Consider the following 72,089-nt stretch of genomic DNA (forward strand, 5'->3'; position numbering starts at 1 on the left):
ATTTTTATGATTTGCTGGTAGCTGGTTTTATTTGGACAAGCCGGGTTCTCAATGAGAAATGTGTCCTTTTCATGAAACTCACTTGCAGAGGGGGCTTTTTTTTTCAACATTGAAGGTATATCGGTCGTGTTCTCATCGTGCCTGACTAACTGTAAAACTGATTAGATTGATGCGGCAGATGTAGGACTGGGGCAGTCCTGTCAACGTGTTCAGATGTTTACACTAATGCGTATCTATGTCGCTTTCTGTCCCACCACTCAGAGGTTAACTTTGCAATCAAGTTAAGAGGAGGTAGGTCAAATTAGCACAGTTCTTGTGTAACTTCATTTTCACCTTCTATTGCAAGATTGTCAAACCATACGCCCTGTCAAGAGAAACTGTATGAGTAAATTGGAGCTCTACGTTTTGAACAGTCCTGCTTGCCTCAGTGGTTGATTGCTATCACCATCTGGCACCCAGCTTGGAATTCTTTCACCCACATCCGTCCACAGCTCACAAGTAAAATCTCTATCTATGTTTACTCGTAAGCGCTGCCACAGGAGTTCATAACAGTAGGATAGGGTGCCGTTTTTGAGAGTTTAGTGACCTCTTTAGAGGGACACAAAACAGTACGTGGACTGTTGTCAGAGTAGCACCTGGAAGGTCTTGTCGTTGTTCTCTAGTGCATTTATTTTGGCCCCTAACAAAACCACACCAGTCTCCAATAATGCCAGAATCTGAGGCTAACACTTTCTCTATGGCCAGCAATAATTTACTTCTTCTAAGGTTACCTCATTTAAAGATGTTTATCAACTATTGTTTCAACAGGGTCCACAGGTTTTACTTTGCTCCTCTGGAAAATCTGTCCTTAGTCCAACATTCTGTTGCTTGGTGCCACTGAAGAAGCAATGCTTAGACTTAAATAAGGAACTGCCCTTTGTGAGCACACATACCTGCATGGTGCATCAGAACCCAATTCTTCAGATTGAGATACTTGTAACTCAACTCCCATTGTTGTTCCCCTTGCACAACAGGGTATGGTTGTGGTCCCTTTGGGTATTCATCCAGAGATATCATGGCTTCAGTCCATGCCTTTTCTTGTCACTGGTCAGCCAAACAGAAGGAGCAACACTGTCTTGCATCACTTCGTATCACGTCAGAGAGTTTTGTTCTCAACTTGTAACACACTGATTTTCATCATAAACATCATTGTCTTTTACGATAGCGGCTAATACATGTGTCTGTTATGGGTCCCAAAGGCTTGGAGTTCCAGATAACAGATAGGTAATAAATTAACATAAGTCTTTTCAAAAGGCTATTAACTTGGAAAACATAAAGTGAAAAACGGAAAAGAGTCTGCATCAAAGCACTCCATGATACTGGATGGTTTCTTCATGACAGCTCTAATGAAATTGCTTAGCGTAGTCTACAACAATACTTCTAGAATATCTGATATGTGCAACTAGGGGCAACAATAGCTCATCTGAAATGAATTGGGGTTTGGAACCGGACGGTCACAGTTTGAGTCTTGCTTCGGACATGAAATGGCTACTACTTTTTAGTGCTTCCTTACTAGGAGAGATGATATTGCTTTCTTACTACTGTTGTAGTCCCCTTGACACCACTGACTCTTCTCCTTTGAGTCTCGTGGTACATACATTATCTCACCTTCTCACCAGTCTTCCCTTCTCAACTTCACCATCACCAGTCATGATCTCCACCCTAATGAAAGCAGGAAGGGACAATAGTTTGGCCTTGCAGCTTTACCATCACCATCTAATCCCTACAATATATCCCATAACCAGGTGGAAAGATTGTATCAGAGCATGTTTTAGCATGTTAGATAAGCTGCTTCAAAGCCTGAGTCATTACGGTGATTTATTTAGATTTATCTTATCTTCTAAAGCTGTCAAAAAAAGAAATGGACCACAAAATGTTCAGTAGTCCTTATCTATTTAGAGCATGCTCATGACCGATTTAGACCATGCTCACATAACTATACATGTGGAATTACAATTGTGTTAAATCTGCAGCATACAATAGCCTTCTATTCCACTCTATTTTATTGTACTCAACTAAGATAGGATCTTAGTTTTGATTGATGACACAGTTCCAGTAACTTTAAAAGCCTTTTCCGTATTATACTGGGCGAAAGACTTGGCTGGAGGACCAAAAGCTGGTCAGCTCAAGTTCCATGACCAACCAGTTAGGCCAGAGGTGCCATATATGTTTACAGCACTGGTGACATAGCCTTAAACGAGGTAATGAACCCCCAAATGCTAAGGGAGCTCATTTGGGAGAAGTATACCCTCCATTAGTGAATGTCTATAGGATCCTGTTGCACATGGTTGTATGTCTCATGCATGTGTGCGTGTGTGTGCGTGTGTGGTACTTTCCTATTCAATGAGTTATGAGTTCCTGTCTCAGGGACTAATAGAATTTTCTTCTTGGTCTACTTAAGCAGTTAGTAGAAAGTAAAATGGTTGTTTAAAGCGTCTAAAGTTTCTGTGGTTGTTGTTGGTGTTGCGTGAACCTTTCCAATTTTAGGAGTAAAAGAGAAAAATAAAACTTGATTTATCAGGTGGTAGTGTATGAAAAATGAAATGTTGTAAACCACATCTCTTTTTTTTTTTAAAGAAAAGTAGTCTATTGTTTTGGACCCCACATTTGAGGTTGCTCAGTCACTTGAGTTGCCAGGGCTCGGGATTCCTCTCCGTCAGGATATTACTGGCATGTTGGATTGAAAAGAGATCTTGAGCGAGGCCCAGAAATTAAATCTCCATTTAATTGAGGTATATCTGGGAATATGGCCCAGAAAGAGGCTTTTGAGGGGCATCTGAGTTACATTGCTTGGGTTGTGACTTGCTCTTAAGCTTGAAAAATTGGAGAGATCATCATTATATAGGTTCACCTTGGTTGTGCAGCGTTGACGTTGAGAAACCTTATCAATGAGTTCTTGTCCTTGATTTCTGTTCACATTGGGTATGATGATGTATCTTGGCACTTCAACTACATGGAAAGAAATTAGAGGTCCAAGTGTGGGCACAGTGAAGTAAGTGCACAATAACCATTTTATAAGAACCTGCTGAGAAGTTTTGTTGGGAGGTCATTAACCTCCAGATGCTGCAGTGAAACCGCTGTGCAAAGCAGTTGAACTGCGTGACTCCCAGGTGTGAATGCGTATAATTGGATCAATGTGAACGATATGGCATGTTGTTGAAAAGCAGCACCCATGATTGGTGAGCCCATGTGTGACTAGAGTTACAACTTTTTCTTACAAATTAAATTTGGATTCTTCACGCCCTCCCCCCCAGAAGATTAGAATCAGTGTGACATTACCTCAGAGTGCCCGTGCATCATTACGCTTGATGAATTGCCCTGTAAACCTCACAGCACATGGAAGATTTTAACAGAGAGATGCCCATAGCCCAAAAATATGCTTGTTAGCAGGCATGGGATACCAGCATGCCTATTATGTCATCCTGTCTTTCATGTGCATGCTTATAAACATGCAATAATTAACTCTGACACGCTTAGTGTATATACAGTGCTTTCATTGTCCCTGCACTGTATTTTTTTCAAGCAATTGTTTCCACAAAGAATCAGAATTTGTTAATGAAAAGAAATGTAATGATTTTGGACTGCACAAAGTTTGTTTTGGTTTGATGTGTACTGTGTTGTGTTCATGTAATGTGACATTCTCTGCTGCAAAATATTTGTGAAATTAGGTTACTGCCATACTGAAAGTAAGAGACAGAATAGATGAACAGCATTTAAAAAAAAATTGTTTTGTGTGTTTTACTGTGTTTTTAGTCATGTTTGAGTGGGCAGATGTTACAGTTGATCAGCTACCACTGAATAAACCACAAAACTTCTATAAAGAAATTCAAAAACCACTAATGTCTTTTGTGGCACAATAAAAGCACAACAATGGAATTCATTGAGAGGGAAAAAATGGCAATTGTCTTGACTGATTAAGGGAGAGAGAAGTGAGCGAGTCAGCACTTTGTCAGCGACCTATCACATCTTACTTGGGCTGGGCAGCTTTGCAGTGCCTGAAATGTAAAAGCTTGTCACAAGAAAAGTGCGCTATTGCCACCATGCTTCGCATGGCACAAAATGTGTATTTTCCTACTACTGGGTGAAAACAATCATCTGCATAAGCACCGGAAAATACCATACAAAATATGCTAACTGGTAAAGATCAGTGTCGAATAAATGTCAGTGTCATTATATCAAGATTATTTTACTTTTTCAAATATTTAAGCACAACTGGAGAGTCAAGTGAATAACACCCTAATGGTCAAATTCACAAGGAATTGTTGGAATGCAACAATACAAGCAACCCCGGTGAGCGGTGGCTATATGCAGAGAATGTTGGCTATGTGGATGTTTTGAAACTGCTGAACTAGTAGTAGGTGAACTCTCCTGTCACAACTAGAGATTTATGAGGCGCAACAAAGATGCCAGAGCCTTCATATCGCTGTTCCATTGTGGAGCAATTATCAGCCACCTCCTCCACACAGATGACATCACGCTATATACCAGCTAGGACAATGAGGGAGACATTGATTGATTGATCAACTTGATTAGTTATGTATGGCACGATGGCAGTGAAGAGAGGAAGAATGTTCAGAACAAAACGGGTTGAACTACCAGAAGGCAAGATTGCTACATGTTGAAATGGAAACCAGGGGGATGCAAGTCAGCCACCGCCAAATCCCCAAAAATGTACACACGGTTTGACTGGCAATTATGCATATATTTTGTTTTATTTTGCTATTTATTGACATATACAAGTCTATTTGGTTACATCAGAAAAGTAACGTTAAATTAAAAATAATTCTATGGCATAAAAGTAAGCAGACCTTTGTTCCTTGTCTACTGATTCCGATGCAACAGCTTGCTTCAAAATGCAATGGACACTCCATTTTGGGATGCCTATCTCATGACCTCATTGTCGTATGGATTTCTTTGGGGAGCGGAGGAGCATTTCTACCAAATTTTCATCTCTTGTGAGGTTGGTGGATGTCCAATGTCTTGCAGAGCTATTATAGTTACTTATGGACGTATTGAACAATCTACTTCACACTTACTGGATATTAGATTCAAGCAATAGAGTGTCTGTGAAACTTTCTTCTAATTTGTCTTTGTACAGTATTAATACTTCCAGTAGCACATTATGACACTTTTTCTCTCTTCAAAAGATAATCGTATGTTTTCCATTACTTAGCATTACTTGCACGTGAAATAAAAACAAAATATACATCAATGAGTACTTTTGTCGTACGCCGGGTCCTGAAAAGTCAGGTGGATGGTAAGGACAAGATCTGAGCCATCAACACATAAACTGTAACTGTCATCAGATAAGCTGGCCAAAGGAACCATTAGAGGCCACTGTTGCAGCATCTTGAGAGGAGTGAGACCGAGGACTCGTGAGCATCAACGCCAGGTTTCAACATCCTGAGAATGTACACTAAGTGGACAGGGAGAGGCCGAGGACTGAGGATAACGTGACGCTGATCTATGACTTCATCAGGAAGATGAACTCTAGGGATGAAATAAGTGAAAGCTTCAGGAAGCAGAAAGCCCCTGAAGAGTAACTACAAACGTGGAATGGTGTGCAGAAACATCTGTGTCAAGTATGGATTGGAAATATCAAGGTCAAAATGGAAGACACCTCAAAAAGGGGTTAACAGTGACCGAGCTAAACTTGCATGGGACGTCTACATCCAGACTTGAAGCTAGAGAAGGTCAATCAACCAAATGTCATGCTGGTTGGAAAAAAATACAAAATGGCAGTTGCAATCGATGCAACCAGTTCAAGCGACAGCAAGATCCAGATGAAGGAGCACAAGAAGCTGGAAAAGTACCTAGAGTTGGAAAAGATGTAGAAGATAAAGGCAACACTGGTACGTGTGGTAATTTGAGCCCTCAGAGCTGTAACACCCCAAACTGCTAAGTGGCACCAGCTTATTCCAGAAACAACATCAGAGATCTCTGTACAAAGAGCACAGCCCCAGGAACAGCTAAAACTGAAATTTGGAGTCAAGTGGACATTCCACTACATTAATCAATGCACAGGTGGCAGGAGTTGGTTGACTCAGTGCAACACTGATGTGAAGGATATCTCAGAACAATTAAATATTAGGTCAGTGAGAAGAAGTAGAAGTTGTACTGTCAAAACAAAATTACAGGTTGCGTTTTTGGCAGGATCTTGATCCTGTGTTCTATCCCATATTGAGATATATGGGATATACTGTACCTTTGTGAATGTGGTCACCTTCACGGAGGTCTGTGTTCTCTGGGTGCTCTCCTTTTCTTTAATATACATGAGCCTTAAGTAATGCAGCATGGTTTGGCAGATACTGTATGTGACTTTTTCAATTGTGCTATGCTGCTTCAGCTCGCTAACTGTATGCCAATATCAGGAAACATTAAAACAAACATAATCTAGGATTTATGTTTTTTGCAAAGAGAACATCGGAATCATATGGAGGTGAAACTGGGTACCCAGTTCAGTTCCAAGGTTAGTTGGAGATTACAAAATGAAGAAACACTTGAGTAAACACACTGCAAAGAATGAAAACTCACTATTTTGATTTTAGTCTGCCTATTTTCCATTGCACACTGCCCTTGTACCAGTGTGAACCAATGATGCACGGGCCCTTGGACTCCCTTTTCTTATGGCAAATCTTCAAACTGATCATCAAACTTTGATGCCACACTCCACCCACATAATATAGCATAGACGAAAAGGCTTTGCAATTTATCCTCTACAGATAGGTGATACCTTACGATTTGTCCGAGGAGCTCGTCATCGTATACGAGCCCTTGAATTCACCCAAAATGGATGCTTCAAACCTAAATAGCCAACTTCCTGTTCCATTTCAGGCATGGGTCCTTCAGACTTTTTTGTGCATCCTGTTATGATAGACGTACAAAAAAAATTGTGTAGATGGGTGAAACTGGTGTGAGGGGTTAATTTTTTTCAAACTTTTAGGGGGGTGCTACTGAGTGAGTTGGGGGGGGGCATGTTTGAAACCCCTAATACATACATTATCACCAGGATGAAATGGTTATACAGGATATAGACCACCAATCATTAATACCTATGGACAATTTAGAATTAAGCTAATGCCTGGATCAGACTACAAGACAAAGTTGGTCTTTGACGATTGCACTATGTCAGACTACTGCCATAAAATCTTGCCGTATCTCGATCAGACAGTGGCAACACTACACAACTTCTATTCTGATCCCAACGCATCCTATCTTTTACAATCACTAGGCTTTATCTTGTCAAATCGAAAACTGTCGGAAAGGCGGAACCAGTAAACGTGCCACCGGTCAACACGACCGGCTACACCCATTACCATGGCAACGATAAAAACAATAGTTCGCGCCAATGTATTGTGTGGCGGAAAAAAATAACAAAATGAGGAAAAAACATGTGGTGGTTGTCACCGGTGCTCAGGAGAGGTCATTCTTTAAGGGATTGCTTGAGATTGTGGGATGAAGTTGGAGTACCCGGGAAAAACCTTCGTAAGAAAAGCCTCAGAACTGTGTGGAATACATGCTAACCGTGAGTCCACAGGGTTGCTCCTTATGAATGACTTATGGAAGAAAAATCATGTGGTGTCTGAGGTCACAGCACTACTTGATGAACCATAATCCTAAACACCTTGGTTTGGGGACAATTAAAAGGTCTGATGTGATTGTGACATATCATCATATCAATCTGACATCCCTGCATGAATGAAGTTGTTATTTTAGAACAAAATGCATGTTAATACAGGAATAAATGAATTTTTTCAGAGAATAAGAGAGATAATTAAGGTGTCTTTTGAATAATAAAAGGTGTAAATTACGGGAATAAAGTGTATGTTGTAAAAAATGACTTTTGTTCCTCATTAAACTTTTGACATCCCGACCAAATATGCATTTGTTTTTGTAAACATATCAAGTCAAGTTTATTTATATGCCACCTTGCCACGAGGTGAGGAGGAAAGGAGAACTGTAAAACAGGGCAAATTTAAGATGTCAGGAACTCTGGCAGGGCAAGAGACTAATTTCATGCTAGGTGTGGTTTAACAAATGGTGAGAGTGTAGAAATTCTGTCTGGTTTGGTGCTGTTACAAAAAAGGACAAACTCCAACTGCAACGGACAATCAAAACTGTTGAAAGGAGTGTCGGTACCGCCCTACCCACCCTTGAGGACTTGCACGCTGCCAGAACTAAGACAAGAGCGTGCAAAATCCTCTCGGACCATCCGCATCCCAGTCACCAGCTCTTCCAGCGCCTTCCCTCAGGTAGGCGCTACCGATCAATGCAAACTAGCAGACATTCCAACAGCTTCTTCCCTCTTGCAATCAACTTCTTAAACAGCTAACCTACAATTCCATTGCAACATGCTGGCAATTTTTTGACTTGAGTTCATTGTCACATTTCTGTGGGGCCAATTATACATTACTCGTGCACTCACTGTAGTTGTCTCGCCACGATGCAGTATTTGCATATCTGTTGTTGACCAATACTGGCCACTCATGCCAGAGTAGCATCTGCTCCATTTGCACATTGATTGAGGAGTATCTGCAACATTTGCACAACCAACATTGTCCCAGATTATCGCAATACTCGTCACTTTAAACTGCATACACTCCTTGAAGTCTCGGCGCCCTTTGCACAATGGTCATTCCACCGGACTATTGCAATATTAGTCATTCGAACTGCTCTAAGTGCTAGAGGACTCTGCATCTTTTTGCACAATTGTCAAAAAAATAAATAAAAAAATTGTGCCGGCATTACCAGATAACTAGCAACCCTTCATTCCTCAGTGACTGTTTTTTTTTGTCAATGTCTTTATGTCTCAAAAGTGTTGTCTGTCAATTGACTGTCTGTTGTCGTACTAGAGCGGCTCCAACTCTCGGAGACAAATTCCTTGTGTGTTTTTCGGACATACTTGGCAAATAAAGATGATTCTGATTCTGATTCTGAAGTCGAGATTTTAAAAAATTCTACAGAGGTAGCCGCCCTAATTTTCCCAAGTTGAGCATTCCCCAGTATTCTAGTCCAAATAGGGGATGCTTTAGAACATGCTGAATTCGTTTCTGTAATTGTTGTTTGGATGATGAGGGGTCCATGGAAAAATGTTATCCCCTTAAGAGGTCCCTAGACCCAACCCAAGTTCGACAACAGGGATTGTCATATAACGGGCCAGTTTGAATAAATTACAAATCAACACATTAGACCAATTAATAGTCAAAACACTCATCATAGTCTGGAGTGAAGAACCAGATGTTCTAGAGGTTGCTAGCTCTGAATGGACCCTATTGTTGGAGATTAAGATGGAGCAAGTGTCCACGTGAGGTCAAATGTCACATTAGGCAAAAGGCACCAGGTTTCATAAGCCTTAACCTTTTAATTGAGTGCAGTGTGATACAATGCACAGGTCAGCAGTCACATGTTTCAAGCAGGCACACATGTTGACAGTTTTGACCCTCTTACCCTCACTGCTACAAATCAAGCCCGACCCCTCCCGCGTCTCAACCTGCGGCAATGGGGATTCTCCAGGAATAAACAACCTCATGTGGCTTCAGGCCAGTTCGGGGACACTTCTGACTTGCCTGATGTGATTATTGCAAATGCAAATAAACCATAGACTTCCTGCCGAGCTTTGATTTTGATGCATAATCAGTGGTGGCAAGTAATGAAGTAGAAATACTTTGTTACTGTACTTTAATCAACCTTTCAGATATCTGTAATTTACTTAAATATTTATATTTTGGACTACTTTTACTTTTACACCTTACATTTCCTCAGTATGAGCATATGCAAGTTATCAAAGAAGGAAATTGAATAATTTGTTGTTGTTGTTTGAAGTAATATACAACCCCAATTTCAATGAAGTTGGGACGTTGTGTTAAACAAAAAAAACAGAATACAATGATTTGCAAATCATGTTCAACCTATATTGAATTGAATACACTACAAAGACAAGATATTTAATGTTCAAACTGATCGACTTGATTGTTTTTAGCAAATAATCATTAACTTAGAATTTTATGGGTGCAACACGTTCCAAAAAAGCTGGGACAGTTGGCAAAAAAGATGGTTTGAGGTGCTCCTCTTTGTGACAAGTGTGTGAGAAAATAGTCGATCAGTTTAAGGACAATGTTCCTCAACGTACAATTGCAAGGAATTTAGGGATTTCCTCATTTACGGTCCATAATATCATCAAAAGGTTCAGAGAATCTGGAGAAATCACTGCATGTAAGCGGCAAGGCCGAAAACCAACATTGAATGCCCGTGACCTTCGATCCCTCAGGCGGCACTGCATCAAAAACCGACATCAATGTGTAAAGGATATCACCACATGGACTCAGGAACACTTCAGAAAAGCAATTTCAGTAAATACAGTTCGGCGCTACATCCGTAAGTGCAACTTGAAACTCTACTATGCAAAGCAAAGGCCATTTATCATCAACAACCAGAAACGCCACCGGCTTCTCTGGGCCCGAGCTCATCTAAGACGGACTGATGCAAAGTGGAAAAGTGTTCTGTGGTCCGACGAGTCCGCATTTCAAATTGTTTTGGGAAATTCTGGACGTCGTGTCCTCCGGGCCAAAGAGGAAAAGAACCATCCAGACTGTTATGGATGCAAAGTTCAAAAGCCAGCATCTGTGATGGTATGGGGGTGTGTTAGTGCCAATGTCGTGGGTAACTTACACATCTGTGAAGGCACCATTAATGCTGAAAGGTACATACAGGTTTTGGAAAAACATATGCTACCATCCAAGCAACGTCTTTTTCATGGATGCCCCTGCTTATTTCATCAAGACAATGCCAAACCACATTTTGCACGTGTTACAACAGCGTGGCTTCTTAGTAAAAGAGTGTGGGTACTGTACTGGCCTGCCTGCAGTACAGACCACTCTCCCATTGAAAATGTGTGGGCCATTATGAAACATAAAATACGACAACAGAGACCCCGGACTGTTGAACAGCTGAAGCTGTACATCAAGCAAGAATGGGAAAGAATTCCACCTCCTAAGCTTCAGCAATTAGTGTCCTCAGTTCCCAAACGTTTATTGAATGTTGTTAAAAGAAAAGGTGATGTAACACAGTGTAACACGTGTTGCAGCCATAAAATTCTAAGTTAATGATTATTTGCTAAAATAAAAAAAGTTTATCAGTTTGAACATTAAATATATTGTCTTTGTAGTGTATTCAATTCAATATAGGTTGAACATGATTTGAAAATCATTGTATTCTGTTTTTATTTTATGTTTAACACAACGTCCCAACTTCATTGGAATTGGGGTTGTATATAGTAAAACTAACCATACTATACATGAACAAGATAACAACACTGAAAGACTATTATCGCTACCCTTACCATGAAGAAAGTATTAACGATAAAATTTTGCATGACACTGTAAAATATAAAGTGAATATTGCATGTCTGGTGTTACAGGAAAACTGCATGCCCAAAAACATATTTAACATCGTAACATTTGTTTCTCAGGAACAGCAGTAAGGTTCCCAGGTCAATTTGGTTTAGGGACATGTTTAATAATCCAAACTAAACAAAAACTAAAAATCCCTCTAAACACTCAATCGCACTCCATTGATCAACATTTCAGTTAATATTTATGGCTGGCTACGCTCATTAAGCCTCCATACTTACTATTTTTGTTGTTAATTTTTACTTTAAAATCTATTGTAAACATTATACAGTGGTGCTTTGAATTACAAGTTAATTTGTTCCATGACCACGCTCATAACTCAAAACACTCATCTCTCATCTCATCTTTACCCGTTGACATGAATGAAAATGCTATTCTTCCGTTCCAGCACCCCCCCAAAAAATCAATAGTTTTTTTTAACTAAATATAATGTAAATAAATCTAATAGATTTTGTCACATTTTTTTCTTTAATTCAAAGGACATTGTTTCGCTCCTTCTGGTGTCCGCCTTGGTCACCTTGTGGGCAGTATAATACATATAGATATAAATGGAGTCAATCTCAGCTCCTCAGAATTCTGCAATAATATTATCCGTTCTTTGCAGAGGATGGAAAAAAACATTATAATCCTGTGAGTATTGCTATATTACCCTTCTACATGTGTTGCTCTATGTTTGTGTTAAAATATCCTTTCGCTTAAAGGGTTGTTATGCTGCGTCATTGATGCTATGGGGTTTACCATTATGTGTTAGCATTAAGCTAGCGGACGTTAACACAAAGTTAGGTGGTTGTTTTAAATACACGATGTGTAATTCTCTTTGTTTTATGTTTAGTTTGACAGTAAACTTCAACTGGCGCAATAAAAAGCTTGAAGCCTCTTTTTTGAGGAATTGTTCACTATCTGCCAAACTGTTGCTTGTTGTGAAGTGAGTTGCAATGTGTTCACTGCCACAGCACTCAAATCTAAAATTTTTGCTCTCAATTCAAAGCAAAAAAAATCAGCTGAACAACAGCTCATATCTCAAAAACAAATAAGTCGGGTCACTCGTATCTCAAGGCAGCACTGTACTTTACTATTGTATATTTATACTTATGCAGCTGTACATAAAATCATTAACTATTAATGTAGGTGTTACATTTATAAAGAGATTTTTAAACTCATACTGTGCTCCGTCAAGAAATTGAACATGAAAAAATTCTCAATTTTGTACTCGATGACCCAGTATGCTGAGCTTGCAAAATCTATGACCCTGCAGCTTTTGACTGTCTCCGTGAAGAATGAGCAAGGCGTTCCGACCGACAAGTTTCACAATCCCAATATAGGTTCATACCGAGTTAATTATTATGCGTATGGAAGGAAATGTTTTTCACAAAGACGAATGCTGAACTCGGTGAAGGTCAGTTGTGCTTTGTATTAAGCTTTCAAGATTCATTGGCTATGATCTGCCCACACAAACACATTCATTGGATCTGCCTATGCAGATTCAAGGCCAGAGCCAAACACATCAGACTCACATCATATCTCCCCTTCCTTTGCTTTGACATTTTCTATTAAACGTGAGTATCATTGTGCATATAGCTTATATTTTCATATTTGTAACAACTTAAACAATAAACCATTTTCAGGTGTACATACATGTCCAGCAAATGTTAAAGGTCTCCTCTGAGGAAAAAGAAGAAAAAAGTACTTACTCTTGACTGCCATAGGCTCCCTTGTAAACTGGTTTTGAAAATGAATGCCTTTATGTTATGGTTTGGACCCGCTGAATAATTTACTATGTAATTACATACCCTGCAAAAGCTTCGCAGTCCTATGGGCCCATTCTGGATTCCCTGTTGCATTACAGTCACGACCAGAGCCTTGACCAAATCAAAATTCAAGCCCACTCTCTAATCAAAGAACGAGAGGGACTCACATTCGAAGGCGCATTTTATGTCTGCAGTTTGCTAAATACCCTTACACCAACAAATGGGGTATAATTTCTGATTTACAGCTTAGCCAAACATTTTCTTTTTTTTTTTCATTTGAGCTACCATAAAATAGCACTCAGCTGAAAGCCTGCAGGTTTTTACGAAACATGTCCCATCATTATAGTTGGCAGTGGTTTTTAGAGGAAAAACCTTAATATATTGCAGCAAAATCACCGCTGTGGTTGATGGGATGCAACCAGTAATTTAGAAAAAAGAAAACAAAATGAAGGAACTGCTCGTTGCCATATGGTAAATTACAGAATATATGCTTAATCTGATTTGTTATAAATTTACGGTTTATGGTGCATGTTTATTGCATATGTTTCTCTTGCTCTCTCTTGGCCCATTTTTGCCAATAAAAACACAAAGCAGGAGATGACTGGAATCCAACCAAACCAAAAAATAACCCACACTTTTGCATTCGAGTGAGTGCCGATGACCTCCAGTTGACGTGGTCATTTCGACATCACATCATACTCATATAAAGTCCAACATTGTGGTACGCGACTAAACGAAGACCAGACTTAACTGCAAATGCTGGTTTCCCCATTTACAACCACAAGTCAAGAAAAGTTCAAAATTAAAGCTGAGAGTAGCAATGCTCTCACGCCCCCTTTTTCATGACGAACCCTCGAAATGATCATTAAACCTTGACGCCATAATCCGACCACGTTAGAAGGCAGAGAGGCAAAAAAAAAAGATTCACAATTTAGCTAGGACACCTGGTTCCGATCAGTTCTCATTTGGGCAAATTTCCAAGTACGAGTGCTGGAATTTGCTCAAAAATCGCTGTTTCAAACCAAATTAGTTTTCAAACTTAAACAAGGCTCCAGATGAACTTTTTTGCTTGGAGCACAGTAGCCCCTGACTTTGAATTTTAGGGGTGCACACTGTAAATTGATTTGCAAAGTAAATATTCCCATTTCCTCTCATTTTCATTGTATTGCTGTTCATAACTGACGACAAAAGCAAAAAATACAATGGTGTAAATTTGACACCAAAATCTTTTAAATGTTTTAAAACATTTTACTGTGCAGGTTTTGACACAACATAAACATAATAAGTTATAATAAGTTATACGGCTTTATTGGGGAGAAAGTAAGCACTGATATTCTTGTTTGCCAATGTTCATAAGAGTTATTTGAAATCTGTAGATTTGCGCGACAACCCCAACACCTGCCTCTTTTCACACAATTAAAAATGATCAAAGTGCCATTCACCTTCATGCTCTCACACAAATTGACCCGCCTTTTCTATCTTTGGTGTTCGTCTCCTTTCTTCTTCTTTTGGAGTTAATATCCGCTGGCAAATGAGCTCATTTGTGCATTGTCAGCAACAACAAATATTTAATCGGCAAATTTACTTGTCGCACATGCCTGTGTAGATAAAAAATGTATTCACCCTGTCTCCAATTTTAGGGGCAAAATGCAACCCTTGAAGGGAAGTCTGGAGCCCTGTAAAGATTGCCTCCTAGAGACTTTTCTGTCTTCTGTTAGAATAGACATGCCCAAACAATTTTGCGTCTGTCTATGAAGCTGGTAGTCAGCCTAATTATTATTATTTTTTTTAACTTTCGAGAGGGCACTACTGAGAATTTCACTCAAAACAGCTACTTCTAACCAAAATGTCAGACTTACTGTTCAATTTGGGCATGGGTCCTTGAGACATTTTTGTGTGCGCCGTTTGGATGGACAAATTTCGTGTTCATGGGAGAAAGTGGTGTCAGTGGGTGATTTTTTGTTTTATTTTGAACTTTCCATGGGGCACTACCAGAGTTAGTTTTCACGGGGTCGTGTTTGGGCTCATTAAAATATGTAAAATAATTTACAAGCGGATGTATCCTGAGGGGCGGCACGGTGGACGACTGGTTAGCACATCTGCCTCACGAATGCAAATGCTTGCATGTTTCTATGTGCCCTGCGATTGGCTGGCGACCAGTTTAGGGTGTACCCCGCTTCTCGCCCGAAGTTCGCTGGGATAGGCTCCAGCACCCCCGCGATCCTAGTGGGGATAAGCGGTACAGAAAATGGATGGATGGATGAATGTATCCTGAGGAAAATGTGAGTTTTGGGACATATAAACAGAGTGATTCCTCAATAACTGCAAATCACTTTTGGCCACTACCCTATGGTCAGTGGTGACTGTAACTGTGACACCAATGAGGACCAAACAAGAGTCAATAGCAACAGCAAAATAAGATGTTTGGGATAGACATGGAAGATTTGTGAGAGCCTTGTGGATGCCATGCAATGATTCTATAATCTCAGTGGAGCTTGTCTTTAGAGATGTTGAGGTTTTCAGCCATCTGGCAATACTTTCACAAATAGAAAATAATGCAACAGTAGTGAAAATGTCAACATGTTTACACATGGAAAACATTAATCCAGTCAAACTAATATTACAGTCAAGCAGAATAGATGGGTTTAACCATGAGTCATAGTTAAAGCATTATTAGAGAATGGCACCCTGTGCGAGAAACCTCGAGTGGCTAGGTCGGAATCACGTGGTTCTCCAACCTTTTGGGAGACAGGAGGACACCTGTTTCATACAAGTACACAAGCGACCAAATATGGTAACTTGTCCGATAAAGTGTTAACCAACCAATGTTAGCAAATTTACCTTCAAAATTGTGGCGGTATGATGAGACGTAAAACTTGTAATAAACGTTCATCCACAGTGACAGAAAGTGTGAGATCAAATCTAAGACCAGTCTAGAGAGCGACTCCACCAGGGGGTGAAAATTTGAAGATTTAGCAGGGTTATAAAACAACACTCTTTTCTGTGGAATGTGTGTGTGCAAGTGTGTGTGCAAGTGTGTGTGTGTGTAGTGTGTGTGTGTGTAGTGTGTATGTGTGTGTAGTGTCTGTGTGGGTACAGAAAGTTTTCAGACACCCTTAAATTTTTCACTCTTTGTTATATTGCAGCCATTTGTTAAAATAATTTAAGTTCATTCTATTTCCTCTTTAATGTACACACAACACCCCATATTGACAAAAAAAAAACGTAATTGTTGAAATTGTTTGCTGATTTATTAAAAAAAAAAACTGAAATATCACACTGCCATAAGTATTCAGACCCTTTGCTGTGACAGTCATATATTTAACTCGGGTGATGTCCATTTCTTCTGATCATCCTTGAGATGGTTCTACACCTTCAGTGAAGTCCAGATGTGTTTGATTATACTGATTGGACTTGCTTAAGAAAGCCACACACCTGTCTATATAAGACCTGACACCTCACAGTGCATGCCAGAGCAAATGACAATCATGAGGTCAAAGGAACTGCCTGAAGAACTCAGAGACAGAATTGTGGCAAGGCACAGATCTGGCCAAGGTTACAAAAAAAAATTCTGCTGCACTTAAGGTTCCTAAAAGCACAGTGGCCTGAAATGGAAGACGTTTTGGATGACCAGAACCCTTCCTAGAGCTGGCCGTCTGGCCAAACTGAGCAATCGGTGGAGAAGAGCATTGGTGAGAGAGGAGAAGAAGAACCCAAAGATCACTGTTGCTGAGCTCCAGAGATGCAGTCAGGAGATGGGAGAAAGTTCTAGAAAGTCAACCATTACTGCAGCCCTCCACCAGGCGGGGCTTTATGTCAGAGTGGCCCGATGGAAGCCTCTCCTCAGTGAAACACATGAAAGCCCACATGAGTTTGTTACAAAAACACCTGAAGGACTCCAAGATGGTGAAAAATAAGATTATCTGGTCTGGGAAGACCAAGATATAAATTGTTGGACTTAATTCTAAGTGGCATGTGTGGAGAAAACCAGGCACTGCTAATCACCTGTCCAACAACAGTGAAGCATGATGGTGGCAGCATCATGCTGTGGGGGTGTATTTCAGCTGCAGGGACAGGGAGACTGGTTGCAATCGAAGAAAAGATGAAAACCTTCTCCAGAGTGCTCAGAACCTCAGACTGGGCCGAAGGTTCACCTTAAAAAAAGACAATGGCCCTAAGCGCACAGCTAAAATACCGAAGGAGTGGCTTCAGAACAACTCCGTGACTGTTTTTGAATGGCCCAGCAAGAGCCCTGACTTAAACCCAATTGAGCATCTCTGAAAAGACCTGAAAATGGCTGCCCACCAACGTTCACCATCCAACCTAACAGAACTGGAGAGGATCTCCAAGGAGGAATGGCAGAGGATCCCCAAATCCAGGTGTGAAAAACTCAAGTCCCAAAAAGACTCATGGCTGTATTAGCGCATAAGGGTGCTTCTACTAAATACTGACCAAAGGGTCTGAATACTTATGGCTGTGTGATATTTCATCCATCCATCCATCCATTTTCTGAGCAGCTTCTCCTCACTAGGGTCGCGGGCGTGCTGGAGCCTATCCCAGCTATCATCGGGCAGGAGGCGGGGTACACCTTGAACTGGTTGCCAGACAATCGCACGGCACATACAAACAAACAACCATTCGCACTCACATTCATACCTACGGGCAATTTAGAGTTGTCAATTAACCTTCCATGCATGTTTTTGGGATGTGGGAGGAAACCGGAGTGCCCGGAGAAAACCCACGCAGGTACGGGGAGAACATGCAAACTCCACACAGGCGGGGTCGGGGATTGAATCCCGCTCCTCAGAACTGTGAGGCAGACGCTCAACCAGTCGTCCACCATGCCGCTTGATATTTCAGTTTTTCTTTTTTAATAAATCTGCAAAAATGTCAACAATTAAGTTTTATTTCAGTCAATATGGGGTGCTATGTGTACATAAATGAGGAAAAACAGGAACTTAAATGGTTTTAGCAAATGGCTGCAATACAAAAAAGAGTGAAACATTTAAGGGGGTCTGAATACTTTCCGTACCCACTGTATGCTCTAAGTGCTAGAGGACTCTGCATCTTTTGCACAATTGTAAAAAAAAAAAAAAAAGTTCCGGCATTACCAGATTACCAGATAACTAGCAACCCTTTATTGCTCAGTGACTGTTTTTCTCAATGTCTTTATCTCTCAAAAGTGTTCTCTGTCAATTGACTGTATGTTGTCGTACTAGAGCGGCTCCAATTACCAGAGACAAATTCCTTGTGTGTTTTTTGGACATACTTGGCAAATAAAGATGATTTTGATTTTGATTCTGATATATATTATATAATTTTTTTAGAATATATTTTCTCATTATAAATGAAACCCAACAAATGGATGGTGCTGTGTTTCAAAGCTGAGTCTGATAGAAGATGTATCATATTTCAGAAATCACTCCAAAAATAAAAATCTGTTGGGGGGCAAGTGACACGCACCCTTGATGTTGTAAAAAAATAAAACTTCAGGGAGGACAAACCACAAATACATCACTATTTAACAAAACCCAGGGTTCGCTGTTGTAAGTTAAGTGTGTAAATGTTTGGCCAAGGACCAGGCCACAAAGCAAAACCATCCCACTGCACTCTCAAGCGTTCCTCCCTCTAACGTCGCTGCATGGCTTCGTGGACGTGTTTAAATGGGCTTTGTTTTGGAAATGCTTTAGGCCAACCATACATGAACAGACTATAAAAAGACTACCACGTGTGGACAGTTTTAGGTTTACCAGCCATCTTAATCTACACAGTTTCCATCCCAGCGCACAGATAAGTCTCGTATTACAAGATCATGCAGGTTCTCTCATGGTTACATTGAGGCAGTTTGATGGTAATTGAAACCTGCAGCTCCCAATCTCCAGAGAGTTTGGCTATGCTGTGGACAATACCACTGTAGCAACACAGTCAGTTTAGGAATGGCACAATTCAATATATGTAAAAACCAGGTGAGTTATTCACTTTTTTTCAGTCGAGGGGTATTTGAGAGACATACAACCACATTTGTCCTATGTATTTTAATTTTCAAATGTGAATTTGGAAATGTTTTAGTGATCCATTGAATATGCTGGTAGAATTACCCCTCTACCCCATAATTTTCAAAATGAGTTTTATAATGTCTCTTCTATCATCACAGATTTCACAAGTTTCAAGGCTGACACTGATATCAGTGTTTTTGTATGGGAGCTTTCCATGACTCATATCTTGACAGATATGTGATACACTTTATTAAGATTTCAGCGTATTGTCCGAAAGTCAATATTTTATATTCTTGGCGTAACTATGTGGCTGGATTTGGACAATAGTACAAAGTTACAGTTATCCAGAAATTAAGATGATTGTAGGCTTTGCAGTGGTTTGCAAAAGAGAACGTGGGCTCCCAACAGAACACTTTCAGTCATTATACCATATTTATTAGGGATGTGAAAATAAATCCAAAACATACACATCGAAGCATCGACAGACTTCTTGGTCCAAGTCTTGCGCTGTAATGAGTGTACAAATTGTGTGAATGCACAATGCACACTTTCAATACATTTCCTTTTATGCCTCTTGTCACGTCACTCACTATCTGCTGTTTCTATCTATATAAGTATGAAAGTTGTTCATATTGTTTAAGACACATTGTTGAAAGCAAATTTCTAGCTATATAATTTCTGAAGCGAGGTAAACAGCACAAAACAACATCCTGCCATATGTTTTTATAAATGAGATTGTTGTTGATTGTGGCCAAAGTGTTTATGTATCACATACACATTTCTGTTGTGTACCTAAAAATGGACATCTTATAAATTCAAAACATAACTTTGTTCTATGTTATGTTTGCTTTTGAGGGAAATGCACAAATGTGAATGCATCGCAGAAAGATGATGTGACCGACTTAAATATGTATTCATTGTGCTAGCGAAAGAGGAGTGACTTAAGTGACATGTCTCAATCCGATCAGTTTTTATTGCGAGCGAGAGTTTTTCACTCAGATGGTTGTGCTTTCTATACATAAGTATGCATTTTCTGTGTAATGTGACCTCGGGAGTCCGGTGACCCAACAGTGGCAAAGTTATCAATTAACTCTGAATTGTTTACGTTTGCATCACAATTATTAATTCTCCCACCGTATTGACTATCTTATATTCCACAACATAGAAGCTAACTTAACTGGCAGGATGACCCTACTGCCCTCTTAAGTCCAATGGGTTTCCTTGTACCCCCTCAAGCTTGGCATTTTATGTCATCTTTAAGGACTGACCTCTACTCGTGTCGGGCTGGAGCCGCAAAACAATAAGTGAAATGATCAAATTACTGGAAACATAAACTAATACCTGAGATCCAGCTGAATTGTTTTAATGACTGCTTTCTGGCACCGTCTCGCTTCAAGTGAGAGCCAAGCATTTCTGTGTTGTATCAAGAATTTGGCGGTTGAAATGTCCAGTTGTGGAGTTGACTGAATCTGGAAAATTGTAGGGTCAGTTGATGAGTCCACAAAATTCGCTTCTGTTTTTATTGCCGAAAATAGAATACATACAATCTCTCTCTAGAGAGTGTACCATAATGCGTCATTAAACGGTTCTATTCCTAAAAGTTAAATAATGCATGCAGCAGATCTTTGGAATGTATCCATGTACAGAGCAAATAATGTGAGAATGAAAGAAAGGACCCTGCAATGTTTGAATGAGGCTGACATGAGATTGTTATCCTGTACTGTATATTTTTTTGTGGACCTTAAGCCTGTAGTTCATCATTGGTCTTTTTTTACTCATTGGAGCATATTTGGTGGAGAAAAAACAAATCCAGCATTCATTTCAGTTTTCCCTAAGTATGCAAGATATATATTACTGTACAGTATATTTAACTCTCCTGTTATCCTGCAGGTCAAATTTAACCATTGTAATTTAAAGTAGCAAGTTAAATCAACCATAAATATTGACTGAATGATGAGTGATGAAGGTATGATTAAAATTCTTGGGATTTTTTTCATTTCGGACACTTATAGGTCTTATAACAATAGGTTAAATTGACCACAGAAAATAATTGCGGTTCCTGAGAAGTAAATGTACCAGAATGTGTAAGACAGATAGTTTAGGGGCAGCCACGGTGACATCATGAAGAAAGTGGCCTGAGACCAAATTAGCCTCGGATGTTCGATTGCTGACTGACAACTGACATAGTTGCCCCAAGTCCTCCGGTTGCAACCTGGTTATCCTGCCAGTATGACGCTAATGCTATTCGAGTGCTCCTCTGGTTTTGACGGATTGCCATTGCTGGGCGACGACGTAACCCGAATTTGTGTGTAAGTTGGAACGCAGTCTCACCAACACAGTATTTAAGTCATAATCACAGTTGTCAATGTATTGTGTGTATATATATATATATATATATATATATATATATATATATATATATATATATATATATACAACCCCAATTCCAGTGAAGTTGAGACGTTGTGTTAAACATAAATAAAAACAGAATACAATAATTTGCAAATCATGTTTAACCTATATTTAATTGAATACACTACAAAGACAAGATATTTAATGTTCAAACTGATAAACTTTATTGTTTTAAGCAAATAATCATTAACTAAGAATTTTATGGCTGCAACACGTGCAAAAAAAGCTGGGACAGGGTCATGTTTATCACTGTGTTACATCACCTTTTCTTTTAACAATATTCAATAAACGTTTGGGAACTGGGGACACTAATTGTTGAAGCTTTGTAGGTGGAATTTGTTCCTATTCTTGCTTTATGTAGAGCTTCAGCTGTTCAACAGTCCGGAGTCTCCGTTGTTGTATTTTACGCTTCATAATGCGCCACACATTTTCAATGGGAGACAGCTCTGGCCTGCAGGCAGGCCAGCCTAGTACCCACACTCTTTTACTACGAAGCCACGCTGTTGTAATACGTGCAAGCATGTGGTTTGGCATTGTCTTGCTGAAATAAGCAGGGGCGTCCATGAAAAAGACATTGCTTGGATGGCAGCATATATTTCTCCAAAACCTGTATGTCCCTTTCAGCATTAATGGTGGCTTCACAGATGTGTAAGTTACCCATGCCATTGGCACTGACACAACCCCATACCATCACAGATGCTGGCTTTTGAACTTTGCGTCCATAACAGGTTATTTTCCTCTTTGGCCCGGAGGACACGACATCCACAATTTTCAAAAACAATTTGAAATGTGGACTAGTCGGACCACAGAACACTTTTCCACTTTGCATCAGAGCTCGGGCCCAGAGAAGCCGGCGGCGTTTCTGGGTGTTGTTGATGAATGGCCTTTGCTTTGCATAGTAGAGTTTCAAGTTGCACTTACGGATGTAGCGCCGAACTGTATTTACTGAAATACAGTTTTCTGAAGTGTTCCTGAGCCCATGTGGTGATATCCTTTACACATTGATGTCGGTTTTTGATGCAGTGCCGCCTGAGGGATCGAAGGTCACGGGCATTCAATGTTGGTTTTCGGCCTTGCCGCTTACATGCAGTGATTTCTCCAGATTCTCTGAACCTTTTGATGATATTATGGACCTTAGATCATGAAATCCTTAAATTCCTTGCAATTGTACGTTGAGGAACATTGTCCTTAAACTGTTCGAATATTTTCTCACACACTTGTTCACAAAGAGGTGAACCTCGCCCCATCTTTGCTTGCGAATGACTGATTGACAATTCAGGGAAGCTCCTTTTATACCCAATCATGGCACCCACCTGTTCCCAATTAGCCTGTTCACCTGTGGGATGTTCCAAACAGGTGTTTGATGAGCATTCCTCAAATTTCTCAGTCTTTTTTGCCACCTGTTCCAGCTTTTTTGGAACGTGTTGCAGCCATAAAATTCTAAGTTAATGATTATTTGCTAAAAACAATAAAGTTTTTCAGTTTGAACATGAAATATCTTGTCTTTGTAGTATATTCAATTAAATATAGGTCGAACATGATTTGCAAATTATTGTATTCTGTTTTTATGTTTAACACAACGTCCCAACTTCATTGGCATTGGGGTTGTGTGTGTGTATATGTATATATATATATATCCATCCATCCATTTTCTGAGCTGCTTCTCCTCACTCGGGTCGCGGGCATGCTGGAGCCTATCCCAGCTGTCATCGGGCAGGAGGCGGGGTACACCCTGAACTGGTTGCCAGCCAATCGCAGGGCACATAGAAAATAACAACCATCCGCACTCACAGTCATGCCTACGGGGAATTTAGAGTCTCCAATTAATGCATGTTTTTGGGATGTGGGAGGAAACCGGAGTGCCCGGAGAAAACCCACGCAGGCACGGGGAGAACATACAAACTCCACACAGGCGGGGACGGGGATTGAACCCCGCACCTCAGAACTGTGAGGCTGACGCTCTAACCAGTCGTCCACCGTGCCGCATATATATATATATATATATATATATATATATATATATATATATATATATATATATATATATATATATATATATATATATATATATATATATATATATATATATATATATATATATATATATATATGTATGTGTGTGTGTGTGTGTGTGTGTGTGGTAACTGGGGGTGCCTTCTAAACTAAGGAAACCCTGTTATTGCCATTTGGAATTTTCATCCTGTTTCATCGCTGGTTTACAGTTCACTGATAAACTGTGACAACATTTCAAGGTTAGGGTTACCATTTCAAATGGTTAATAGTTATTATCTTACCATTATATAGGATGATAACTGAGCATGCCTTCTTGTGACAATGTATTCTTACACTGCTGCGCACATTTGTTCATTGCTGGCATTTGTAACCTCATCGGGACTGTTGTAAATTGTAATAATTTTTTTGTGTTTAATTACAAATGCATGAAAATGATCATGAACACTCTAATGTAGTTTTTTTTTAGATTAAAATATTTAAAGACATGCATTAAAAACTAAAATGGCCTGATGAATAGAAAGCAAATGTAAACACTGTTACAAGAATGTGTCTCTCAATAGCAGCAGGATTTATTTTTAATCATCTACTCTCTCAAGAGGGAAAATACTATTGCTAAAAACAAATACCTGAGTGGGTATTTTTGAATTCATGGGAATACAATCCAATACCTACACACTATACACTTCATGGTAAGCTTGCTATACAGCTGGACATTATACTGTAGCTACAACATGTGAGGCTCCACAATTTAGCATTGCTAACAGTGCCTTCTACTGGACAAAAAAGTAAACCAACATGAGGGAACCACCCCTCCATACACATGCTAGCAATGTAAGGTTAGATATAATGAAAAGTATAAATGGCACGTTTTTGGAAAATCAATGCGGCCGTTTATTACGCCGCGAGTGTGCTATACGAAGGACAAGTGATATACTTCCTGCGTCCCAGAAAGCAAGCATAGATGGAAATAACAGCCTTGAGCTTGGCAGGCCGGGAATGACGTGCAGAGCGAGCGGAGCACACGCTGAAACAATCAGCCGTTATTGTGAATGCAGGCTATAATGTCAGCACAACTGTCTCATACTAACTTGTCAGGCTTGTTTTTGGCAAAAATCTTGCGATTCGTGACATCCCGGACCCCTCCACCCCCACACACAAACAACCTCTCTCACTCAAACATGAATGCATGTGTGCATGAATCAGGATGTGTGTGTGCGCGCGTGTTTAAACAGGAGGAGAAACGTGGCCACATTTGTAACACCAAATGGTACCTGATGGAAGCAACAGGTGCAAGTGGCTTATGCGACATGACACTTGACATTGTAAAACTATTTGAAATCCACATCCAACTTTTGCGCATCTTTCTTGAAAATGTATTTTAGGGGTGCTGGACACAACCAACCCCAAAAATCACTCAGTAGCGGCCCCTGAAAAGTTGGAAAAAATTATCCCTGAATGCCAGTTTCAGCAATTGAGACGAGAATTGGTGGACGTCTATAATAGCAAGATGGTAAAAAAGTCTCAAGGAGCAATAACTGAACAGGAAGTTTGACATTTTAGTTTTAGGTGTTCAATTTAGGCGAATTACCTCAGTAGTGTCCCGTGGAAAGTTGGAAAAGACTTGCCCCCGGTATCAGTTTCAGCGATTGACACAAAATTGCGTAGACCTGTCTATAATAACAGGAGGCACGAAAAAATCTCAAGGAGCAACACCTGAAATTGAACAGGTAGTTGGAACTTTTGGTCCTCAGAAAGTTTGATTGACATGTAATTGGGTGGACATGTCTATCATAACAGAATGCACAAAAAAAGTCTCAAGAACCTGTGACTAAATTGAAGAGGAGTTTGGACATTTTGGTTTGAAGTGGCCATTTTGGGCGGATTACCTCAGTATTGTCCCATGGAAAGTTAGAAAAAAGTTTCACCGATCGACACGAAATTGGGTTGGCATATTTATCATGACAGGACACATGTCAAAGTCTTAAGGACTCCTGCCTGAACTTGAACAGGAACTTGAACATTTTGGTTTAAAGAATCCATTGTTGGGTGAATTCCGGGGCTCTTGCTTTTATGAGCCGCCCAAATGAGCCAATCAAAAGCAGATACCCCAGTTAGATGGGCGATGCTGAATTGCAAAGCCATTTTGGCTACCCCTTCTAATGTGGGTGTAGAATGGCGTCAGAGTTGGATCACTTTGAAGAGTCAACATTGAAAAAGGAGGTGAATAAATGAAACCCCAACACAAGTTTCACACATTAATGCAGAATTGGGTGGACATTCACCCGAAATGAGCCCCAATCGGAAACAGGTATTCTTGACAAACACAATTGTAAAGCTTTTATTGCCTACACAGTTTAATGTGGGCAGGACATTGTTGAATGCAAAGCAAATCTGGAAAATTAACAAAGTACCTCTAGTTCCTCTTTTTGCTGTAGGAAGACGAGTAACACAGTAATCATATGGTTACCACCAAGAATACATAGAACAACTTTAGGCTCAAATTGACCCCTCTCTATGTTACAAATCCATCCATGTATCCATTTTTGTAGTTATTTGTCGCTTTTGTAACCCTTAAAAATAGCAATTGTCAAGTACGAGACCTCTGTTGTTTGTGTGCAAAGACTAACTTCCACTAACAACCCAGGCTAAACTCAACTCCTCCCCAACAGCCAAATACCTTAGAACAGATGTATCACTTCAGCATATCCTTGACACCAACTACTACTTTCCTGTAAGCCAGGGCTTTGGAGCCATCTTGTGGGTGTTACAGAAAGAGCACAAAATTAAACGAATGGATGAATTCGTGAATAGCGAGCCAAAAACAGGTTGTTGTTTAAATATTCTTTTAATGTATAGATTTTTAATATTGGGGTCTATGTATGCGGCAGGTCAAACAAACAAAAGATGAGGGCAAAAGCCCAATCATTCGATCCAATTGTAATCATGTCACAAGACTTTTTTTTTATTATTGGTCTTCCGAATGTTGCAACGCTCTAAGTTTGGGTGACATTTGTTTTTTTTCCCTCCGTCTCTTGCACCTCAGCATGAGCTCAGCAGTGTTTCAGGGTGAAAGATCCTCGCTTTGCTTGCTTGCTGCTCCTGAAAGAAGGAGGGAGGGAGGGGAGAGAGAGAGAGAGAGAGAGAGAGAGAGAGAGAGAGAGAGAGAGAGAGAGAGAGAGAGAGAGAGAGAGAGAGAGAGAGAGAGAGAGAGAGAGAGAGAGAGAGAGAGAGAGAGAGAGAAAAGTTTTGGCTTGGAGCCAAGCCGTGGAACAAGTGCGCCTCCCTTCCCCGGCTGCTGTTAAGCATATTCATAGTCAGGGGTTTGGGCTCGGGCGGTTTTTAAAAAGCCAAGGCAGCTCCCAAGTTGATCAGTCTGCTCTGCAACCTCAGCTGGAGAAAGTACTGCTAATTGAAGGGGAGTGTTTTGGGAGTTTGGCTTTTTGTTTTGAATGCAAAGGTTGTTTTTTTTCCTGACAATCATTTTGAGAGGGGTGAGAGAGCATCAACTTATACAAGCCTAGAATTAATGTGCTTTTTTAAATTTTTGTATTTTTTGAATTAGGTGGCAACAATACTTGGATAAAGACTCTTGGCTTTAGCTTTTAAGACTGGGATTATCTGATTGAGGCATTCTGCTTCATTAGAGCGGTCCACTTTTCCCCCCTTCCTCCTCCTCCTTCCCTCCACCTCCTCCTCCTCCTCCTCTCCGCAATTTTTACGCGATAACTTAGACGAGACGACAACAATGTTTGGGACTTTGTGCCTCTTGGTGACGCTTCTGTGGGGACTGCGCGGCTGCTGCTGCTGGGGCTCGTACGTGCCGTGCGAGCCGTGCGACGACAAGGCGATGTCCATGTGCCCGCCGATCCCGAGCGGCTGCCAGCTGGTCAAGGAGCCGGGCTGCGGCTGCTGCCTCACATGCGCCCTGAGCGAGGGCCAGGCGTGCGGCGTGTACACGGGGACTTGCGCGCAGGGCCTCCGCTGCCTGCCCCGTAGCGGCGAGGAGAAGCCCCTGCACGCCCTCCTCCACGGCCGCGGAGCGTGCAGCAACGAGAAGGGATACAAACCCTCGCACCCGCCCATAGGTGAGAAACACGCACGCACCCAGTGAGACAGTCGTTGCCATGCTTTTGGCATCGCGATGATGTCTTCTTACCTTAACGCATATGGCGCGCGCACCGCGGGGGGCGATGTAAAGCTGTTTGAACCCTCCTGTTCTGTTGCGGGTCAAACTGACCCATGTTAAAGTCAATTAACATGTCATCAGCACTAGTCAAAAGGTCGCATATTTGCAATGGAATGAGTTAATGCTGACATGCAAACTATCTTTTTGGCATTTTTCCAATTAAACCTGTCCCTGAGGTCAAATCCACCCATGTTAAAGTTAATGTTAAAGAATTACAATTAACATGTCATCGTCACATTTCTAAAGTCACATATTTGCAATGAAATGAGTAAATGATTACACACAACCTTGATCTATTGGCATTATTCCAATTACATCTGCCGCAAGTCAAATCGACCCATGTTAAAGCAAAAGAAATGCAGTCATCAACGCTATCCCAAAAGTCACATATTTGTCAAGAAATAAGTTCATGATGACATACAAACTATATGATTATTGCCGTTTTTCCAATTTAACCTGCCCTGAGTCAAATTGACCCATGTTGAAGTTAAAGAAACACAATTAACATGTCATCAGTGTAAAAGGTCACCTATTTGCAATGAAATGAGTTCAGGATGACATAAAAACTTTTTTCCAAATAAACCTGCCCTGTAAATTGACCCAGGAACATTTATCCAATTTCATCCTCTATCAAGACCCCAGATGGCGGTCAAATCTAAAAGACAAAGTAGCCAGATGCATGATAAAATGGTTAGTAATGGAATCAGTCCATCATGAGATGACAAACTGTCTGACTCAGCAATATTTATCCAATTTTATCCTCTACCAAGACCCCACCCAGATGGTCAGTGAATCTAAAGACAAAAAAAAAACATGATACAAATGTTTAATAACGGAGTTCATAATAAGATACAAGCTTATTGTTTATTGTCATTTTTCCAATTCATCATGCCCGGGTTAAACTGACCCAAGAACATGTCGAATCGAAATAAAGTAGCTAGATGCATGATCAGTAATGGAGTCTATCATGAAATACAAACCGGGATTATTATTTTTTTTTAATTAAACATCCCCTGGGTCAAATTGACCCATGTTAAAGTTAAGGAAAATGAATGTATCATCAGTGTATACAATGAAAGTGGTCATGTCACATGTTTGCAATGGAATTGTTAGTAATGGAGTTAATATGCAATAGAAACAATGTCTATAGGGATTTTTTCACAATTGACACTTTTGGATAAATAACCTTGCCCCAATTCACATTCACCCTGGAACATTTAACGTATTTGATTCTTGATCAAGACCAGATGGTCACCAAATCAAAAAAAAAAAAAAAAAAGGTAACTGGATGCATGATAAAATGTTTTTTGTGTGTTTCTGCCAGTTTTGGATAGTTCAACATGCCCCGGGTCAAATTGACCCATACATATATTTATCCTATTTAATCCTATATTGAGACCCCAGATGGTAGAAGAATCTAAAAAAATGAGCCCAGTGCATACTAAAATAGCTAGTAATGGAGTTAATCATCAGATACAATTGAATTTATTTTGTATCTGACACTTTTGCATCATTTTAGGTGCCTCGGGTCAACATTCCTGACTATTCCTGACAGTCACGGGAGGGGTTAATCAATTAAATAAAACAATATTCATCCCTGCAGTATGTGATAATCTATCAAGACCCCAGATGGTCGCCGAATCTAAAAAGTAGCATTGCTCCCTGACAGACCGTTACTTTGACAGATGGCAGTCTATGAGGTGCCACCTGATTTAACTTAGCGCCTTATTTGATTTTAAACAGGCTTTCTGCAGGTTTCTCATGGAAATCTAAACTCATATCAGGAGTCCGCTTGTGATTCATGTGACTGGGCTCGCACAAGCTCTTTATGAATCCTTGCACCAACCAGTTTTCACGGACTGAACAAACACTCTGAACAAGCAACTTCATCGGTGCTCATTAATATGCTGTGAACTAAACAGCACATGGGATAGTCCAAGCTTAGCTGGGTACTGGTTGTCAAAGTGGGCTTGGGAAAAAAAGAGACCTGGGACTGGTTGATTGACAGCTCTCAGCTTCACTGTTTTGACTGCAAGGAAGAGAAAGGCTGTTAGGAAAGTTATTAAAGATGTGCATCTAGTATGCCTCACTGAAATATAAGCTTGAATAAGGTTATTGACTCATGTACTGTCAGCTGTTTTCAAAGTCGCGTTCCCCATATTGCCAGCCGTTTCAGAGCATTTTGACAGATTTTTGAAGAGCCAGAGAATTCTGTGTTCTGTGACAATGGAACTGTGGCACGGCGAAGGACTGGTTAGAGCGTCTGCCTCACAGTTTTGAGTACCGGGGTTCAATCGGGTGGTAGGTTAATTGACAACTCTAAATTGCACGTAAGTGTGAATGTGAGTGCGAATGGTTGTTTGTTTATATGTGCCCTGCGATTGGCTGGCAACCAGTTCAGGGTGTAACTCACCTCCTGCCCGATGATAGCTGGGATAGGCTCCAGCACTCCCGCGACCCTTGTGAGGAGAAGCGGCTCAGAAAATGGATGGATGGATGGACAATGGAAGCACTGAACCTATTAAATAGTAGACTCTCTTTTTCCATTTTTTTAGTAGTCAGCAGTAAAACATGGCTTGGTTTCACCAAAAAAATGCATCAAGCTTTTTGTAAAAAGAAACATGTTAAGTGGAACAGTGACTTTAATGCTACTATTTTCTTGCTTTTGTGACACTTCAAACAATAAAACAAAAAAAATAAACAAGAGTGAGAAAGGGCTTTTGATGAAAAAATCATAATTTACAAATATACAACTAAGAAAAACTCCGTGAGTGATGCTGACTCACCGCTTGGCTCGAATTGAACGCCATTGGCTTTTGCACATGGCGTTCATCAGTCACTCCGTGAACTGTCATCTTTTCTCACACTTTCTACGAACTATTGTGACACATACTTTTTTATCATACATATACATGACATACCCTGTTTGAGTGTTAGCTGCCCAAACTTGATGGCATTTCATTCCCTCATAATCAACGTGACAAGCATAGATTCATCCCAAATCTTTATCTTCTACTCAAAAGCTGTGCTGATCTAAATTCCAAGGTGATGCAATGCCGCCACCTACAGGGATATATCTGTCATTACAGTAGTTTGCAAAGCTGAATTCCGCAGACAAGCTGGTCGAGACCCTCTTCCACGCCTACCCGTCGAAAAACATACTTGACGAATTATACTTTGGTTGCAGCAAACGGTTGGATTCCAGTTGAGAAATATAAACATCCACAGCGGTGAATGAGTTAGCAGTATTGATCATTTATGTTGTCAAACCAGCCAAATTTTCCACCCTCATCTTCAGTGTAACTCACTTTTCCCCCATGGCTTTTATTGTGATGACATAAACGCTGTTAAAATTCAAAGAAAAAAAAATAAGGGCCATCCAGCTGGGAATGCTTTTCATCACACTTTTGAGTTGTGTCTAAGTGCATTTAAAAGGCAGGGCTATATACCCTTAGAGTCAAATTACCACTAAATCGGTACGCGACAGAGACAGACAGAGGGGAATGAGAGAGACAGAGTGTCAGACAAAGGGAGAGAGGCAAATTGAGCCCCGGGGTTTAAATCATGTGAAGGCATTTCTCAAGAGTCACACAGGGTCTGGCACTCCAGAGGTTTAGCAGCTTGTCAGCGAGTAGATAAATAGTTGGTAACCGCAAACGTTTTTGGCTCCGAGCCCCGTTCTAGGTTTTATTGATTCTGGACTCATTTTGGATCCAAACAGATTGTTAGGACGTGCTGCCAGCATTTATTTATTATTTGGACGTTCATGAGTAGTTTTTGTCGATGGATGTCGTGTTCTAAACTAGTCGATAAACACTCTCGACTGCATCGACTGGAAGGACCAGGTTCAGGATTTTTGTTTTTAGGTTCCATTTTTTCCCTTTGCAAACCAATTCATACCTCTTATTCATGCCTCTTAATTCCCAAAGCGCAACGTCTGCTTCATTAACCTTCATCCAAAAACTAATTCATAACCCTCAAACTAATGCTAAGGAGTTGGAAAGCACAAATGTCCCCACAATATACACATCTTCAAATATGTTCACTATATTCACAAGATTGAACCCACGCTAACTGCACTGAAGTTGGGTGAGTGTACCACTACGCGCAATCAGTGACCCTTAGATACCTTGTCAAATTAGCTAAAGTAAAGAAAATACCATTAAATATAATTCAATTTAATGGCATAAAAGAAAACGAGTCTTTTCCGCCTAGTCTTCTCTACTCACTCCTCAATGGGCTTAATACATCATACGATGGACACTCAATTTAGAGATTTTACAACCCAATTGTCGTATGGATTTCTTTGGTGATCAGAGAAGCATTCCCACCAGTTGTTCCTCTCTTGTGTAGTTGGTGCATGTTCGAGGTCTTCCAGAACTTTGTTTATGTCTTGAGCAGTTCCATCTTCTTCACACTTATCTCTGGTGCTTCGTGTTGGTGGAGCTGTGAAACTGTCTTTTTAATTTTCTGAGCACTTCTGTGACATTTCCACACATTTAGTAGCACACATTTATTAAATTTAAATGAAATTTGTAATTATCTTCAAAAGTTAACCAAACGTTTGCCATCATGATGGGTTAATTGCTCTGAAAACAAAAAGTAAATGAGGAATGGGCATTCACACTCAGGAAGCCATGACAGCAGAAGCACGTTCAGAATGATTAGCCCAACAATGGGAGTAAGGAATCTGAAAGTTCCACTCACCCTTCTTGTATTACTTTGTGTAACCATCACTGTGCGTTTGGGGTCAGTGTCCCAGCAGAGCATTAAATAGTGGTTTGCTCTAGGAATTGTGCCCCAAAGAGTTATTTGAATTATGAGTTGTGAGAGTTGGTACATGGGCATGGGTTACATTCACCAAACAGCCTCCCTCGGAGGAGTGATTTGGCCCCGGAAAGCTGGCCAATAGATATGACTTCATGGCAGCAGACGACTTTATCCTTCAAGCTTCTGAAAGGACCTTTAGTTCCAGTCGATTGCTCTTTGCCAAGAAACAAAAGAGGGGTTGGGAGTGGTTCCAAATCCGGCATACTTGACTCGCAGATAAAAAGAAATACATCGAAACAAGAAACCGTTTCCCTTCTATTATTTACATCCATCCATCCATTTTCTTTACCGCTTATCCTCACTATGGTCGCGGGCGAGCTGGAGCCTATTTTCGGGCAGGAGGCGGGGTACACCCTGAACTGGTCGCCAGCCAATCGCAGCACACTATTATTTATAGTCATTTGCTATACGGATCCTAAATATTTGCCAGAGAATATCACACATTTAAAAATATAGACATATTTTGTCTTCTCATTTCTAACAACCATAGAAGTTTATAAGTCCATTAAGTAGACAGCAAACACCTCATACAATTCACAAATTGTGGGAAAATAGAGCTCTCAAGTCCCACAAAACATAATTTGTCATGTGCAACATCAGCTATGACACCACTTGTTTTGTTTTTTAAGTTCCACCTATTTGCAGTTTGCTCTAGCAAATTCATATATTTACAATTTTTTCTCTGCTCTTTCTGTAATGCCCAAGGTGCCACAAGATGGTGCAAAAGCCCTTGCTAAATAGAAAAGTAGTAATTGGTGTCAAATAAACTATAATAGCCAATTATAAACAAAACCTCCAGTTTACCGGAACAGACTGTTGTTCCATTGTAGATGTGCTTTTCTTCTTACTATACACTTCCAATAGATGAACAGACAGACAAGTTCGCAATACTGTAGCCCCCCACCTGTGGACTCTTCTGCCTGACAGCTTCATGATGTACTCATCCAACTGGAAAGACTCAATCTGGTTTTCCGTCCATCTCACCTTGAGCACCCAATACAGTGCACCACAAGCTTAGTTAGCATGCTGCTGCAGATCCCTAGCAGGTACTAGAGTTACTTATAAAGGTCTTCAAGTTCAAGTTTGCGTGCATGGCCTGCCTTGAGAACAAAAAAAAAAAAAAGGGTACAAGTCATGGAAAATGTCATGCCAAAATCATATACATACGCTTTTGACAGTGATATTAGATATTGAGTTACATGGTCATCTCGGTGACACACTACACCACTGGAGCTCTCACTGGTTAACAAATCGTCTCCTCGACACGCATGTGTTGTCAGCAAACATACACGGCAGTATTTGCTCAGTTCAAAATCATGCAGTTGCCGCTCCATCTGCCATCCACAGAATAGAGGTCAGACATTTCTTGCAACATATTCACATTGTATGTCTTAGTGACAGTATTTTAATATGTCAATATGAGCCCTAAACGGTATTACCTTCTCCAGTTTTGACAAATGTGTGACCTTTTTTTTTCCTCAAACTGCATGCAATTTTACTTACTTTCCTACTAGATATAACAGCTACACTGTGTCTCTAAATGCTTCACAAACTTGAGAAGCTGTCCACTGAGATGTATTGATGTTAGTCTAAGTTATTATTAGGGCCCGAGCACCGACGAAGGATTCACTCAACCCCCAAATTTTTCCAAACTCATAACGCCTGGTGAAAACGTATGTATATTAAGTGTCTCGAACATGACCCTCATTCCATTATGCCTCCTAAAGTTAGAAAAAAAAAATCGTCCTAGACCCCAGTTTTAAATATAAAGACAGAGGGAAAAGTATCAATCACCCATGAGTCAAATTTGACAGAAAGTTGTGCATTTTGGTTTGAAGTGGCCATTTTGGGTGAATTTCGTCAGTAGTGCCACCTGGAAAGTTAGAAGAATTTAGCCCCCAACACCAGTTTCATTGATCAACATGAAATTGGCACACAAAAAAAAAACTCTGAAGGACTTACGCAAGAAAATGAACAGGAAGTTGGGCATATTGGTTTGAAGCAGCCATTTTCAGGTGAATTCCAAGGCTCATACTCATGAACCCCTACTAGGTAATTCCGGAAATTAAGCCCCCATCGGAAGTACATATCTTCAACCGATGGACGGAGCTTTTATTCCTGTTCTATTTTCGAAACCAATATCTTCATACAGTTCTTTCCCCACAAACTTAGAGAAATCCTAAAAGTCTGAGTGATGAAGTGATAAAATATCGTTCTACTTTATCTCTTCATGTCTCTCATACACATTAAAAAGCACCAATATGGCGAGGAAAATGTCCTTAACGTGTTATGGTTTATATGTGTTATCTCGTGATATCACATTGCTTGGTTACACCCAGTAATTGTCTTGCGGTGACGGCTAACGCAAAAAGAGGTTTTGAGGAATTCACATTCACAGTCCGTTTGACATTACTAAATACAACAAGGACATGGAACATTTATTTGCAGCTGTAAAAAGGTCAAAAATTTTTGTTCCACAAAGCAGTTTTTCCTTCATGAAATAACTTGCATCCTCTGTATATTTTCTGTAGAGTGATTTCTAAGCAATTGATTGTTTTTGTCGGTATTTATACCATGCATTTGGAAAAATGCAGGAAACTTTGTGATTGCAATAAAGATTTCTCGGCACAATACATTATGAATAGCCATTTCCTCCAAACTAAGAAGCGAACTTTAGACTAGAGTACTGAAAAACAGGAATTCTAATCAACAGAAGGGTTTTCACTTTGCTCAAACCCAATAATGGACATGACTAAATACGAAACATGTAGTAATTATCCGATTTAGCCGAATGTTAACCTTTTCAATTACTGTCTACTCGGATTTCACCAAGGAAGAACATAACTACATTAAACCAGGCAGGATTAAAACGTTTTGTTCTTCAATTTTATCCCACTGATGCAAATTCAAATCACACATAATTTACTCTCTTGTTATGTTGTGGGTCTAATTGAATCAACAAAAGTTGAAGAATATGATTCGAAATAATCTAAAAGTAGGTTTTCAGTATAGAACTTCTGCTAAGCTATATAATGAAATATGAACAACTAACTTCATATTTGCAAAGAAATTGTTAGTAAGGGAGTTAATGGTGTGATGTAAACAATGTTTATTGGTATTTTTATTTATTGTTTTATTTCTGACACTTTGGGATGATGAAACAGGTCATGGGTCAAACTGACCCAGAAAAATTCTTGCTGTTACCGAGACACAAAGGTCAGAGGAGTTTTCTTATAGTGATGCAAATAAAAATAGGATGAACTTTGTCCAGCAGCATTAGCAATGCTGCAACCAAGAAACACCTAATTGGTTTGGTCATCATGGATCTCGGGGCATTGACTCGATCGCAACGAGACTGTCCAGGTTGCCTTAGTTGCGATCCATTCAATGCCCTTAGGATAAATGAGAATATTCACAGGCACATCATCAGGGTCTTAATTTTGGACTGCTGCACCCACATCCCAGAGTTCCACATGGAAAACTCCATTGGGAGCCTGGTTCGTTCACACCTCAACCTCAAACTGACGCTCTATCAGGCCTTATCTTCAAATATTAAAGAGGCAGTCTATCGCTGGAGGATGGTTTACTAACGTCACGCCTTATTTGACACGGGCCTCAGGCTAATTTCTCCCTATAATTATCGTATCCTACCAGCAGTCGAGATTAGACAGCAGCCTATTCACTGCTCTCTTGCATCTTGAAAAAGATGTAATTTCAGATGTTGAGCTGAGACTGGCTGTATTAAAGGCTGGACTTAACACGTAATTCTGGGAATTCGAGTAAATGGTGTGAGGATCTACTGTATTGTTTTGTGGCCATCTAAAAGTTTTTTTTATTTTATTTTTTTAAATATAGTTTCATGTATCCTGTAAATAGAAAAATCCAATGCATGCTTCGACAATTGGCGGGCAGAAATGTGGGTTATTTATGAACCATAATTATGTATAGATGTTAATTTTTAAACAGAGGCGTATCAGGTGCACCCTTCTTTAGCTACTGGTGTCCTAATGAAAATCTTGAAGTCAAGTGGGAGGAGGAGATGGCAGCATGGCTTTGAGCTCGAGTAATCGGTCGGAGAAGCACATGACTTGGCTCACTTGGCTTCTGTCCAGTTCTTGGCTGCGTTTCAGGAGTTTAACACGGACCCTCTAAGCCTCCCTTTTTACAAAGATGGGTACCTGAAGCATGGTGAAACTGGTAACCTGGGGACTGCATCCCCAGAAAAGATTAATTTGGTTAGTGACAGCATAGAATTCTGCCATACTGGTTAATCCACATCCAAGACAGATTGTTAAACTGTGTTGAATTGGGTAGATACCAGTTTGGATATATTTCACAACCAAATATTTTTGTCACCCAAGCATATGCCTTAAAAGGATTCAAGAGAAAAAACAAAGTAAATAAATGTTTTCAACAGCAGTCAGGGGGTGGTGTACATGAGAATGTTTGTTTGGCATATTTATATTTAGCAAGTAATAGCTCTGTAGTCTGGGAGGGAGACACAAGGACACATCCAAACACAAACCCAAGGCCTGCCAAGTCATGAGTTGCGAGATTAATTTCAAAGAGATGGCTGTGCAGAAGCCAAAGACCCAATTCCGGTAATCACCTTGTCCCCCCTCCTCTGCGAGAGACTCCAGACACTCAAGCTGTGTCAGGCTCTTTGAACATCAGTTCCTCGTGGCTTGTGTCCCTGTTGCCTTTCTCCATGGCAACCACAGTATGTAGTAACTCGTGGGCAACTTGGTAAATCATACTTTACCAACCCATTCTCTCACTTCAATGCCCCCTAAACAAATCTGGTCAAATTGTATTTCGACAGCAGTTGGCCATTCATCTGCAGCCAACATTCCTCTCTGGTTCAGTGCGTCTGGCCCGTTGCACTACAGCGGGTTTCCTTGTCAGATAAATATAACTGGGGTCATCTACTGGCATCATTGCTCCAGCTAGTCGAGGTCTGGCAAAGTCCCCTCAATAACCCAACTTGTGGTACAACTAAGCCAAGGGAGTCTGAGGGCTTCTTTTTGTGGCCTCAAAGCACTTCTGGTCAGGGTCCTGTCTTATAGAAGCTGAGCCCCAAAGAGTGTGTGTGTGGGGGGACAGGTTAAGGATAATGGACTATCCTATCGAGGCACTTTCTGGAATCTGTCGTAAGGTCGTCGAATCGCCCAAAACTTTATGATCATTTGTGTAATCTAATGCCATCCAATACAACAGCAATAGAACATTTACAAAGGTAATACAGGTTCGTTTTTTATTGTCAGACTTAATTTACAAAGGTAATACAGGTCCGTTTTTGATTTTCAGACTCAATGTTTAGTCATGTGGGTTTCACATTGAAAGCCATGTCTAATATTTTGTTCTCTTACTTAACAAAACACGCTGGTAAAAATATTTGACATGGCGCTGTAGGATGCATTGGAGTTCAACACCACTATAAACTACATGCACGATAATAAACATATTGTTACATGAATACCCTCTTTGAAAGTGTCATTGGTGAAAATCCACAAAACCCTCAACATTCCATTTACGTTCGTTTATCAGAAATAGCAATGGTGTTACTGGGTAAATTTGACCTCTTACCTAAAAGTGTCACTAAGGGAAAAAAAATCCAAATAAACAAGCACATTCAATCTATTAATCACCATTTCAATTAATATTTATAGTTGATTACACTTACTATATTTTGATTTTACAAATTTAGTTTTACTTGCTAATGGGTCCAATTGAACCATAAAAGAAAAAACACCTAAATTTGGATATAGGGCACAATGCATGGTGCATACTATAGCATATCATGGAGTTTCTTTGCGTAACATATTTTCACCAGTGGCTTCAGGGAACTATCCAGACAGACACCACATGAGCTGTTTGAACAGATGTTTATCTTAAACTAAGGGAACGGGTGTGTTTGACAGCAGATTGGTGGGAGAAATGTTTATTTTGGAAGGCTTGTGTCAGCTGTAGTTCATCAGCTGTTGATTGACCTTGTGTGTCTCCACAAACACAAGAGAAAGAACACCTGCTGTTGCGTTTGTGTCTAAACATCCCTATTCATTGTTTCAACAAACAATTTGTCAATCACCACAGTAGGTTTTATAATAAAACCAAATATATGCATAGATAGATGTATGTTTTGTGCGTTTGATATTTCCTTAATTCGTACATAATGGAATATATTTATTTCGGTAGTTTCGGATACATTTGTAAACCATACATTTTCAAATGTGTTTAACTAGCAATAACTCTAATTGTCATAATTTACTGATAGTTAATCTCAATAGCACTAAAATGTTTTGGGAACAAACCTGAACTCACTCACGATAGGACAAATGAGACAAAATCTGAATCTTTATGAGATTTATTTATATATATATATATATATATATATATATATATATATATATATATATATATATATATATATATATATAATTTAAATATAATTAATATATAAAGTAAGCAACCCTGTGCACTTTTTACACATAATAATTTAATTGTAAATGTCATGAAATAGGCGGCACGGTGGCCGACTGGTTAGAGCGTCGGCCTCACAGTTCTGAGAACCCGGGTTCAATCCCCGGCCCCGCCTGTGTGGAGTTTGCATGTTCTCCCCGTGCCTGCGTGGGTTTTCTCCGGGCACTCCGGTTTCCTCCCACATCCCAAAAACATGCATTCATTGGAGACTCTAAATTGCCCGTAGGCATGACTGTGAGTGCGAATGGTAGTTTGTTTCTATGTGCCCTGCGATTGGCTGGCAACCAGTTCAGGGTGTACCCCGCCTCCTGCCCGATGACACCTGGGATAGGCTCCAGCACGCCCGCGACCCTAGTGAGGAGAAGCGGCTCAGAAAATGGATGAATGGATGGATGGATGGATGTCATGAAATTAAAACAATCTATATCCATGTGAGATATCAACAAACCACGTGACATGGTTCTCTTCTCTTATTGGTCACACAAATGTAAACAGGAAAGAGGTTTGCTGGACAGAGTATTGAGTCATGACTGAATAAACACAGAAAAGTGGAATTTGTTGGTAACTCTAATACTTGACTGGATAATCTAGCAGACTGCAAGTCATCAGTTAATAGCTGAGTGCACATCAGATGCACAATTTTAACAAATCATCTTAAACCTCAAAGAAAGACTTCGAATCAGTTCATATGCCATCATAATGATTTTTGAGCAAGGTGGGAGCATATCAATAACACCTACAGTACCGTCATCCTGCTAGCTGCCAATGCTATTGCTAATAACACCTTGCATCACAGAGGAGTCAGCGACAGAGCCTTTTACTTCTCAAAATGTTAAATACGGTATTAGTGGTAATTCCAAAACAAAACAATGTTACTAAGCATTTTAAATTCTATCAGGGTTTATCTGTAAACCTTTTCATACAAACGCTCGGCCGTACAGAGATCAGAGTAATTCCCTTCATAGTCGCAGTTCACTATTCAGCAGTTCATCTATTGGCTTCCCCCCCCTCCCCTTATGGAACCTATTCAGGGGTTTTGTGCTTTTTCTGAAACACGCTCAGATGTCAGTACAGCACTGCCTCAATGTGAAAGTGTCGAGGAAATATGTTGAAGTGATAAATCATGCCTGAGAGACAAGCTTTGTATGATGGGGAGGAGCTAAATTCACGCTGTGTTAGTGGAAATTATGCAAAGGCATTTTTTTAAATCTCAAATCATCGGTCTGTCAGCCATTTATTTTTAAGGGTAAGGTAAGATGAATTTAAATGATATAAAATTTTTTTTACTGATAATACAGTAAGTTGTGATATACGTATTTGAGTTTTAAATTGCTGATATAAGCAATTCTATTTGTTCTTTTTTTTTTGGGGGGGGGGGGACAATTATGTACAGTTTTTCACTATTTGCGGAAGGGCAATGACAGTCTTTACTTGTATTGAACAATGCCATATTCATTAACCAGATTTTTTGGGCTGGGGTCTGGTTTTAGACCGTGAGTCTCGGGAACATGAGGAGACCATGGCTACAGAGATTACAGAGGAGCTGCAGCCGGCTAAAGTTCCACTCTTGACCAAAGACATTGTCAACAGTAAAAAAGTCCACGCCATGCGCAAGGAGCTGAAGAGGAAGCTGGGAAAGCAGCGCTCCATGGGCTCCCCGATGGACTACTCCCCACTGCCCATGGACAAACATGAACCTGAATTTGTGAGGATCAAAAAAATCAAGTACTAAACAAACAAACAAACAAACAAAAAAGAATGCCTTGATTTGTGAATCTTTGCCGTCTCGTCTCAAAAGGGACCCTGCCGGAGGAAACTGGATGGCATCATTCAGGGAATGAAAGACACTTCTCGAGTAATGGCTCTATCTTTGTACCTTCCCAACTGTGACAGAAAAGGGTTCTTCAAGCGCAAACAGGTGAGATTTCGTCTTTTTATATTGTTATGTATAATGCCTAGCATCCTTACTTTGTACTTTAGTTAATTTCTAGTACAGTGATTACCAACCACAGTCATGTGACACAGGAAATTATCCAATTCCAATTAATTCATTCACTGCCAGCCGTTTTCAAAACAGGGTTCTCCATATTGCCAGCCGTTTTAGAGCATTATGACAGATTTTTCCGAGACCCACAGAATATTCTGTGACAAGGAAGCACCGAATCTACCCAAAGAAAGAGTAGACTCTCTTCTTTCACCTGAAAAAAATATGTTTCTACCCTTTAGGTGCTTATTATCAGCAGTAGAACGTGGGTTGCTTGGAGAAAACAAGCTTTTTGTCAAAAGACACATGTCAAGCAGATCTGATGACTTTGATACTAATCATTTTTGCTTTTGTGACACCGCCAACTAAAAAAACAACAAAAAACAAGACTGAAAAAGAGCTGTTGATGGCAAGATAATCAGCTATTTACTGATATAAAACTATGAAACGCGTCGTGAGCGACGTTGACTCACCTCATGGCTCGAGATGTTTAACTCTTTTGGCTTTTTAAAAATGGGATTCGTCGTGCACTCCATGAAATGTGTAATCTTTTTTCACGATAACGACAAACACTTTCTACCTGCTACTGTAACACATGTGTTTATACCATATGTACACATAATCTGTTCGAGTTTGAGGTACATAAACTTGTCCGACTTCTAACATTTTGGCATTTCTCTCCCTCATAATTGAAATGACAAGCCGAGATTCACCCCCTAATCTTTATCTTCCACTCAAAAGCTCAAAATCTAAAATGATGCAACATCGCCATCTACAGGGATCTGTTTCTCATTAGAGTGGTTTAAAAACTTCATTGATTCACAGACAAACTGGGTGACACCGTCCTCCATCCCTACCCGTTGAAATTGTACTTTATGTATATATATATATATTTGTCAATGGCAGTGATCGGTTGGATTCCAGTTGACAAATACACCATGGCATTAAATGATTTTAATTGCTCCGAAAAAATGATTTATTCCCAATGTTTCTTTATTCATCTAGCTATGCCAGTGATGTATAGTGACAGGCAGAACAATTAAATGCTCTTCCACTAAATGGCAGAAGATATTAACCTCTGTATCCACCTGTTGACATTCATACAATGGCTTTGTGTTCAACTAAATGGGCCCAGGTTTCACACTAAGTCAATTTGCGAGCAAATTGAGACCAGGTTATCATTATTTCAGTATACAGTGAACCCTCACTATTTATTTTTTTTAACCCCCAAATTTCTTGACTAAGCGGGGATAAAATGACAATAAATGTTTTCGGGTTTGGTTCCACTGAAAAAAGAAAAAATCAAAAAGATGAACAAATTAAAACATTTAAAAACAAAATTTTGAAAAATCCAAGCATGCCTAACCACGAGTATGTTGGGGGTTCACTGTATGTACTTTTTTTTTAAACTTTTTATCCTTTATTTTTATTTTTTTGGGGGTGTTGTGAAGTAAGATTTTAAATGTTTCTACGTAAAATGTGTGCCTTGGCCCAACAAACTTTGGCAAACACTGTTCTGTTCTACTTCATACACTTTTCTGTTTTTGCTAACAACCCAACCAAAGGGAAGTGTACACAGTATGAGATAAAATAAACCACTGAGTGCCTACGGCTACAACTTGTCTGTACATAACCATGGAAACCATCGCTCAGTTTTTACTCAAACAAAATCCTGTTTCTTGACCCACAGTGCAAGCCATCCCGTGGCCGCAAACGGGGTATCTGTTGGTGCGTGGACAAGTACGGCATTCAACTCCCTGGGACAGATTACAGCGGTGGAGACATTCAGTGTAAAGACCTGGAGAGCACCAATAACAACAATGAGTAAAAGAAAAAGGAATATATATATATATATATATATATATATATATATATATATATATATATATATATATATATATATATATATATAAATGGACCGCAATCAAATGCCACCCACACCCCAAATCCTAACTTCTCCAAGACCCACAGCCAACATTTCCTCTTTGAATGACGCGTATATGCTCCCCTCTCACCGCAAGAGCTATTCACCCTCCTGTTACGTTCGTTTCTCAGGAACAGCAGCAATGTTCCTTTGACCCGGGGAGGTGAGAAACGGAAAAAATTTAAGAACTCCATTTGTAATCATTCAATTATGTGAAATGAATTGATTACACATATTAAGCCAAGCAAATGACATTTCATACCAAAAAAAAAATAATCGTCTTAAGATGGGTCAATTTGACTCGCAACATAACAGGAGGGTTGAGATTTATTTTCAAAGACACAATGTTCAAAACAAAAAGAACACCTGTATATTTTTTTTCTTGTATGTTGTTGACCAAGCACTCATCTCCAAATTGGGGGGGAGGGTAAAGTCCTCAAATATCCCTTGACTGCAGCTCACGGGACACCTTGTACAAGTCAGGTTTTCTGGCTGTCGATTAATGAAAAATATATGCACATACTGGATATATTTTTATAACTGGGAGTGGGTGGGTCACTGGGTTTCAGGGGGTCGGGACAGTGCAGCAGTTGTAATTCACAAATTGCATGCAAAAATACAAAGTCCCACACATGACATTGGGGGTCCCAAGCAGTTAATTGGAATTATATTATACCCATAAATTTGTATTTCGTGCATGTTATAACTATTTCGTGGGCACAATTTATTATTTTGTGTGCACAAATTAGCATTCTGTGCACACATTATATCAATATTGTAGCCACAATTAAAACGAAAATATCCCATGTCATGTCCGGGGCTCCATACAAAATTATTGTGTGGACAAATAAAAAGAGGGAAAATCAGTTGACAGAATTAATACGTTAGAACTGTCCACTGGCGAGATTGAAACATGAGAGACGGACGCGCTGCACCAGTTCTATGGATATGTGGTTCTGTCAGAGCACTTAAACAAATAGGAGCAATCTTCTTAGATGTCTATCTTCAGAAAATAAAGTGTGCTTGAACGTATGGATGTTTACAGTGTGAGTGCGTGGTATGTATTAGCCTGCTTTGCTGTATAATGGAGTGAGCCTATTCTATTACAAAAAAAGAATGTCATTTTATTTCTCTCTCGTTTGATTTTTCCTTTGTCGCAAGTGCTGCTTGCAGACTGCTCTCCAATGTAAATTCATGTTAGACGTGGAGCGTTTGGCAACAAAAAGAGGACGCCGATCGTTACAGGTGGACTTGTGTAAGTGGTTCTTTGACTATGTAGCTGGCCTGATATGCCAACTGTGCCTATTTTGAACAGACACTGCCAAGCGGGGGCGCTGACTTACCTGATGAAATAAAAGGCAAAAAAAAAAAAAAAAAAAGTGCTTTTCACCTGACAGGACTCCCTTTTGACTTTTTGAGTCGAGTGCACTATCAAATGTACAAAGTCAGGGCCGGTGGTTCATTGGGATTCTATTGCTTGAGGTGTTGTTTTCTTTGTGCTGTTTTATTTGACTTCAGTGAAGAACAGATAGCCCACTTTTTTTGAGCCATGTTCCTTTTTATCAAGTGGTTTCCCCTCCAGTGTAACCATGCTTTGAAATATAGTCATTGAATGTGTTGTTTGGGATGCTTGGAAAAAAACATAGCCTATTAGAAATTTGAACATGTTATTGTGCATGACTTAGGGTGGTCCCTAGAAACCTTCCAAGGAGACAGCAGCACGTAAAGGCTATCAACACCCTCAAAACAAACAGGGCCATTTCAATAGTGTTGCTTTTCTGTCTGTGAATACGTCCCCCCAGTGCCTTCCTATATACAAATACATTTAAATAGTGACGCAACAGTGACCGAACATCACGCAGGTGACATTAGTTTTTTCAGACAGCCCCTCGCAAGGACTGACACTTGACATGGGGTCAAGGGGTTGGTGCTTGTTAAACGAGAGGAACAATTCATAGTGCTTAGTTTGTCTTTGTCTGATTTGATTGAAACTGCTACCTACAGGTGGTTCATCCTCCATTTTGTCATTGTTTCAGAAGTGATAAGCTAAGATTCATGAAAGCTTGTTTGTTGTTGTTGTTGTTGTTGTGAATGCCAATGTATATTATAGCCAGAAAGAGGGGCATCCAGAGGATGTTTGTTTAGAAGCAAAGCAATACTTCCCTCTCTGCTTCAAACAAAAGAAACAATGGTACATTTAAAAAAGGGTACCAGTTGTGAATATACGATATGTCCAGGCACTGCCCCACTCCCAGCACCCGTTCCCCACTACCACTTAAAAAAAAAAAAAAAAGCAGCTTGCACTTATTTCAAGTACCCACTATTGTTATTGATCCAATGTGGTGGTATCATGAAGTCAGTGGAAGAATAACAAACACACACACACAAATATCTTAATGTTGTGTAATGTGCTCACCTTTTAAAGGATTTTTGGGGTAATATTTGTTGACAGGGGCTCAGCAAGCCCATGCCTGGGACGTCCACTATAGCAGAAACAAAAGGAGCAAAAAATAATACACAGCAACAGGTGTTCTCTTGGCGTCTTTCACATTGATGAGAATTAAGCAGAGTGGTTGTGGGGCTGTTTTTTGTTTTGTTTTTGTTTTATTTTTTTTCCCCAGAGGCGGCGACATAAGAAAATTGATCACCTTGTACAGTGGACATATTCAGGGCCTAGCCACTTCTCCCACGCGGGGTCTCCGACTACATATCAGTAGATACAAGTTAGTAAAACAGCATGACAGGAGGCAATGAAATCTGGAGAATGAACTATTGCAGCCAGTGTTGGAATACAATGTTTGTTTTAAAGATTATAGATATGCTATACCTGTATGTATTAATTTCACCTGATTAAGGCGATATGAACAGGTTGAGCTACATGTGATTTGCTTTTTATCCACAACTGGTCGCAAGTGGTGAGTTTCTCAGGTTTCCTTTGCATCTGATTGGTTTTTAACTCACACTTCATACTTCTGTAGTACAGTAGTGACAGGTTTTTCTGAATACGTAACACATTTTGGTTGTAATGACACAGAACAATTGGTTATCATTATTTGGGTGTTCTGAAATGGACCGAATTGTGGCTCAAGGACAGGGGGAATTGAACTGGTCGTTATTTGGAATGACAAGAAAAGACAAATAAGAATAAAAATCCAATTATTCAAGTGAATATCACTGTGTAATATTTATTCAACTTGTAATTTATATGTACTCTTGTAACCTTTGTCTTTTTTGTTATGGCAAAGCATTTATTTAAATAAAGTTATGTATTCATTTATGCACTGGTGAGATTTCTTTTTCTCTTTCAGTTAACTATTAAAAGAAAACGATCGTCAAACTTTGATTCAATGCTGCGGTCTCTTTACATGGCGTAGTCCACAAAGCTTTGCATATTCGCGGAACCCATCCATCTTGGAAAGGGGTTGTCAACATTTTGGGTTCCGGGGAGAAATATTTCCAAGGACCTCTCATAACAGCAATTAACCACAGCTCCCATGTTTACCTCAAGAAAAAAGTCATAAAGTTACGATACGTTGTAAAGCTGTGAGAGTTAAGTTGCAGTATTTTCATGAGAAAAAAAAATAAATCATCATCTTTAAAGACACAAAGACGTATTTTATTGAGATAATAAGTAATTTTATGAGAGTGAAATTGTATTTTTCCAAGATAAAGTTGTAATATGATATTAAAGTCAAAGTTCAGTGAGAGAAGAAAGTCAACAATTTAGTCAATATAATAAATACACCTTTATTTTTGCAACGTTACACCTTTAATTCCAGAAAAGATGCCTATATATTTTTGGGAAAATAGGATTCTATACGGATAGAAAATGTGGATTTTGTTCTTTAAAAAAAATCCTGTACTAATACCCCTTTTCTAAAAAAATAAATAAAATTAATTCAGATTCAGATACTTGTGATGATACTGTATGTCACAATCATGTCAGAGCTTTTATCGGCCCAAAGATAAGGGAGCGGTTTTGCTTTATTGGCACGCCAGTCTCCATATGTAATTACTGTATGTACTTTTTAAAACGTAACACATAAAACAGATTTAAAACATCATAATTCATCTTTAATCTTTGAGTCTTTTTCAGCTGTCTTGTCATGGTGGACCACCACGTTTGGTGTTGATTGGTCAAACCGGTGCGATGGGCTCTTTTTTTCTAACTATACAGGGGGTGCTACTGAGTCTTGTTGCAGACCCTTACTAAACATACATTTTCACCAGCATACACGTTCTTGTGACTGGTGAGTTTACAGGCATGTGGAGGCCACAATAAGGTGACAAATTTGATGGAAAATAATAATAAACAGCGATTGCAAGAGGGCTAATTAGCAGCCTCAGATTGTCTTAAAATGCACAATTTAAAGTAGTTTTATCCCTGCAGTAAGTGGTGTCTAATCTCCTAGGCTAGAGCTGATAAACCTCTTAGACTTGAGTCTGAGACATCAGGGCTTGCCCTACTAGGATATCATACAGCATGCAGGATGTGACTTTATAAAGCCTCGCCTGGGGGCAAGTCACCTGGTTTTCAACACCATATAGTCAGAAAAGATTGCACAGGAAAAAGGAAGTCATTTAAGATGAGTTTCAACTTCAAGTGGGGCCATAACAGAATCACCATTCAAGAGATTTGTACCCTTGAGGACGCCGTAACATGCATCTATTACCAGGTCAATTACAACTAAAATACACAGGACATACAGTATGTCATATAAATTTTAGAAGGCGTATACATATACAGTGGTGCCTTGAGATACGACTGACTTGACTCACATTTTTTTTCAAAATATGTGCTGTCGTTCGGCCAATTTTGTGAGATAGGTATAGTGGCTGTGACACGCTTCACACCAAGCAGCGGTTTGCCAGATATTGTAATTTCTTCAGAAAAGCGGCTTCAAGCTGTTTATTGCCACTCCCAGTTGAAGTTTACTGTCAAAGTAAACATTAAACAAAGACAATTACACTTTGTGTATTTAAAACAACCACGCTTAGCCTTTAAATCCGTTATCTTACTGCTAATGCTATCACAAAATGGAAAATGCCATAGACATGTTAACGAACAGCATCTATGTGGCAATGTTATAACCCTTATACCCCTTCATGTTTTAACACAAATGGTGGCCAGACAATACAACCATACTCACAGGTATATATGCTTGGTGAAAAATGTCTAATATTACTGCATCTTGCTGAATCAGTTGTGAAACTCTTCTTCATTTGTGTCTATGTCTGTATTATACTGCCCCCAGATGGCCAAGGCACGCTCACCAGAAGGAGCAGCACAATATCCATTGAATTGAAGCAAAACATGTAGCAAAAACTGTTAAAATATTTGAAATTCTTCAGCACCCAATATGGGGCAATCGTATTTTTATAAAGTCTGAATAGAAAATTTGGAAGCAGGATTGGGTGACGCTAAATTGCGGCGCCCTTACCATCCAATGGTCTCAGAACATGGCGTCAAAGTGTGATCATCACTGAGGCCACTGAGCTCCCTGCTGGAAGTCAGAGGTCCGTGCTGGTCAGAGCTCCCTGCCAGAAGTCAGAGGTCCGTGCTTAAGAAGCGCATCCGAGGGCCTACTCATCACTGCTTTCTTTCTTATTGACCAGTTTTTGGGTACAATCACAAATGTTTGCATGGAGTTGTCTGGTCATCCTTACCTCCGCATGCACTTCTGAATTGTACAGCTTTGGAGGCCTCAAAAATCATAGACCTCAAGGGGACCTGAAGAACTTTGACCAACTCCAGATGTGGGTGATTGGGGTGGTCCCACCCGTTTCGGTCGGTATGTGAGGACATCAAGGTTCTTGGTGTGTGTGTGCATGTGTACTGTATGCGTGCGTGTGTGTGTGGTAAGGAGGAAATTCCCTTGAATTAAGGAAGGTGGAAACATGTCGAAGATTTGATTCGTGAGGTAGTACATGAACAATTACTATATCCCTTCAAAGAAACTGGTTACTGCATGGTATGACTTCAAAGCATGCGAGCCCCCTTTTATTACATTAATGTGGGCAACCATGTTGAAGGCCTTCTAATCTCTGTAGAGGCAACGTGTCCATTGTAAGTGACTTTGATGAGCATTTGCAACCCTTGCACTGTCTGCATCTGTATGTTTGCAGTCATGTGATTAAGCAGGTGATATGGGATTTAAAAAGTGGGCATACAGTGAGTCCCGCTTATTTGCGATTCACCATTTATGTGAAAGCATATCATTTCCTTGCCCATGGCTCACCAATTACATTAGAGCAGCATTGTAGAATCAACGCCTGGCAAAATGTTTTTCTGTCCCCAACAGTAGTTCAGCGGCAGTTTGCAAGGACACTGCTTCAACGCACAGTACAATTTACACTCTCCGCAAATTTCTCAAAACAGGATCGGTTATTGACAAACCATGCAGCAGAAAACCTGCTACTAGCACCACTGATGAAAACACTGAACCTTTAGAGCTGGCATTCGCACAAAGCCAGGGAAAGTCGATCTGCAGGGCTGCACTGGAAGATCAACAAAAAATCAATTCAGCTGATGTTTCGGACAGTGATAAAACTATATCCGTACCGACTTCAGCTTGTTGAGCGTCATAATCTTCTGCTTGAATCCTTAGAACTTTGTACCAAATTAACCTATGCGTTGTAGCAGTGTGATGCACATAGAGCTTCTCAAACTGACACTGAACTGCAGTCAGGGACAGAATTGTTTTTACCAGGCAGCAATTTTGTAACACTTGTGTTTTTTCATTATTCGCGGCAGGGGTCGCACCCTTTCCCACGAACAATGATTTACCTTCGACTTGTGTTTGAAGAATCTAAATACCGTATTTTCACGACCAAAAGGCGCACTTAAAAGTCGTAATTTTTTTCCAAAATGGACAGGGCGCCTTATAATGCGGCACGCCTTATGTGTGCACCGAGTTCCAAAATCTATAAATATTGTTGTGTGATGAGCGCTCCGCTTGACTGAGTGGGAGCATTTCCTGCCGACACGCTGCTTATACAAAGGAAAAGCGGACGTGGCTGAGGACAACATACGGACGTAAAGGGGGAAGGGTGCGCGTGAAGGTACGCCCCCACTAGGTATATTCAAGCCAGCCTCCACTCGTAAAGTAGCAATCAAGCTAGCCGCCCCTAATTTTGTTCATACTAGGCATTACGGTAATAATTCGCCAACTAGCGGCGAAAGCCACCTTCAAAATAAAAGCTTCCCAATAATATGGATGTCAATGCTCTTCGGTTAAGGAATGCAACCAGCAAGGTTAAATTTTAATCTTGAGATGCATTAAAAAATGTAGTTTATTAGTTTTCAGAGGCTTTTATTTTAAAATACATCAGTTCTTCATCAAACCTCTTTTAGTGGAGTCCTTGGTGGCCTGTCACACAGATCTTGACTTGTCTTGCAATACCAGTGGGATTATGTTGGGGTGGCTTTGGCTCAGTAGGTAGAACAGGTTCGAATCCCTGCTACAACTGTCCACATGTCAAAGTGTCCTCGGGCAAGACACTGAACCCTAATTTGCTCCCAGTGGGCCTGGCAGCGCCTCGCATGGCAGCAGTTGTCCATTGGTTTATGCATGTGTGTGTGAATGTGAGGCTTTGTAAAGCGCTTTGGGCACTGTGATGATGTAGATAAAGTGCTACATAAGTTCAGTCCATTTGTCATTTATTTTTCCTAAGATATCAAATAAACTAATTTTTTTTTCATGTATCTCAAGATTCAAATTAACTTTGCTGGTTGCATTCCTTAACCGAAGAGCACTGACGTCCGTATGATTGGGAAGCTTTTATTTTGAAGGTGGCTTTCACCGCAAGTTGGCGACCTATTACCGTAATGCCTAGTATGAACAAAATTAGAAGCGGCTGGCTTGCCTGCTACTTTACGAGTGGAGGCTGGCTTGACTGCAGTTGAAAAGGGCACGGAGAGACACGCTTACGAAGCACAGTTAAAACTGCAAGCTATCAGAGTTTAAACTGCAGTTTAAACTGCAAACTATCAGTTACGCGGAGGAACAAGGGAATCGAGCAGCCGCGAGAGAATTCAAGATCAACGAATCCATGGTTCGCAAGTGGAGGAAGCAGGAAAACGAGCTTTGCCAAGTCAAGAAGACGAAGCTGAGTTTCCGCTGAGAAGCTGAGAAAAACAAAACGCAGAAACAAGGGAGGTGGCCCGAGTTGGATTAATGAGCAAAGAACGTCCGGGAGAAGCGTCTCTACAGTCACCATTCGACTGAGTGCAATAACTTGGAGCTTGCTATCATTCCGGGAGGCTTGACGAACCGCTGGACATTCGTGTAAACAGGGCGTTCGAAGTGAAGTGAGCGGCGTGGGCGGCGTGGGAGCCATGGATGACAGATGGCGAACACAGCTTTACTAAGACTAGGAGGCAGTGCCGGGCGAGTTACGCCACAATTTGTGAATGGATTGTGGATGCTTGTTCGAGCTTTCGCACGGCAACGAGACTGACTCGAACCTGGCGTGTTTGCTTGAGAACTTGCCCAGCTGTTCATTTCGGATACAGAAGATGAGGACTTTGATGGATTTGTGGATGAGGATTGATCAAAAAATAACATGAGTACATTGTTAAATACTTCAATAAAGTACAACCGAACTCAGTTTTCCTCCCGTTACCTTTTTAAAAACATTGTTTTAGCGTGCATGCATGCTACCGTATGTTTTAAGCTAGCGTATGTTTTACCATGCCTGCGCCCAATACTACGATGCGCCTTATGTATGTGTTAAATACAGAAATAGACACCATAACTGAGACTGCACCTTTTAATACGGTGCGCCTTATGGTCGTGAACATATGCTAATTGCCTTCGTAACCAATTTGGTGAAAAGCTTGACAACAGCTATCACAATATGACCGCCCTGGTTAAACTCTGATTGACCATTCCTGCTGACACATGCATGACTGAATTTCATGCACGTCATATTTGTTATTTTTCAGTGATTCGGGAATTTCATGTCTGAGATGAGTGCAACGAAACACAACCCTATTTCTTGTCTTGGTGAACATAGCTTGTTTTGAAGGGGATGCCCTGTCTCATGCATCCAAGCAACTTTATACCCTGCTCCAGATACTAATGGGTCAATGGTGAAAATGTATTTTGGAACCATGACTGGAGGGGCGGAGCTACAGGGGTTGAATGACGCAAGCAGCTTCGACTCTTGGAAGAAGAGCCTCCAGTGTGGGGAAAAAAGTGAATGCACATGAAGATAGAAACATTTCACCCGTGGACGCAACACTTCAAACACTACAACTCATACCAGAGGCTGAAGATTTGTATACCTGCAATTTAAGTAATTTTTTCATAATAGAGTATGTCACCTTTTATTGTTTTTATTCCTTTTGTTTACTTTACTTGTGTAGTGTATTTATTTTATTATAAAAGTTGTATTACTATTCTTAATAAAATGTTTATTTTTTTGCATTTAGTTTTCTTCACTTTATTGATGGTGTTGTTTTTCTACAAGCCTTTACATTTCCACTGTGTCAATGTATAGTGCTGTATTTGTAATGTTGATTTTAAAAACTGAAACTCTAGAAATAACAATATAGCATAAATAAATATATAAATGCACAGTCATCGGTCTGGAATCCTACGAGCACAAGCCATAATTTGTGAGTCTATACGAGCACCCCTAATTATTGACTAAATTAGAGGTCTGTCTTTTGTCCATAATGTGTGAGAATGGTGATGGCGACACGAATCCGTTGAGAAACATCAAGCAATTATGGTTGAAAAGTCTTCCAAATGTTTAATGGGTAAAGGTGTTTTGAAATTTACCAAGTGTGAAAACAAACAGTTTGCCAAAAAGTTGTTTGCATTCAGTGGTGTGTTTACATTGGTTTGTGTGTGTGTGTGTGTGCTTGTGTGTGTGTGTGCGTGTGTCCATTGGAAACTTGGAGTCAGGGGTATTATTTTTTCCAAATAATCTTTTGTAATTCAGAATTTCATTTGTCAACCTCCAGTCTCCCCATTCTAATTCCTCGTCATGTCACCACCTCATTAGCACGCACACAAACACACACACACCCACACACACACACACAAGCACACACACACACACACGCACACACACACGTGCACACACAAACTAATGACTACTGCCAGTAAACAAAACATTTGGTGTTCATTCAATACAAACGCTGCAAACACATCTGTTGTGCAGTCTCATGTTTAATTGCAGATCAAATAAACAAAGTAAAAAGGGCAAATTAAGTAGTCTTTTGTTGTCTTTTGAGTTCAGCGTCAAGTAGCATAGCAGTATATATTATTACAAATTAGGAATCTGAAGAAAGTCCATGTTATCTACTTTAAAAAGGTGATAATTATTGTTATCTAAATGGAAAATGTCATCTGCAGCGATTATATTGAGATCTGACAAGCCATAGAGACACACAAACGTGCGACAGACATTTCCCCACACTAACTATTTACCTCAACTAACCGTCCAAGCCCAAACCCCCCATCCGACCCCAGCTGAGCTGACATCTACTCAGAAATTAGGTCGTGATTGAAGTGGACACAGTTTACGCCGCACACCCAGGGTGGTCGCAAAGAGGACGACAAAAAGAATGAAGGGGCGGAGGGGAGGAAAGACTTTCAATTTTCTTCCTTCGATGAGAAAGAACAAAAAAGTGACAGTTACAGTAATTACCCCGCAACAAGGAGGGACAACTCCAAAGGGGAGCCGAGTGTTGAGGAGGTACAGTGTTCTTCCCTGGGAACCACGGAAACAATGCTGTTGTTTGTGACCAGTGATGAAAATTGGCCGAGTGGTTGAGAGCCCTGCTTTTAGGAAACAGTGGCAACTATTCAAATCTTCTTTTCTGCTCTATTATCCTCACAAGAAAAAAAAACAACAACACTCGATAGGTGACCCTGTTTGTCCTTCTCTGCCACATTTCTGTGGACGAGCCTAAATTCTAATTTAAGCCCCCGTCGGAAGCACAGTTTGTTTCCCCAGCTTAACAAAAGCCTTCCCATGAAGTACACCAAACAGTTGTAGCGCCTTGTAACCTTAAGTTTAGAAGCTGTGGTCGCATGCATGGTGACGTCCCCCTATACAGTACTCGTGTGTGTCTCAATGTTTTGACAAGAGAAAAGGAAAGAAGGTGGGTTGTTTTTCATAGCGAGATTTTTCCATGCCAGCGAAAGAAAGGGAAAAACTATACAGCAGTGGTCCTTAATAGGCGGCCATAACTGTTACAGGTCTTTCTTTTCACAATCCACTTACACAGAGCAGTGCATTGTAGACCAACCCATTTATTGTGTCGGTGCTGCTGCGGTACAAGGCATTTGCTACCTTGACTAATGAATTGACAAATCTAATTGAAAAATTATCAATATGAGTGACAACGGCAATCATTTTGGCAGAGTTGTAAAAAAAAACACCATGGATAAAATGGAGCAAAATGTTATTATTGCAGTGTCTGTCCCTGTGACCCAAACCTTAGGACACATGACAAATGTTGTGCTGTGACATGGTAAAGACAGCAGCGCTATGGACGGAAATCTCTTTTAATATACCGGGCTGGTTGAAAGCGGTAGAAACGTGTGTTTTGGTTATTAATTACAATAACAATGTTAGCTTGAATCAAAATATAGCTTAGCCACACATGCTTTACTTGGAGAACGTTTCCTACTTCCCATTATAAGCAAAGCCAGGGTTTTCCTATGTAACAGCATCAAATACACTGTTGCTGTCCTGCTTCCTGGGTACTTATAGAGCCCTTAGGTTTCATTTGGCTTGTGCGTCAATGACAAAGTGAGTAGTGACAGTGACACACAAGCAGAGGTGGGTAGTAACGCGCTACATTTACTCAAGTAATATTTTCCATAAACTGTACTTGTCAGAGTACTTTAAATGCACTGTGCTATTTACTTTTACTTGAGTATTAATGTGAAGAAGGATCGATACTTTTACTCCTTTACAATGATCGATATGCCGTTCGCTACTTTTATTGATCCATTCAAGCGTGTGCGTGTGTATTTTTAGACTACATCTTCAACTTCCGCATAGGGCGGCCATTGCGCCAATCAAACACGATCACTGATGTCATTCGACTCCAATTCACCAATCAGATGACACAAGGCAGTCACATAACAATGCACGTAGCCTTCGCGAGCCAATCAAAATGACTGATTTGGGGATGGGGGGTAAACAGCCACGCCAGACCAAAAAACAGACCAAAAGACAACAGCTTTGCCATGCAGCTCTTAAATTGTGACTGCATAAATAAGAGCATAATAAAGAAAGTTTTATGTTAATGGTATAAATGTTTATTATATTTATTTTCGTTTGTCAAAGTCGATATGACTTTTTATTTACATTTTGTGTTGTTTTCAGTGAAATATTGATATTGATATGGTATTACAGTATTATCACATGTAGCCTGACCGGCCTCAATAAATGGCCCTTGGACTCATTGAAAAAATTATTTGATTCATCTTGAGTACCCCTGCTATATATAGCTGTATATAGGGTGTCCCAATAAAATGTACTTACTCTTTGACTACACATTACGGATTTCTTTAAAATTTAGTTTCAGGTGCAAATAATTCGATGACTGCTGTGTAGAACTGTCTCAACAGCTCCTGTGGAAAGCCGTGCTTCCACAGAAGCCACAGGAAGTATATCCTCTGCTGGGCCTTTTTGAGGATGGAGTTGATGTTGATCTCCAAATTCAGATCCTGAGCGGCTGTAATTCCCAGGAACTTGAAGGTCTCGACGGTTGACACAGGACAGTTAGACAGAGTGAGGGGAAGCCGTGGCGAAGGATGCCTCCTGTACTCCACGATCATCTCTACAGTCTTGAGATGGAATCTTTCAAGACGTCCATAAGCATTATTGTGGAAGAACTCTGACATCGACCAGTCGCACAAGAGAAGAACAATTGCTGGAAATGCTCCCCGAAGAAAGCCATACAAGCATCAGGTTTTGACATAGGAATCCCCAAATCTATCACATGTTGGAAATGAGCCCATTCAAAAAGATATATTGGAACATTAATGAATGAAGACTGTTTTCTTTTATGCCACTATCTCAAATTTAATATTGTCCTTCAATTTCATTCATTAGACTTGTATGTGAAACGCCTAAATCAAAACTAGCCAGGCATTGCTACCATTGTGTGATGTAAATTAGAATTCATTCTGACATTGTGCACCTGGGCGGCATGGTGGCCGACTGGTTAGAGCGTCAGCCTCACAGTTCTGAGGACTCGGGTTCAATCCCCGGCCCCGCCTGTGTGGAGTTTGCATGTTCTCCCCGTGCCTGCGTGGGTTTTCTCCGGGCACTCCGGTTTCCTCCCACATCCCAAAAACATGCATGAATTGGAGACTCTAAATTGCCCGTAGGCATGACTGTGAGTGCGAATGGTTGTTTGTTCCTATGTGCCCTGCAATTGGCTGGCAACCAGTTCAGGGTGTACCCCGCCTCCTGCCCGATGACAGCTGGGATAGGCTCCAGCACGCCCGCGACCCTAGTGAGGAGAAGCGGCTCAGAAAATGGATGGATGGATGGATTGTGCACCTGTGTTTGTGTGAAATTGTGTTCTGTGATAAAGACGCTCTGTCCACAGCTCAGCTATTTGAGGTTGGACAGTCCGCACCAATCACAGTTTGGAAATTTGAGCTCATAAAGGATCTGTACTGTGCATCTTTTGTCCTCTCAGGTCACTTTGGCGAGCTCCTGAAGATACATGTCCAACTCCTGATGAGAGGCATTCTGTCCAGGGAAAAGGGCAAAATAGCTGACTTCAAACATTTTCTGCTAGTTTAGTTATTAGGGCGATGCGAAGGGACTCTTGGACTAACTGGGTTTATTATTCTTTAGACGAATGAATTGCCTTTTTGGGGCCTAAACATATGCATGAAAACTCAAACTTTTGAAAACTTGCGCCCTAAAAATCGCTCAGTAATGCCTCGTGGAAGGTCAGGAAACATCAGCTCCCAGCACCAGTTTCATCAAATCAACATGAAATTTGGTGATCGTGTCTAAAATAACAGGGCGCACAAAAAGGTCTCAAGGATCCATGCCCGAAATTTAGAAGGAAGTCACACATTTTGGTTTGAAGCAGCCTTTTTGGGCAAATCTCATGGTTTATACTTAAATTAACTTCTAAGAAATTCACCCAAATGAGTCCCAACCAAAAGCAGATACAGTATCCACCTCAACAGATGGAAAGTGCTAAATTGGCAACATTTGATCAATCATTCAGACCATTAGCCATAAAAAAGGGGCGGAGGGGCCCGTTCATTGCTTTAAGTGTGTGAATGCGGAACAATTTTTTCATATTTTATTCTGCATCTTAATCATATTATTATTATTATTATTATTATTATTATTATTATTATAGCGTATATGAGTCAAATAAGAATTTAATTAATTTAGGAGAAAAGAATAAGACGGAAGCGACACTTGCATTACTTCCGGTTTATCGTAATTTTAAGTTTAAAATCAAACTAATGTCTGGAGAAGAGCACCACGTCACTTTCTATAAGTATAAACTGTAGGAGAAATGACAAGAAACCTTTTTATCAGCTTCATAATCTGAAGGTCGTGAGTTCGATTCTCACTTGGGGCACCAATATGTAGCGTGTATGGGTCAAATAAGAATTTCATTAATTTAGGAGAAAAGAATAAGCCGGAAGTGATGCTTGTGTTACTTCTGGTTTATCGTAATTTTAAATTCAATTGTTAAAATCAAAAGTAATGTCTCGAGAAGGGCATCACGTCACTTTTTATAAGTATAAACTTTAGGAGAAATGACGAGAAACCTTTTTATCAGTCTCGTAATCTGAAGGTTGCTACACTGTAAAATTTTGAGTCCTAGATCACAGAGGTTTACTTAAACTCAGAACACACACAAAATACAACCAAGAGTGGAATTGTATGGTATATTTAATGACATCTAAGGAACACACAGCTACAACTACAAACTATAAAAAGAGAAAATAACACTAATGGTAAAAGAAAGAACGAAAATTAGGCGTACGAAAATGGAAAAGAGGACATCATGTGTGTGGTCGCTGGGCTAACATAAATGAGAGTGTGAGTCTTTAATGTGTTGAGTCAGAGTGAGAAAAAAGGCTAAGTTGGGATTTCGTGTGAAGCAAGTAAATTATTTGGCACTAATATTGTAGTTTGGCAAAGTTGCCGCGTTTATTTGCGACCGTAAATTCAAGCTGGTGGGTGGTAGTCTCTCTTTTGAAGCGGCTCCGGAAGCAAGGCGACAGATTTGTTTGAAGACGAAAAAGCTGTAGAAAAATAAAAACAAAGGAAAAAAAGAGGCGGGAGAAGAAAAGTGGCTCGTCGTCTTCTTGGGAGAACCGGACGTCTCTCTTTATGCCTCTTTTTGTGGCTCGCTGGCAATTCCAGAGCCATCCCGCTTGGCTGGGAGTGGACCCGGTACCTTCGTAGTAGTGGCTCTGATCGCTTAGCGGAGGCCCAGGTTAAGGCTGGGTAGCCATGTCGGTTCGATCCCGGCCCACATTTACCAAGCCGTGTGCCCGCACAAAAGAAAGCCGTGTGCCCGCACAAAAGAAAGGGGAAACGGGGGAGGGGTGGCCGACGCCCAGCCCGGCTGGCTGGTGTGAATTCAGAGTTAAATACCCCGGAGGCGGGGCGTAGGAAGAGGGATTGCCAACTTGGAGAAAACGACAAATGTGATCAAATGGGTTTCAAATCATATTAATCTAAAACAGTCCCAACTTTGTACACTCACACATAGAATCATTGTTTAAACTTTGGTCGTGGCAGATCGGTTGCTTATTGTTCAATAGAACATTTCGTACTGTTTGATTTCAAATCATGAAGAACAGCTTTCAAAATCTTGCAGAGGACCTGTCAAACTGATAATAGTACCACAGACACCAAGGCATACATTTGGAATATTTCTACAGAATTTGTAAGCTATCAAAACGAACATTTTATCTTCCGTTAACAAACATCAAAGGCGCGTCCACGGGTGGTGCTTGCAGGTCCTCTCAACGCCAATGGGTGGCGCATCACATAGTCCATAACCACATAGTCTCCTTGAAGGGAGGGTCCCTCCAACCTTTTGATCGGGGAAGGAGTCTTCTGAAGCCAGGAATCAAGATTTGACGGGAAGCTGCTAATTAGGTTAAGGTCCTCTTGACGTACACCAGGCACTCTCCTAGTCGCCGTCTCACAGCAGGGCAGCGTGGAGGAGTGGGGTTATCAACTGGTTGCAAGTCCCTGTGGCACCTCAGTTTGCATGTCCGCTACATTATTATTATTCCATTTTTATGCCCAGTTTTTCCTTCCACATCTCTTAACAAATTCAAACCATTCCAACTTAAAAATATTTATAATTCACGAACCACGTTACACAATTTTTCCCACAATTATGCGATTAATCCCACAATTCATTATTTTAATGGATGAGACATTTTACAAATTTAAACTCCTTCCAAATTTCTCAACCGATTCAAACCATTCCAACTTCAAAATATTCAAAAAAATCCTGCATTTCGTATTATTTAATTTTTTCCATGACAACGTTCCCAAATCAATGCAGAGCCTAATACCACATTTCTCAACCAATTCAAACCATTCCAATATCAAACAGTACAGCTCATTTAGTACATCTTGGGAATTACGTTTTAAATTCCCCAGATTCCCATATTCACATTTAACATTTTTTCCATTATAATTAGTTGCGCAGTATTTCAGTTCATAGTCAACTCTTCAGCATTCACGCATTTTCAACAGAAATTTCGCTTTCAAGTTATAATTACTATTTACCTTTTCTCACAGAGGACATGGTGTGTTATTAAAACAATTATATAGGAATAGTTTGACAGCTATATGAATAAATATTGAGGAAAACTTGTTGAAAAATGCCGGCATAAGCATTCCAATTAAGACTTATATGAGCTACAGCTCCTAATATTAAAGGTGCGAGTCTTGTGTGGAGACGGCTCAACTTGGCACCTGCATATTCATGCAAAACCGAGTAGACATATGACATTTGTTCTTATAGAAGCCAGATCGACACTTGCACATATGGATGCTACTTTTAACATACAGCTTGTGTCAGGCATTGAGTGGGTTCAAAGAAATGCAGTCTTATGACTACTTGGCTCTGCGATTGGCTGGCAACCAGTTCAGGGTGTACCCCGCCTCCTGCCCGATGATAGCTGGGATAGGCTCCAGCACGCCTGCGACCCTAGTGAGGAGAAGCGGCTCAGAAAATGGATGGATGGATGGATGGATGGATGCATGACTACTTGGCTCAGGATGAGAGAGACACAAGGAGGCGCATATGCCTTTTGCTCATCTTTTTCGTCTTTCCGTGCAGTCATTGTACATACTGTACACTGTTGCTCATTAAGCTGCAAACAAATATTTTGTGATTTTGCTTAAAATGGCTGTGTCAATCAAAAGTGTGAACTTTCTGTTTAATTTCAGGTATGACTGCTTTCGACATTTTCATGCGTCCTGTCATGATAGACCCCCATTTTTGTGTCTTTTGGTGAAAGTGGTGAAATCCGTGTCCAGGGCTAATTTCTTTCTAACTTTCTAGGTTCACCAGAATACATGTGCATTGTGACAATGTAATTTAGTGTAAATATTCTCAAAGGTAATAATCCCACCTGGTTAGAAGTGATTATCAATGCATTTAAATACAGTAGGAATAAAAGGGGTTATGTCTGAAAACAAAACGATTTAAACAGTGCATTCATGAAAAAATAAAATAAAATCTCCAATATACCCTTGCTACAGGAATCTTGGAGTAAATTTCTGTAAATAAGTTTTCATAGTAAATGCAGCAAAAACAAAAATTTGTTCCCCGTATTTCATTTTAATTTCACATATTTCCTATGAATGACTGAGCTCACTAATATTTGTTTCGCCTCATAAAAACTCTTTACACTCACTTCCATCTGACTGACAAATCACATCATAAAATAAAAAATAGTACAGACAGAGTGATGCGTAGACGGGATGCGGTTTTCCCCACTAACCAGGCTAACTCCCAAACTTAAGCTTACAACTGTCTCCACGGTATTTCCTGTCCCACTCGAGTTTTGCCGCATCACACCGACATATTTTGTCAGGCAAAAAAATGAATGACGTCCTTAACCGCACTTTTACAGTGGAGTCGTGCGGCAGTGTTGTCAGACTAGGTTTCAGGGTTGTAAATATATAGCAGACCGACCAAATTCCAGATGTTGAGCCTATTCTACTTCACAGTATGTGGTTACAACTCTCAATATCTTGCTCAAGTATACTTGGACATGGTCAAATTGGCCACAGAACCTGCTATCACTCTACCATCCGAGCCAAGCCGCCCCAACCTACTCTTTGTGCAAGACACTGAGGCATAAAGCAGAAAGAATCTCTGTTGGCGCCAATTCAACAACAAGTCTTCACATCCATGTTTGTTGACTTTTGAGAAAACTGGTGAAAACGGACAATCCTCAAAATCCATCCATCCATTCTCTTAACCACTTATGCTCACAAGGGTCGCGGGCGTGCTGGCGCCAATCCCGGTTGACTTTGGGCGAGAGGCGAGGTACACCTTGAACTGTTTGCCAGCCAATCGCAGGGCACATACTGTACAAACAAACAACCATTCACACTCACATTCAGACCTACGGGCAATTTAGAGTTTTCAATTAACCTACCATGCATGCTTTCGGGATGTAGGAGGAAACCGCAGTACCTGGAGAAAACCCATGCAGGCACGGGGAAAACATGCAAACTCCACACAGACGAGGCCGGATTTGAACCCGGGTCCTCAGAACTGTGAGGCAGATGTGCTAACCAGTCGACCAACGTGCACCCCAATCCTCAAAATAATCATCAAAACCAAATTGGATGGTGCACTCATAAAAGCTTCAGACTTTGGCATCCCCCCATCCGTCTTGGATACCTGCTTCCATTTGGGGCTCATTTGGTCAAATTCCGAATTGAGTTTGTTAGAATTAACCCTGAAATTTCCCCCCAAAAAAACTCTTCAAACCAACATGGGCGATGTCCTTTTCAAATTCTGCCATACGCCCTTGAGGTTTTTTCGTGCATCCTGTTATGATAAATAAAGTATTTACACCCAGTTTCGTGTTCATCTGTGAAGCTGGTGTTGAGATTTGATTTTTCTGATATATATATATATATATATATATATATATATATATATATATATATATATATATATATATATATATACACACACACGCACACACACACATTACCATGTTTTAAGCATTGGCAATACTTACCCAACCGGTGATTGTTGCCAAGCCGTACCAATACAGTACCTACAGTATATATGTATAGTGTGTTCTAAAATAATACTTAACTTTATTTATAATTTCAGATGTACCTGTTGCAAGCAAGCAAAGTGGGGAGAGTCTGTGTCGCAAAAAGGCACAGGTGCAGTCAGTTAATGGGGCGAACGAATCACTGCCAAGAGCCTCTCAAAATATCCACATTCTCTCCTTTATTGTTGCCTGTTTCCTGTCTAAAAATAAAGAAATAATAATAAAGAACAGTATGTTGTATGTAAAGTCGAAAAACGCGATACAGGGTCGCAGTTCTTCCGTTGCAGCCCATCAGTGGATTAATTGTACCAATATTTATTCACGTCAATCTTTTCATCTACAGTTCATTGATTTTTTTATCTTGTATTTCTCAAAAAAAAAGACTAAGAGTATGTATAGTGCTGGAAGACTTTTCAGTTTTATATTGTGACACATGATCATCACGTGTGAGTGTCTGATCCCAGCCAGAGGTGTTAAAACATGTTTGAATCACAAACTACATTGGACCCAAAACAAATCACCGTAATTAGGCAAACACACTGCCTGTCCTAACAGTTTTAAACCACGAAGATGAATTTCATCGTTGTCAGATGATTTAATCCTGACCTTATTCACTGAGCTTTTCTTCATCTTGCTTTTCTGTTCATACAGATGTTTCCTCGCAGACTCCTGCCAAAACCAAGCAGGAGGTTTCTAAAGGAGGTTTCTTGGCAAGCAGATGCTTGGTTCCATGCGTGTCTGCTAAATGCAAACAAACAAAACAAAATTTTGAACAAACGTAACCCGAGCATGTTTACAATCTTTGATGCATTTTTTTTTTTTTTTGCAAAGAAACGGATTTTGGTGATTGCTCTTTGGGAGGAACAACCATAAAATGTGTTGAGATGACAATGTTCAATATACTATATGGCAGTGCTTCTCAAACTGGAGGAGCAATATCTTGGGTTGCTGCAAAATCATTTGGAATAGATTATTATGTTGTATAATTATATATATATTTTTAAGTGCATATGGGGACCAGCGTACCAATAAAACAAACTTACTAAACCAATTAGTCCTCCCTACCTTAGCTTTGGGCCATTTACAAGCTGTGATATAATTGACATCCCTGCATGTGCACTGCATTTCTAGCTCTCTCACGCTCTTTTATCACATAGAGTTGTACAGGTGAGGCAAGGCACAGTATTTGCTGTCTGGTAGCACATACTGTACAGTGGGTCAAAAGATTCCAACATGAATAAATCAGTGCTTTTGGAATATATTAACGGGCACCATGTCTATGGCAAGCTGTTGGTTTCTTTTCATTTTTTAAATTTACATTACTTGTTTCATTAAATAATTATTTGGCTTGTTAATTATAACTTATCTATCTATCTATCTATCTATCTATCTATCTATCTATCTATCTATCTATCTATCTATCTATCTATCTATCTATCTATCTATCTATCTATCTATCTATCTATCGACTGTATCTCATATACACATTTTAAAAATGGGGGAGTGAATTTTATGAGATTCAAGAAAATCTATCTATAACTAGACAACAGACATGCATAAAAATGCTTCATAGATCATTGTGTAATGTGAACATGGGGGCAGGGGGGTGGTGCTTCTGAGCAACTCTTACCAATACATCTTTGCAATACAGGTTTTAGGCATGTCAGGGTCATGGCAAATCCATTGGAGGAGCCCAAGTGTGCCTGGATATTACACGTTAAAACAAGCCACCGATTTCTCAACACAAAAACTAATAAAGACCAAGGTTGGACCAAGGTACTGCCTCGGGGTTGCACCACTATCATCATCATCATCATGAGTTTGAGGAAAAACATCACACTGGCACAGACGTGTCATTTCAAGAGAAAGAATGCAAGGTCGGCAATATTAACTGAAACAACGTAGTTACATCACAACAATATAATTTATTAGCAATAGGCAACTGTTTCTCTCATTATTTACAATGATGAAGCCATCGAGCACAAACACACTGATGTTGATGGATAGGCACAAATAACTAGTTTTTTAGTAAACCGCTGTTGTGAGAAAAAAACACTATTTAAATAGTTAAATCTGTATACTGTATAAATACTATACTTTTATTCCCATAACAAAGCTCACTTTGATGTTAGTGTATTGTATTGAAATACAGCTACTAATTTGAGCGCTATTCAGCTGATTGTGTTGGCCAGCGGCGTCACTAAGTTTTATGGATGGGGGGGGGCCTAGGCCCCAGGAGATGCACAGGATGTCAGCGAATGTGCACAGAATTTTAAAAACTGCTAATGATGCAAATATGCACACATTGCATAAACTGTAAAACGATAAAGCTCATTGTGTTGTCACAAAGTCATCCAATACCATCATTTTCAATTAACAAAAAAAATACAGAAAATAATTTCTCTTTAACAATGGAATCAAAATCAAAGCAACCGTTGCAATTGCCAGCTACTCGGTGGGTGGAAGCATCGACAAATCAACAAATAGAAAACAGAAGCCCTGTTTTTAAGGGCAGCAAATCACTCTATTGCGACTCAGATGCTGGTTGTTTGTTTATATGTGCCCTGCGATTGGCTGGCAACTAGTTCAGGATGTACCCCGCCTCCTGCCACAGTTAGCTGGGATAGGCTCCAGCATACCGGCAACCCTAGTGAGGATAAGCGGTGTAGAAAATGGATGGAAGGATGTCCATTTACTGTATGTTATAAACAGAGTATGTGTTGCTGCAGTTCCTAGAAAGTTGGCGCAATTGTGAGAAAAGATGACATTGCCTATTTTTAAAAAATAAGGAGTAGAAAGAGCAGATATCTGGTGTCAAATGTAAGAAATGAAAGTAAAAAGTCCTTTGAAAAATAAATACTCAAGTAAAGAACAGATACCTAAAAAAAAATCTATGTATTTCTATCCAGTACAATACCAATTCCAATGAAGTAGGGATGTTGTGTTAAACATAAATAAAAACAGAATACAATGATTTCCAAATCATATTCAACCTATATTTAATTGAATACACTACAAAGACAATATATTTAATGTTCAAACTGATGAAACCTTATTGTTTTTAGCAAATAATCATGAACTTAGAATTTATGGCTGCAACACGTTCCAAAAAAGCTGGAACAGGGTCATGTTTACCACTGTGTTACATCACCTTTTCTGTGAACAACATTCAATAAACGTTTGGGAACTGACGACACTAATTGTTGAAGCTTTGTAGGTGGAATTATTTCCCATTCTTGCTTGATGTACAGCTTCAGCTGTTCAACAGTCCGGAGTCTCCATTGTCGTATTTTACGCTTCATAATACGCCACACATTTTCAATGGGACAGAGGTCTGGACTGCAGGAAGGTCAGTCTAGTACCCGCACTCTTTTACTACGAAGCCACGCTGTTGTAACACGTGCAGAATGTGGTTTGGCATTGTCTTGCTGAAATAAGCAGGGGCGTCCATGAAAAAGACGTTGCTTGGATGGCAGCATATGTTTCTCCAAAACCTGTATGTACCTTTCAGCATTAATGGTGCTTTCGCGGATGTGTAAGTTACCCATGCCATTGGCACTAACACAGCCCCATACCATCACAGATGCTGGCTTTTGAACTTTGCGTCCATAACAGTCTGGATGGTTCTTTTCCTCTTTGGCCCGGAGGACACGACGTCCACAATTTCCCAAAACAATTTGAAATGCGGACTCGTCGGACCACATAACACTTTTCCACTTGCATCAGTACATCTCAGATGAGCTCGGGCCCAGAGAAGCCGGCGCCGTTTCTGGGTGCTGTTGATAAATGGCTTTTTGTTTGCATAGTAGAGTTTCAAGTTGCAGTTACGGATGTAACGCCGAACTGTATTTACTGACATTGGTTTTCTGAAGTGTTCCTGATCCCATGTGGTGATATCCTTTACACATTGATTTCGGTTTTTGATGCTGTGCTGCCTGAGGGATCAAAGGTCACGGGCATTCAATGTTGGTTTTCGGCCTTGCCGCTTACATGCAGTAATTTCTCCAGATTCTCTGATCCTTTTGACGATATTATGGACCGTAGATGATGAAATCCCTAAATTCCTTGCAATTGTACATTGATGAACATTGTCCTTAAACTGTTCGACTATTTTCTCACGCACTTGTTCACAAAGAGGTGAACCTCGCCCCATCTTTGCTTGTGAATGACTGAACAATTCAGGGAAGCTCCTTTTATACCCAATCATGGCACCCACCTGTTCCCAATTAGCCTGTTCACCTGTGGGATGTTCCAAACAGGTGTTTGATGAGCATTCCTCAACTTTTTCAGTCTTTTTTGCCACCTGTCCCAGATTTTTTGCAACGTGTTTCAGCCATAAAATTCTAAGTTAATGATTATTTGCTAAAAACAAGGTTGATCAGTTTGAACATTAAATATCTTGTCTTTGTAGTGTATTCAATTAAATATAGGTTGGACATGATTTGTAAATCATTGTATTCTGTTTTTATTTATGTTTAACACAACGTCCCAACTTCATTGCAATACGGGTTGTATTTGTACTTTGTTACTTTCCACCACTGCTCGTCAGGTGGAGTCTGGTAGTGCTGGCCTCTCTCTTGGTATCTCCTCCATCCTCTTGACACAGCCAAACGTCTGACTGTGGCTGTTTGGCTGTATCATACCTGGAGAGAGGGGCTACCAGAGCATCTGCTGTGGGTTGCGGTGCCACATTCGTCTGCCACCATGTTTGGTGGTTTGTCATTTTAACATACATTCAACATAAAATCTGAGAGAAAACACTGTAAATCAGTTGAAATCAGACTAATGATGAAGGTGTTAGATGCTGACAAATCAACCTGAAATATCTGCCGCCAGCTATGTGGTGTGCTATGGTGTGCTACGTGTGCTATGAGTTAGTGTGTGTGTGTGTCTGTAATTAGGCCTGCAAAAACAGATTCAATGCTCTTAGGTTGTAAATTGAACATGCCTAAAAGGGACAAGTAATCGCTGAGCTATGACAACCAAAATGTTAACTGAAGCGCACTCGTGTGTCTACTTATGTGCAAGTGGCTGCATGCAGATGTTCAGGAAGTGGAACTTGCCCTTCACATCAAATAGTTATCTTAACACATCACAGGCAGTTCATTCTCCCCTAATTAGTTCAAATATTTTTTTCTAAAAATGTGTAGAGCTCCAATTTGTTCCGGGCATTCAGAAAATTAGGATAGGCATAAAGACACACATGTCCCTATAACCAATACCAAATGACGTTTGTAATGTGTTTCAGTCCCTTCAGTCGAACCATCAACAGTGGCAGAACGTATGTTATCACTTCATTACAGGCATAAAAAAATGGGTTTAATATTCCATCACCTTGTCGAACACAGATCTCATCCCAAAGTGTCTCACTTAGTAGTGCTAACCACTGCACCACAGTGCAGGGAATACTGTGCAGGGTAGCGCTTTCTTTTTGAAAGATTCACATTGCTAAACCGTTTTGACCCCATGCATATGTGTATATACCCAACAAACAGACCATACTCAAAGTTGAGACTTTGATGATGGAAAGTAAAAAATTCTAATGCCTAGAAAAGCTGGTAACCATCACAATTCTGAGAAAAGTCATTGCATTAACCCTCCTGTTTAGTTTGTTTCTCAGAAACAGCAATAAGGTTTGGGGTCAATTCCATACTCCACACAGGGCATCTTAAATTGTTCAAAATAGTTAGAATCAGAAAGAAACACATTTCTAACTCAATTAGTAACATTTCAATAGATTAGTATTTATCATTGCTTTTAATGACCATGTTACTGAACATTTTGACCTTCTATTAATTATTTTAATAGAGTCCATTTCCTACCGCTTATCCGAGGTCGGGTCGCGGGGGCAGGGGCAGTAGCTTTAACAGGGAGGCCCAGACTTCACTCTCCCAAGCCACTTCATCCAGCTCTTCAGGGGGGGATCCCGAGTCGTCCCCAGGCCAGCCGAAAGACGCAGTCTTTCCAGTGTTTCCTGGGTCGTACCGGGGTCTGGTTAGCACATCCACCTCACAGTTCTGAGGACTGGAGCTTACATGCCTGGGTGGGTTTTCTCCGGGCACTCCGGTTTCCTCCCACATCCCAAAAACATGCGTGGTAGGTTGATTGAAGAGTCTAAATTGCCCATAGGTGTGAATATGAGTGCGAGTGGTTGTTTGTTTATATGTGCCCTACGATTGGCTGGTGACCAGTTCAAGGTGTACCCCGCCTCCTGCCCGAAGATTAGTGGGACTGGCTCCAGCACGCACGCGACCCTAGTGAGGATAAGCTGTACAGAAAATGGATGGATGGATGGAAATTTAAATTTCAAGCCCCCATGTCACCGACCAATATGAAAATGTAAAGGTATTAGTATATATATTTTTTTGTCATTCTTCTCCTGCCTCCTCTCAAAGCTGGTTTAAACGGGTTGCTACAAATGATGATGATTTATATACGTATTGCGTTTTTTGTCATCATGCCCCTTCAGGCTTACTTGTTCTCTTTTTGAACGTCTTCAATATCTTGTTTTAGAATCTCTGTTACAAAGAACAAATGTCCTCATCCCTTCCAAAAGAACCCAACGCCCATGAAAATGAACATCTAGTAAGCGGAATAATTTCTATCATTATGAGCCAATATTTTTGTATAATGCTGTAAATCACTTTGGCTTAATGTTATGAACAAATTACGCAGCTTGATTTGCTTTTGTTTTTAATTACTGTTAGAATAAAAAAGTAGGGGGTTGTCCTCCACTCTCCAGGGAGAATTTTCCCAGAATTGCAAGCACAAACGTGCAGTCGTCTGTACTGAAAATCCAATGTTCCCATTTGAAAACACATAGCCATACATTTATACTCCTGAGCATGAATGAAGCAAGTCTGAGCAAGGGATCACCTGAAAGGCAAATATGTGTCACACTTTTTACAACATGGTGGTAGAAAAGGAACAACAGATGTGAAAAAAATCAAGAGATTATAAATGAAGAAATAGATGTCCAGTACAGTGCTAACATTGTAGGTGCATTATGGGTTTCAGAAAATATATATATACCGTGTATATCCATCCATCCCTTTTCTGAGCTGCTTCTCCTCACTAGGGTCACGGGTGTGCTGGAGCCTATCCCAGCTATCATCGGGCAGGAGGACGGGATACACCCTGAACTGGTTGCCACCCAATCGCAGGGCAGATACAAACAAACAACCATTTCCACTCACATTCACACCTACGGGCAATTTAGAGTTGTCAATTAACCTACCATGCATGTTTTTGGGATGTGGGAGGAAACCGGAGTGCCAGGAGAAAACCTATGCAGGTACGGGGAGAACATGCAAACTCCACACAGGCGTGGCGGGGGATTGAACCCCGGTCCTCAGAACTGTGAGGCATATATATATATGCAACTGCAACTGACTGGCGACCCATTCAGGGTGTAGTCCGCCCTTCGCCCGAAGTCAGCTGGGATAGGTTCCAGCAACCCTCACCAGGATAAGCGGTGCTGAAAATGGATGGCTATATATCCATCTAAGGATCACCAGTCTTTTAGAGGGTGTAATGTAAATGTTATTAAACCGAAGCGAGTCAGCGGAAATATGAGTGGAGTAGGTCAGTTCTAGCGATCAACCAGAGTAGATTTGGTAATTAAGGGGTGAAAAAACAACAACTTCCAATGCTTTGCCCACGAGAGATGCTGTATGCCAAAAAGCTCTGTGCTTAGGACACCTGCTACTGACTGTGGATCATTTGGGTGAATTCCCTAGTAGGAGTTTGTCAAAGTATGAGCCCATATATTCACCCAAAATGGCGAACTTCCTGTTCAATTTTGTTCATTTATGGTTGTATTCTCTCTTAATAGTATAGTTTGATTATGTATCCTGTATTATATTGTCTTGTAGATGTATTTTACTGCTTTTTTACATCATGGCCAGGGGACTACAGATGAAAACTAGCCTTCTGGCTAATTCTGGCTTTTTTAACCATGTGTACTTCATGTGTTTTATGAAATTGCATTGTCCCCTTTCAAAAATAGACTGATTACAAGGGTCTTTGAGATATTTTGTGTATACTGTTATGATAGACATACAGTATCCATCCAATTATGTCCCATCTGACTAAGAGATCTACTTCCGATTGGCCTCATTTAGTGGGCAAATTCCCTAGTTTGAATTTGTCAAAGACGAAGTGCACAAAAGAGCGAATTCAAACCAACATGGCCGACTTCCTGTTCAAATTGAGACTTTTTTGTGCGCCATGTTATGAAAGACATGTTCACCAAATTCCATGCCATGTCTTTCTGATTTGGGTTCATTTAGTGGGCAATTCCCTAGTTTAAATTTGTCAGAGAACAAGCCCTGGATTTGCCAAAAAGGCTACTTCAAGCCAACATAGCCAACTTGGTTCTTGAGACTTTTTCCTACATCCTGTCATAATAGACATGTCCACTAAATTCCGTGTCAGTCGGTGAAATTAGTATCAGGGTTTTTGTTCACCAGGATACACGCGTTTACACGTTCAGACCCTCCAAACAGCGATTCCAAGATGGCCTTCACCTCATACGAGGGCCCTAATAAATCACGTTTAAGTATAGGAAATATCTTTGCGGCAAAAAATAATTCAATGGTTTGATGGCTTGGGAGTAAATGAGTAGAGGTGAATGATACCACAGTGATTACACTGGCAGCACAGTACGCTAAATGATCTTAGAATTGTACAGAGTGAACTCAGACCACATCATTCTGCAATATCTTATTTGAACAATGGTCTGTTTACTCACGGAATTCTTCTATAAAAATTAAAACCACGACAAAAACTACATAAAGTTGAGATCACAAATCTTGCAGTGCAGTCCAGCGTTGAGGTGAATAGCATCTCAGCTTTTACAACAGAAAGCAACCCCTGATTGTACATTATATCAGCAGTTACTCAGTCGGAAAGCCAAATCAAATAAAGTGAACAGAGGATAAACCACACATTCAACTGAGATTTAGCTCTCATTTCCGTAGCTTTTTCATGCAAGTAGGACAGGACTGTTTTCAACACTTGCAACTGTAAGTTACACAGTTACAGTCAGTGCAACAGCCGATGCCAGGTATGAGGTTACGCGAGGTCTAGACTTTGGTATTGTTTTTTTCTCTCTGATTGACCATTGTGGGTGGGTGCATGCGATTGGACGCATAGATGAAGGATGCGACAAACAAATCGTGATTTCAGCCTATATTCATGCGACCACAATACTGCGTTCAATTGTTACTGTTACACTCATAAATCGTGGCACTTCAGTTCCTTATAAATGTTGTACAACAATTGTGCAGAGGTGGCACAATTGTTGTACAAGTAGAAGTTCAAATACTTGTACTTTTACATAAAAAAAAATATTTTCTCTCTTTTCTTAAAGACCCAGGAAAGTCTTTTTCCCCCCTAGATGCATTAAATGTTTGAAAATAAGTGCTTAAAACGTGCAAACACGGACAACAATTTAGTACTGATATTCTTAAGATATAGTATTAAACAGTTTTTCACCATCTCAGTTGTCTGGATTTTTTGGGCGCGGCTAAACACGGGCACACTGACATAACCAGGGAAAAGCACGAGTCGGCTCTGCCCCACTATATAAGTACTCAGCAGTGCCCTCATTTTAGCTATGGCAATTCAGTGTAATGGCCACTTATTCATAATAAGTTTTCTACCATTACAGCATGCAATTGGCTATCAAGCTATGCCTACAATCTGAAAGAATACATCTTTCCTGAAATGTTATGTATTATTTTGGATACAGTGTCTCTTTTGTGTGCC

General features: G+C 40.2%; 1 protein-coding gene across 1 annotated transcript; it reads left to right on the forward strand.

Annotated features, from left to right (window-relative positions):
- Positions 1 to 26,942: 26,942 nt before the first annotated feature.
- On the forward strand, positions 26,943 to 46,297 carry igfbp5b (insulin-like growth factor binding protein 5b). Its single transcript, XM_061792428.1, has 4 exons — positions 26,943 to 27,701; positions 40,603 to 40,817; positions 40,911 to 41,030; positions 42,787 to 46,297. The coding sequence occupies exons 1-4, from the start codon at positions 27,362 to 27,364 to the stop codon at positions 42,922 to 42,924; spliced, it is 813 nt and encodes a 270-aa protein (XP_061648412.1). The 5' UTR covers positions 26,943 to 27,361; the 3' UTR covers positions 42,925 to 46,297.
- Positions 46,298 to 72,089: the final 25,792 nt, after the last annotated feature.

This window comes from Phyllopteryx taeniolatus, chromosome 12 (assembly GCF_024500385.1).
Source record: "Phyllopteryx taeniolatus isolate TA_2022b chromosome 12, UOR_Ptae_1.2, whole genome shotgun sequence".
Taxonomy (NCBI): domain Eukaryota; kingdom Metazoa; phylum Chordata; class Actinopteri; order Syngnathiformes; family Syngnathidae; genus Phyllopteryx; species Phyllopteryx taeniolatus.

Coding starts and splice junctions, on each gene's coding strand:
- igfbp5b (XM_061792428.1), top strand. CDS start 27,362: ATGTTTGGGACTTTGTGCCTCTTGGTGACGCTTCTGTGGGGACTGCGC. Junction 40,818..40,910: donor ACAAACATGAACCTGAATTT/GTGAGGATCAAA, acceptor TCGTCTCAAAAG/GGACCCTGCCGGAGGAAACT. Junction 41,031..42,786: donor GGTTCTTCAAGCGCAAACAG/GTGAGATTTCGT, acceptor CTTGACCCACAG/TGCAAGCCATCCCGTGGCCG.